At 36.2% G+C, this 69884-nt stretch overlaps 8 protein-coding genes and 1 long non-coding RNA gene across 11 annotated transcripts in view; 1 reads left to right on the top strand and 8 right to left on the bottom strand.

Annotated features, from left to right (window-relative positions):
- Nucleotides 1-15826: 15826 nt before the first annotated feature.
- LOC118436998 (zinc finger protein 436-like) lies at nucleotides 15827-17610 on the bottom strand. Its single transcript, XM_035855730.1, has 3 exons — nucleotides 17366-17610; nucleotides 16883-17290; nucleotides 15827-16476 (listed from the first exon to the last, which is right to left on the bottom strand). The coding sequence occupies exons 1-3, from the start codon at nucleotides 17474-17476 to the stop codon at nucleotides 16093-16095; spliced, it is 903 nt and encodes a 300-aa protein (XP_035711623.1). The 5' UTR covers nucleotides 17477-17610; the 3' UTR covers nucleotides 15827-16092.
- An 11861-nt stretch (nucleotides 17611-29471) lies between these two features.
- On the top strand, nucleotides 29472-31472 carry LOC110854882 (serine/threonine-protein kinase Nek6). Its single transcript, XM_035855725.1, has 2 exons — nucleotides 29472-30062; nucleotides 30184-31472. Exons 1-2 carry the CDS (start codon nucleotides 29893-29895, stop codon nucleotides 30557-30559), a joined length of 546 nt encoding a protein of 181 aa, XP_035711618.1. The 5' UTR covers nucleotides 29472-29892; the 3' UTR covers nucleotides 30560-31472.
- A 4598-nt stretch (nucleotides 31473-36070) lies between these two features.
- LOC110854881 (cathepsin L-like proteinase) lies at nucleotides 36071-36757 on the bottom strand. Its single transcript, XM_035855580.1, has 3 exons — nucleotides 36590-36757; nucleotides 36432-36510; nucleotides 36071-36288 (listed from the first exon to the last, which is right to left on the bottom strand). Exons 1-3 carry the CDS (start codon nucleotides 36755-36757, stop codon nucleotides 36071-36073), a joined length of 465 nt encoding a protein of 154 aa, XP_035711473.1.
- Nucleotides 36758-37601: 844 nt separating this feature from the next.
- On the bottom strand, nucleotides 37602-38241 carry LOC118436983. Of its 2 annotated transcripts, XR_004835825.1 has the most exons (3): nucleotides 38173-38241; nucleotides 37940-38080; nucleotides 37602-37818 (listed from the first exon to the last, which is right to left on the bottom strand). It is a non-coding gene; the product is annotated as an uncharacterized LOC118436983 (long non-coding RNA). The 2 variants fall into 2 exon arrangements; XR_004835824.1 differs by having other exon boundaries at nucleotides 37940-38235.
- A 1913-nt stretch (nucleotides 38242-40154) lies between these two features.
- LOC110854880 (cytochrome P450 4g1) lies at nucleotides 40155-41618 on the bottom strand. Its single transcript, XM_035855756.1, has 3 exons — nucleotides 41298-41618; nucleotides 40740-40922; nucleotides 40155-40543 (listed from the first exon to the last, which is right to left on the bottom strand). The coding sequence occupies exons 1-3, from the start codon at nucleotides 41512-41514 to the stop codon at nucleotides 40365-40367; spliced, it is 579 nt and encodes a 192-aa protein (XP_035711649.1). The 5' UTR covers nucleotides 41515-41618; the 3' UTR covers nucleotides 40155-40364.
- A 4094-nt stretch (nucleotides 41619-45712) lies between these two features.
- LOC110854879 (probable cytochrome P450 313a4) lies at nucleotides 45713-51167 on the bottom strand. The gene is made up of 11 exons (XM_035855679.1): nucleotides 50943-51167; nucleotides 50771-50871; nucleotides 50150-50252; nucleotides 48607-48795; nucleotides 48098-48173; nucleotides 47894-48023; nucleotides 47755-47800; nucleotides 47376-47473; nucleotides 46739-46979; nucleotides 46214-46396; nucleotides 45713-45981 (listed from the first exon to the last, which is right to left on the bottom strand). The coding sequence occupies exons 1-11, from the start codon at nucleotides 51094-51096 to the stop codon at nucleotides 45812-45814; spliced, it is 1491 nt and encodes a 496-aa protein (XP_035711572.1). The 5' UTR covers nucleotides 51097-51167; the 3' UTR covers nucleotides 45713-45811.
- A 1129-nt stretch (nucleotides 51168-52296) lies between these two features.
- Nucleotides 52297-58315, bottom strand: LOC110854878 (probable cytochrome P450 313a4). 2 transcript variants are annotated; one of them, XM_035855662.1, is made up of 11 exons: nucleotides 58057-58315; nucleotides 57894-57994; nucleotides 56919-57021; nucleotides 56065-56253; nucleotides 55433-55508; nucleotides 55237-55366; nucleotides 55116-55161; nucleotides 54387-54484; nucleotides 53495-53735; nucleotides 52825-53007; nucleotides 52297-52563 (listed from the first exon to the last, which is right to left on the bottom strand). In XM_035855662.1, exons 1-11 carry the CDS (start codon nucleotides 58208-58210, stop codon nucleotides 52394-52396), a joined length of 1491 nt encoding a protein of 496 aa, XP_035711555.1. In that variant the 5' UTR covers nucleotides 58211-58315; the 3' UTR covers nucleotides 52297-52393. The 2 variants fall into 2 exon arrangements, with proteins under 2 accessions (XP_035711555.1, XP_035711556.1); XM_035855663.1 differs by lacking the exons at nucleotides 55116-55161; nucleotides 55237-55366; nucleotides 55433-55508.
- Nucleotides 58316-61840: 3525 nt separating this feature from the next.
- On the bottom strand, nucleotides 61841-63710 carry LOC110854877 (cytochrome P450 4g1-like). The gene is made up of 5 exons (XM_035855579.1): nucleotides 63680-63710; nucleotides 63481-63578; nucleotides 62865-63105; nucleotides 62536-62718; nucleotides 61841-62109 (listed from the first exon to the last, which is right to left on the bottom strand). The coding sequence occupies exons 1-5, from the start codon at nucleotides 63708-63710 to the stop codon at nucleotides 61940-61942; spliced, it is 723 nt and encodes a 240-aa protein (XP_035711472.1). The 3' UTR covers nucleotides 61841-61939.
- A 3359-nt stretch (nucleotides 63711-67069) lies between these two features.
- Nucleotides 67070-69884, bottom strand: part of LOC110854876 (cytochrome P450 4c3-like) — a 3385-nt gene continuing 570 nt past the window's right edge. Inside the window, exons 3-11 of the mRNA XM_022103303.2 lie at nucleotides 69719-69821; nucleotides 69371-69559; nucleotides 68962-69037; nucleotides 68751-68880; nucleotides 68615-68660; nucleotides 68451-68548; nucleotides 68120-68360; nucleotides 67872-68054; nucleotides 67070-67379 (exon numbers count right to left, since the gene is read on the bottom strand). Coding sequence (XP_021958995.2) covers nucleotides 67210-67379; nucleotides 67872-68054; nucleotides 68120-68360; nucleotides 68451-68548; nucleotides 68615-68660; nucleotides 68751-68880; nucleotides 68962-69037; nucleotides 69371-69559; nucleotides 69719-69821 — 1236 coding nt within the window. The 3' untranslated portion in view covers nucleotides 67070-67209. The remainder of the gene's footprint in view (nucleotides 67380-67871; nucleotides 68055-68119; nucleotides 68361-68450; nucleotides 68549-68614; nucleotides 68661-68750; nucleotides 68881-68961; nucleotides 69038-69370; nucleotides 69560-69718; nucleotides 69822-69884) is intronic.

Below are 69884 nucleotides of genomic sequence, written 5' to 3'. Positions count from 1 at the left end.
TTACGTGGTTTTAAAATTAAACATTGACTGCACTTACGTCTATTTAGAATTAGTGCGACGATATGTATTTGCCATGCAAGTACTAAATAGTTTTAACTCACGGATCGATCTGTTAGTTAAAACTATTTATTATCTAATCGTTAGCTTAGAATTTAACTATGTAAGTTGGTTGAGTTACCTTGCGCGCCCTGTACTTCTTCGATTCCTCTCACCCACGGGGTCCATTTTTCAAAGGACTTGCGATCAGTGATATAAATCCAGAAATCGCGATGTCGGAAAAGGTTCGAAAATCCATGGTCTAATTCAGTCTTCATACGCCCTGTCCAATATTCCTTGTAATAATAGGGGCATTCAAACATGCTCATGTGGATCTTGGGGCTCGGAAGTTTTGGAAACAAGAACCCGTGGAAGACACATTTCCACCGGAAACTATCATTTAGTCGCCGTCGTAAATTACCTTCCAATCTTGAAAAACGTTTTGGTTTTATCCGTTTATACCCGTGGCCTTCTAAGACAATAGGTATTTCAGGCCGACGAATATCCAGGTATTTGTAGTTGATCAAGTGTATCAAACAATGGGAGAATGGGGTTAGGAGATCGTTAAGGATAAGGAATGTTTTCGGTGCTGCTTTCGATGTAGTCAAATTTTGAGGAAAGCTTAATGCAAGGAATGCAATTTGGACGCGGAATTTGACTAAATTTTTCATAATTTGTCAGTTTACTCCGATGCGATACACGTCTTCTGCTGGAGTGTTATCAAAACAAAAGTGGAATCATAACTTCCGTTCGTTCGTTTCACAACGAAAGAAATAACTATAGGTCTTCTTCGTAGTGACGAAATACAATATCTGGTATGAAATCAGTATTGCTAAACGTGCGGTTATGCATATTCAGACATATAATTTGTGGCCTTAGATTTGCCACCAAGATTATACGTCGAGTTCGCACGTATGTACACTGCACACTCGACCCATTAAAATGTAAAGGTAATATATGACCAGGCCCCGATCTTGCCCAAAGTCTTACCTGGGCAAAAAATTAAGGCGCCCCAAGCCGCTCGCGCCTTCGGCGCTCGCCGTCGGTTCTTCTACTCAACCAAAAATTCATGTTGTGCATTTTGTTTAAATGGCGTCAATATTTGAAAAGCTATATCGCTTAAAAAATGCAAAAAAAGTGAAAACTCCGGTGTTTAGAGTTGTAAAATCCGGTTTCAGGTTTCTTCTCAGGAAACAGGATTTCCTCTGGTTTTGATAACTAGAGTTGAATCTACTACTTTGATGGTCTTAATATTATACTGATACCCTAACCATGCAGGTCTTTTACGTGTACAATTCAGATCTCAATTGGACCAATTTTATTTCGTTCACCACAAAAAATAAGCATACCCGTATTTTTTCATTTTTTAATGCGCTAATCTGAGCTCTAAGCGCGAATTTTAAACTGTTTCCAGCCAAAACCTCGGTTTTCCAAAATTCCTTAAATTCTCCAAATTTTAGCGTGAATCCAAAAATTCGAAAACATGTCTCTTTGGAATGATTTACCTGACTTAACAAAAATCCAATTTTCTTGAAATTTGGATTTTAGAATTTTTTGCCAGTTTTTGAAATTAATTAAAATTTCAAACTCGTTCAAATTTGTAAATTTTCAAAAAATTTTACATATGGATTTTTTATAAGTCGGGTAAATCATTCTGAAGAGAGATGCTTTAGAATTTTTGGATTCCCGCTACAATTAGAAAATTTACAGAATTTTAAAATACCGAGGTTTTGACTCGAAAACAGTTTAAAATTGGCGCTTAGCGCTCAAATTAGCGCATTAGGAAAAATGAAAAAATACGGGTATGCTTATTTTTTGTGGTGATTTTTTTTTTTTTTTTTTTAATTAACATAACGCACGAATTTATTCCAATTAATTAAGTTAAATCATCAATTACATATCATTTATTTTTTTTAAAAAATATTGAGGCGACGTCTTCTCGACAAGGCTTTACAAAATTTGGCCGTCATGGGTAGGAACTAAGCCAGTGCTTGTCTCCTTTATCTTCTTGCCTCTTAAAATGTTACAATTTTGGTCATTTTGGACAATTTCATAATTCATAAAATATCATTAATCAATATGAGTACAAGGTTTTCTTATCAAACGACGTATCACAAATATAGTAAAATCTTATCACATCATAAAAACTAGGTGGATTTATCTTACAGACTAATATAAGACTAGATTTCAGTTAGTCATGCAGAAAAGGAAAGTTAATTGCATTAAAATCCTAAATTTATATTTATTTTATTTTTCGAAATTTTATAAATATCAAATTTGTCCCAATTCTTGTGAAATTTCGGAAAGAGGCTCGAATTTATACTGCATGCATAAAAATCGGTCAAAATCCGACCATAAAGAAGGTGACGGAACGAGGAAATGAGATTAAATTTACCTGAGTAATTATTTAAATTGTGGACAAAAGCTTTATAAATAATATTATAAGCGTAAAAGATTATAATATTGCCCCCCGCATGCGAAACCCCATGCAGGAAGGCGTCGTCGAAGGCTCGCGTGTCAATGTTTACTTTTGTAAGAAATTTGGCTACTATTTTTCGCAAATCTAAAGTATGTGGACATTTTAAGTAGTGTTCCACTTTTGGTTTTAAAATATTGCAAAACGGATATGAAAAATTAGTGTAAATTTTTAGTGAGTGTGCCATGGAAGGGGTCAAACCCACGTTGTGCCAGAATTTAAAGACATTGTCTTTTTCCGGGTTTGACACTGCAGTGGTTACTAAGCGGAGTCACTGTGGGTGAGAGGAGAGGACATCGTCCAGCTCTTCCCATCTAATTATATTATGTACACGTAAGCAGTGCAGGTAGTTGGTTGCCTTGGAAACCGCAACCCTTTCTGACTTACTAAATAGTGATGGGATATCTAACCTAACATCAGTTGAGTCGGTTACCATGGCAACCGCATCAATATACTTTTTCCTCTCCGAAAATGCATGCCTTTTTACTGCTGCTGGTAATGCCTCAATACATTTTAATTTGTTCGGACCGTAGAGATCTCCGACCTTTACTATCGTACAACGAGATAAATAATTATTACTCAAATTCCTAAATAAAAATTGGCTACTTATCATAATATTATGCAAATAATCCCTGCTGCACGCGGTAAGTCCCACGCCAAGCCGTTGGGTAACATTATACAATTCTTTATAAAAGGTTGAAAGTTTAACAATCTCGGAGTTAATTAATAATGGGACTTGGTTAAAAGATTCAGCGAGAAAATAATTGTCCTCACATGAGGATAAAACTTTATTTACCAAAGTGAGACGGAAGGTAGCGATCTGAGCTGTTGGGTTACGCACGCCCAGACCCCCATTCAAAAGCGGTAGGTATACGTAGGGTCTCGACACCCATCGTTTCGACCCCCACCATACATAATTTTCGATTTTCTTGGAAATTGCATCCAAAATTCCCATCGGTGGGTCCAGTACTTTAAAAATGTACCAAAATATTGGACTGAGAAATGTATTCACAATTTTACTAAGTGAAAAGTGACTAACCGGGGCGCACTTTTTTGTGTAAAATTCTAACTTCGAGTCAAATTTATCCATTAAAATAGTAAAATTTTGTGCCATATAATTATTACTCCCAAAAAAATTCCCAAAATTTTCAGCCCATCTGAAACTACAGGGAATCTGTTTGTGGGGGGCGCCTGGGCACCCAAAATCAAAATTACAGACTTTTGATCATTTAATTTGGAGGAAGAAAATTGTGAATACTTTTCATACTCCGACTCAACTATACCGATTTGGCTCTGATGACCGAGAAGGACATTTGTGTCATCCGCGTACGCCGAAATATACTTGTGCGGATGTCTGCGCCAGGCGCTGGGGCCCGAGAGTCGTAGCTTTTTATGCAAGTTAAATAATAATGGTTCGATTGCAATGCAATATAATGGACTTGCACTGGGGTCACCCTGCTTGAGACCGACTCCGACTGATATGGGGGCCGTGAGATCACTGCCCACCGACACCACCAAGGTGAAGTCGGTGTGCAGTAATTTCACATATTTAATAAAATTATCAGGATATCCGATTTTTTAAGACTCGGTAAAGATATTCCAGATTTACACGATCATATGCAGCCTCTTGATCGAGACTAAAAAGAAAGCCTTCAAGTTCACCACTCTGAAATGCATCGCGGATGAATGTCAAATTGTCAAATATTGACCTCCCTCTAACACCACACGTCTGCCACGGACCTATGATGGAGGGGAGGGCAATATTTAAACGAGACTTTACACAGCTTGAAATGATTTTATAATCAGTATTGGTCAAAGAAATAGTGCGGTAATTTTTTAGGTTTTTGGGGTCACCAGCCTTATAAATTTAGGTGGCGACGGAACTCTTGCACGATTTTGGCAGAAACCCCTCGGCACACGAAAATGTAGCTAAATTGCTTAAAATTTTACTGAATTGACCTGAGAATTTCTTGTAAAATTCAAACGTTAAGCCGTCTAAACCCGGGGCTTTATTATTTGGGGATTTTTGAATAGCTTGTAAAATCTCGTTACAAGACAAGTCACTCTCATAAATTCCAGGATTTGGGATTTTTGGCATATCAGACATAAAATTATCAAGGTTTGATAAGTTTACAGTAGACGGGGCAAACTTTTCCGCAAAAAATGAGCCCACCATTTTTAGCTTTTCGCCAGATGACAATCCATCCAGCGCCTCATCTACAGTGATACCCACGCGTGTGGTTACCACTTTTCTATCGGGGAAATCACTGCATACGCCATCACCACGTATGGCACCTTCTATACTGTCTATAAAATTCGTAAAAATTTCGGAACTTGGTACATTTTGTGTGTGAATCAATTTGTTGTATGTTAAACGGACTAGTCTCTTAATATTCATTTTGCAATACAAGTCGGTTTCCATGGCAACCCGTATTATTTTACTCTTTAGTCTTTCGTACTTTTCTAATGAGAAATCGGATAACAAGAAATCTCTTAAAATCAATTCGACCGTAAAGATAAAGCCCGAATTATTTAAAATTGTATTTGGACATGACCACAAGCATTTATTATTATTTTTATTGGTTGTCATAGTTACGCCGAAGACCATGTGGTCACCGATGAACGGTATAATGGTTTGACTGACTAAATTTGGTAATTGTGAGACCTGAAGATATATCCTGTCTAATCTAGCGGAAGTACCGTTCGTTCTGCTCACAAAGGTAACATCTTTACCTTGGGGGCACAAATGACGATAACTATCTACAAAGTTATTAGACGTTATCAAATTTTTAAATTTCTTAGCCAAACCATTTCTACTTTCACGGTTACCGATTCTGTCTCTTTCTGTATCTTCTACAAAGTTCCAATCTCCGAGTACGAAGATACCATCGCAGTTGGGGGCAGCAGTGATCTCACTCTTTATTTTTACTAGAAATTCGTCAGACTCAGTTTTAAGGAATGGGAAATGAACATTTACTACAAGAAACAATTGGGAAAGAAATTTAATATGAATTTTGCTCATTTTACCCGGTACAATCACATCATGACTAATTACCGAGCATTTATGGTGAATGTAAAAAGATGTACCACTCCCCAGCGTGGTACAATCGTTAAAGAACGGTGTGTAATTTTGTATATTAAATATACCATGGCGGATGGGGTTTAAATTTGTCTCCTGGAGAGAAACGACTGTAAGATTGAAAGATTTAATTAAGGATTTAAGGGACTGTTTTTTAACGGAATTATTAAGTCCTTGGCAATTCAAGGTCCAAATGCTAATTACCATTTGATATTAAAAAAGTGGGTTTTGTAGCTATCTTGATCAGCTACTGGAATTTTATTTCATCGGCAAAAACTTTGCCACTCCATTGACCGATAATTATCGTCAAGTTGGGCTTGGATTTTTGGAAAATTATCCTGTTCTAATTCTAGAAAACTCTTTACCTGATTTAACAGGAAAGCATATTTTGTTACCAGAGAGGTATTGCTACTTGGGATGGAGCTGCGAACCTCCACCAATATTGATTTAATATCTTCGGGGGTTTTTGTGGTCATAAATATTTGTTGACCCACATTGACATATTTGCATTTTATATTATTATTCTCTCTGCGGAGAGAACGCAAAAAAAGAATAAACCTTTCTTTAGTGACAGACTTAATCTGTAAATTTACGTTCCACAGATCAAATCCCCATTCGCTCATCGTTTGTGGTTTGGGGTCTGAATTTGTTCGGGATTTGGGTCTCCCCCGATTCCTACGAGACTTGGAGGAGGATCTTTGAGAGTTATCACTTTCATAGACCTCCTCCGCACTGACATCTTGGAAATCAAGAGTTTTTCGGCGTTTAAAGGGGGGTATTGAATCCCTGACCTCATTATCGTTATTGGTGTCGGTAATCTTACGCAAAACTGGGGGATCCACATCACCCTGCAACGAGTCAACTTGATCATTGGGCACCGAATCAACTTTATTGCTAGGTAATGGGTTCTCTATTTTTTCGGGGTGCTTTTTGAATGTACAATTAACACTAATATGGCCTTTTCGTGCACACTTGAAGCACTTTTTGGCGCCTATTTGTACCCGCAGTTTGTACTCTTTTCCATTGGCCTTGACCGTGACAACGTCCGGGACCCTTACCCCTTTCGGGATTGCTAACTCAATAATTCGAGTAAATGATTTTATGTGGGCAAATTCCTCACCAGCATTCATGAGACCCTGATGAGAAATGTGCCCCCTCAACTCACCAAATTTTGAAAAGCATGCACTTAAGTCTGCATCATTTACGAACGGGGGAACCCCCCTAACGATAACCCGGCGAATTGGATTCGCATACGCATAAAGTTTTACACTCGCTGCCCCAAAAGATAATGAGTCGGCACGCATCACTTCATCAAAACTCTCTGAATCTTTTAACCATACCGCCCAATTTGCGGCCCCCAGATTATCAGCGTGTGTGATAAACTGAGGGCTGACATATTTGGAAAATGCTTTTAAAACTTCCACCAGAGGTACTTCTTTTATTCGGCGTAATACGACGCCATGGGCGCTATACGCCAAGAAATCAACGCCATGTGACCCAACGGCTTTGGCAAAAGACTTACCCAGCGATGTATCAGGGATGCTGACGTCATCATCAGCTGGCTCTTCTGGATCTATAAATGTTTCATCCTCGTCTGAGAGAATGCCCATGATAACTCACCTCCCGAAGGGAGAAGAGAATTTTTAAAAAGCACACTATCACTAATAGAGGTTTTATGACCACTACACCATAAAATTAACACTAATATGATGCGTTTGTCGCTGAAACTTTCAATTTGAAAATAATAACTTTCTTAACCAAAAGCAAACACACCGGGAGCCACGAGTTCCCGCTTCTCTTCTTTTTGTGGTGAACAACATAAAATTGGTCCCATTGAGATTTGAGTTGTACACGTAAAAGACTTGCATTGTAAGTCATCCTGAACATTTTCATATCTTCATTTTGATTTATATGTAGATCACAACGATTTTTTCGACCAAGTTGTGCATTTTTGAATCTTTTTAAATTTCCAAAGTTGAACATTGGATTTATGGAAGTTTTTAAACTCGCTCAAAGTCGCCTGATTAAAAAATGTATGAGTAGCTACTAGCACGAAAGTATGAACACCAAGGAAAAAAATACTACTATTTAGCCAATCTTAATAGTCTCAATTGCTGTGAAAACTTTCTGAGAGATTTTTTGGTGTGTTGAAAACACTATGCAAGAATCTACCAGGAAACCTGTCAGATTATATTAATATTGGCTGAACCGAAGTTGTACATAGCTGAAAAATGGGCTGCGAGATATAAAATGAGACGTAGAAGTTTTATGGTCATTTTCAAACATAAATAGAAAAAATGGACAACCACAATCTATCTAGGCTACCACACAAAAATTTTCAAGCGGTTACTACAGCCAATATATGAGGTCAAAAGGTTTTTCCATCGCACAATTTATTTTGCTTTGACGCAGTAAATTCTATAAATAAATGCATTACCCGGCACGCATATTTTCTTAATTCAAATTTTACACAATTGACATAACTAGCCTTGTTAAACTAGGCATAACATTGCCGTCTAGGCGCCAATGCACTCTAAAAAGATTACTAAAATGTACCATAGGCTTGATCAAAAAAGAAGCTTAGAGTAATTAAGTAAAATTTATTTAATTCGTGTGTATATATGTAAATGCATCTATGTACCTTCGTGAAAAATATATTTAACGGCTGGATATTTTTTTACAACCGTTGGGTCAAGTTTAGCCAATTGTTACCATCCTTTATTTAACTCAACCTTGAGTAAATTTTACTTATATTTATTTAGTGTGGGGGTCAAAAATTTAGAAACTGTAATTTAAAACCTGCAGTGGTCGTCGTCACATCGGAATAGTCGAGATTAGCTGTCCCAACTTTATTACAATAAAAATATCAAGGCAAATATTTTGGTATCTTACAACTGGAAAAATCAATTATATCAAGTGTAAACCAGGGCGCCTTGCGGCGCCCCTCCAGGCTGCCTTGCGGCGCCCCTCCAGGGTTTGGCGCCCCGGGTTTCCCGCCCCTAAATCGGGGCCTGTATATGACAACATTAAATACATTTAGGATTGCGATACGCAATAATTTCTATGTTTATATTGAAATTTTGGCGTCGTTCCTTTAATTGTAACCGTGTCCGTTGCACATGCACAGGCTGAGTAAGGTATCCGATTTATACTATTTACGTATACTTTAAATATATACACTCTAAATAATTTGGAGACAAATCGTCACCCGACGGAGGTACTATACTGCTCTATTTTTGGGTAACGATTACGGAGACGTTTTGTCACCAATGGGATATAAGTCAAAAACTCGTGTACCAAACACGCATGACGTCGCCATTAAAAAAATGCAATACTTTCATGTAAAAAAATCATATGGTCAAATAAAAATACTCACAGCTTTTTTTTAAATTACGACGTCACATGTGTTTCGTGCACACATTTTTGACTTATTTCCCGTTGGTGACAGAACGTCTCCATAATCGTTACCAAAAAATAGAGCAGTATAGTGCCTTCGTGGGAGACGATTTGTCTCAAAATTATTTACAGTGTACTTTTTTAAGTGGCTTGCATGCATGTTGAAATAAGTCTCTCTCGAAAGTTGGAATGTGTCTAACTTGTTGCGCAACAGTGACGAATTTAAAATAGTTATAATTGTGGCTATGGACATACGTAGGTGTTTTATTATTAATTTTCAAAAGGTATGTTCCGCACTGTTTCTGACCAAAATTGTGATGAAATAACAAACTTCAAATACATTTAGGAGGCTGTGATTTTTTTCAGTTCTTAAGGTTAACGTCCACACTAGCAATAAATCGGCAAACTTTACCTCGACGGAAAAAATGCTAGATTTGCAAATTAAATATCGTAGTGTGATTTAATTTTTAATGCTGGATAGGCAATACGTGTCGCAGATTTATGGTTGAATGCTTAAAATGTACAATGAAAACTGCCCAACACAAAACACAAATTCAATTGGGTCAATAATTTTTAATTATGGCGAAACGAGGTCTCGGGCAAAAAGTCGCAAGGACGCTCAAAATCCGCTTCTTCCACAGAAAAGCTCCGGAAACTAGAGGAACCAATAATGAGAGATCGGCGATTGAAACTGTCCTATATAGCAGATGAGATGGGTGTTCCAAAACCAGCAATTTGTTCCATGTTAACTGAAGACTTAGGTATGAAAATGGTTTCCGTCCGTTGGGTACCAAAATTGCTTTCGGCATCTCAAAAACAGGATCGAGTCGACTTTTGCAATGCAAATTTTAAAATATTAAATGAAAACTGGAACCTGCTCAATATTTTATTAGCTGCATATGGTACTTGGGTTTACTATTATGACCCGGTGACCAAATAATAATTCCCTCATTGGAAGCTCGAGGGCAGAGGCGTTCCTTGGATTGGGACGGCCTGGAGCACACATTGAATCCGGCCTTTTCAAAACTTGTGTAAAATATCTAGTCACTACAACATTGTATGTACATATGTATCTATCATATGTAGCTTCAAAGTGCGTCGTCAAATTAGGTGACATCTAGGCTCTAGATCTTTCAAACCACGGAGTAAATTTTGCATGAAAAAAATGTTCTGCTCATTTTTATTTCTTTCTCAATGATCGTAGTTATCATTTGTAACGCAGTATTGAAACCTCAAAAAACGGTACCGAGGGAGGTCCATAGTTTAACATTTGCAGGAGTATGTATATGTATGGCTAACAACAGTAAGATGCATTAATTCTGGAACCATATAGGTGCAGATGTTATGGTCGTGGTGCGGGAGGAATAATTCAGTGATCCAAATAAAAGTCGAAAAAAGTTGCAGAGTCCGACATTGCATTAGACTTACAAGGGACACTCATGACCTGTCGTTTGAGTCCAGGGTACCCATTATGTTTTTTAGAATCTACTAGGACCCCAGATGAAGGATTCATTCATATTTCCGTGTAAAACTCATATTTGGCGCCATGGCGTGGCGCCAAACTTCAAAATTTGCATTTTCGACCAGTTTCAAACTCCCATAACTTCTGCAGTTTATGTCGGATTTTCAAAATTTTATGCTTAAAATGATCACAAAAGTCGAAATTTTTGAGAAAAAAATAAAAATAAAAAATTTATAATTTTTGAAATATTTTTAGCATTTTTTCGACGTACCCCCGTTTGTAAGAAAATTACGAAATTTTGCGAAAAGTTAAAAGTGATAATTTTGGAAAAAATTTCATTGGATACGAAAGTTGAACTCCTTGTCATGATTTTTGCCAAAAATTCTGAAAATCCGTCCAGGTTTTCAAAAGTTATGGCGGTTTCAAAAATAAAAACATGCAAATTTGGCGAATTTGGCGCCACGCCATGGCGCCAAATATGAGTTTTACACGGAAATATGAATGAATCCTTCATCTGGGGTCCTAGTAGATTCTAAAAAACATAGTGGGTACCCTGGACTCAAACGACAGGTCGTGAGTGTCCCTTGTTAGACTTACAGTGCGATGACGCCGGCGGTCTCGCTCCGATTTTAATGGAACTTCGATACTTATCTAGCCTTACCTAGTAGGGCCAATTGTTATGACCAATGAATAAATTAATGTAGGGAACCCACTTGATGGAATTTTGGAAAACTAATGATACCACGAGAAAGCCCATTAAATTCCCTTCAAAATATACTAACTAGTTTTCAAAATGTTCTCCTTTTGAAGCTACAAGAGCCCGAAGTCTTTGTATCCACAGCTCACTCGCAGTACGCACTCATTTCAAGGCATATTGGTTTCATTTCTAACCGATAGATTTTTTCTCGGATTTCAAACTTGTGTGGGGCTTAGCACATGTATTTATCTTCAGTTTGGATCACGTGTTATATTCCAGAAGTTTGAGGTTCGGCGGCAGTGAATTTTATTTTCGGTCCAAAATGGAGTCAGAAATTTTGGAATTTTACTTCATTTTTACTATTTTGGCCTTATCAGAAGGTCTTGAGTCCTGCTCGAATATCTAGCAGCTATTTTTTAATAGAGTGTGGTCTAGTGGTTGTTCCATTCGCTCGATAACTTCAAAAAATACTTTTTGACAAGAAATTTCACCCCCAGAGGGAGAAAATTCACTTTTTTGACCAAATCCAATCTACGCCGAATAAAAAAATCACAGAATCTGGATGGTGTGTCCGATGAATATTTTAAAAAATTTTATGATTAATATGGACTGGTGGGGTGTCGACAAAGTGCTTTTGCTAATTTAATATGGCTTCAATTGTGAAAGTTTACTTATCTTTGAAAAATACTTATTTCCATTTTTAAAGCGCGTACCGCACGATCAGTGCCCGCCTTTCAAGGGTACTATTTTTACTTGGCGTGAAGTTAGCAAGTGTTTCTTTTTACATCTTAAAGACATAGGTCCAAGGTCGAGTTTAGGGGCCAGCGACGTAGTTTTACTTGGACCGTTCATTTGTAGGGAAATTTTTCTTAGGATCCGGCATGAATTCAGCCGAATTCAGGCTTTGCGCGCCTTCGTGATTTTTTGTGACCTTTTTGACCGTTCCCTTCAACTCGGTTTTCGGTTATCTACACCGCCAATGTTAGTGGATCATTTTATGGTACGGTCGACCATCTTGCGATTAGTTCCGATTTTTAATGAGCTATTGAAAAATGCCGGATTTTTATGTTTACCAAAATGTTTCTGAAAAATTGCAACACGTCGATTTGTTCGATCTGTCGTTTTAGCACCTTGGGTCACAAAAAATTTCGGAACATAGTTTCTGATAGACAATTGCATGGGCATTTCAATAAAAAATACTACAACTGTCTAACATATCTCCTACTATTTTTTTTGGCGCGCGGAAGCCGTTGGTCATTACAATTGTCCCTACTAGGTAGATAAATAAACCCTCCAAACAAATGTAAATAAGTAGCGTCAGACCGATTCAAGTTTCCTTTAAAGTTTCCGTATATGACCCCGTCCCAACGGTCATCAGGTCAAAAATATTAACATCCTTGAAATCGCAGTCAAATTTCCTTTAAAATGACTTCCCATATGACAATTATGAATGTTTTGACCTTTGACCTCGTCCTCAAGATCATAAGGTCAAAAATATTAACATCCTTGAAATCGCAGTCAAATTTCCTTCAAAGTGATACCTCATATGACAGTTATGTATTTTTGACCTTTGACCTTGTCCTTAAGGTCACGAGGTCAAAAATTTTAACGCCATTGAATTCGTGGTGAAATTTCCTTTAAAATGACACCCCATATGAAAATTAATGTTAAATTTGATTTGGACCACACCCCCTGGCGCTGTGGGGTGTGGTCCGATTGACCCCATTTTCGAAATCGACCGAGAACTAAAAATTAGAAGCACAATGGCGAAACCCGCTTTTGATTATCTTGAGGCATTCTAAAGATATCCTGCTTACGGACGGACGGACAGACAGACAGACAGACAGACAGACGGACAAAGTGATCACAATAAGCAGCTGACGCTACTTAATAATTGAACACATGTTTCGGGATTTTTCATAATGCTCAGCTTAAACAAAGTTATGATGGTTTAAGTGGCCGAAAATTCGACTTTCTCTAGTGAAGTTTTTCTTTTTTTATTGTTAAGGGAAATAAATGCGAATTTTCGGCCACTTATACTATCATAACTTTGTTTAAACTGAGCATTATGAAAAATCCTGAAACATGTGTTCAATTATTTATCTAAGGCTAGATAATTATCGAAGTTCCATTAAAATCGGAGCGAGACCGCTGGCGTCAATGCAATGTTAGATACATATGTTCAAATTTTTAGAAAGAAAGTGTTCAAATCTAACACTCAATTGCACATCCCTCAAAATCACAAAAGATTTTGCATTCGTCGCGAAGAGAGAACGGCGAAAACCAGTGTCTTTCGAGAAACGACAATTATTTTGACAAGACATTTCTGCGGTTTTCGGGATAATGCTTGATTTTACTTGATACTACTTGACAATTATTTTCGTCTTGCACCATGGCTACAATTTTTCAAGGCAAATAAATAGTATTCCTTCAGAATTAAAACGTTTTCGATAATACGACAAATGTCTTCGTTCGAATCAAAGAATTAAAGCAAAATAATCGGGATGGAATTTTGACGCGAAGCTGTAGATTCTTTGATTTCTATTAAATTACTCCTTCACAGGACTTCGGAATTTCACTACAATGTGTATCAAGCGGGAGTGTTTCTTCAAAGAAACTTCCCAGTTTTTCCCAAGGTATGCTACAACCCTCGGGTTTTTGGGGTATTAGGGTTTTCGTGAGTTTTGGGCTAGCAAATTTGAGCAATACTACCCGCAAAACGCAGGTATGTAAAACCCCTGAGTGTGGGTTTTCAATAGCAAAACCCCGGGGTTTACCATGGTTTTTGCTAAACGTTTTCATGCGAAAAATCCGTCTTGGGGACTAAATAGGTTTAAGCTCTAAGTAACTTCGGTTCAATTAACCAGAAATCATAGGCTAGCCATACAAATAGGGCGTCCCAAATCGGAGGTTTAAGAAAAACGGTTTTGCGATTACTCGGGTTTTTCGAATTGTGGTAAAACTGGTTTTCGATTAATCGGATTTTGGGAAATTCTACGGAACGGGTTTTAGATTAATCGAACTTTGGAAAATCGTAGGAAACAGGGGTTAGATACTTTGCACAGACCGGTTTAAAACCAAATTTTAAAATCCGTTATATTGCAAATTGTAAAAAGTTTGCAAATATATGTGATAATCAAAGAATGCAAAATTAAAGTTAAAAGAAAACTTGGGAATATGAGATTACACCAAAACTAATTCTTATCTCAACAACTAGAAACAGTTAACATTAGCTACAAAAACGGTTGATTTTATTAAAAACGCAAAAACTGTTTTCGAGTGTGTAAAAACAGGTCTTTCGGAAAATTGTGAAACCGGTTTTTGGAAAATTGTAAAACTAGTTCTATGTTAAATTGAAAACCGATTTTTAGTATTTTCTACGAAATCCGAAAAACCAATTTTGGAAGGCCTACTTAGAAACCGATCGAGATTTATTTTCAAATCACGGAGTTCAATTCTCTCTCATTTCTTGAAATTAAATTTTTCATGAGATTAGGAGTTCGTGGAGGTAGGTCTGAAATTGTAATTCTCTATGTTGTATGATGCATAAAAGTTCTCATGAGCTAAAGGTCTATCCCCGTAAGAGCATATTCGGGTTTAAAATTGTTAATTTGTTGGCTAGAACCATCCGGCCCATCAAATGAAGCACGTCTGCCTTACGTTTTCCCACACTTAATATGCATTTATCTTGTGGCGTGTGAAAGGAGTTATATCTAGTGTTGAGGGCGTGCCGGTACGGCCCTTCGGGCCGTCCGGCCTGGAGCCAGCGCTCCACCTAGAAGCATCGTCGGTACGGGCCTGCTCGAGGGGTTGCCACCGCCCGTGAATTGAAAAGTGCAAAAATCTGAAAAAAAATTGATGATGACCATTTTCAAGGATACCAAAGGTCCCCTCCTTATAAAATTTATTGCTGGTAATACTGCAATAAATGGGGCCGTGTATGCAGGAACCCCGAAGGAGCTGCGTCCTCCGGTTGAAAAGAAACGTGGGGTCAAAATAAAGAGTTGGCCTTTTTTTAGACGACAACGCGCCACCTAATACCTGGCTTTTTGCGAGGGTTAGTGCAGACGAAAATCGCTTTACCTGCACAAACCACGCCCCGTGCAGTCCAGACTTGTCCCTTGGTGATTATTATTCGTTTCGAAACTTAAAGAAAAACATCAGGGGAAAACGGTTTTCGGATGATAATGAAATCAAGTCGTAAATTTTGGCATATTTTCTAGGTAAATTTTAATGAGTTATTGCTAGTGTTAATGTTAACCTACAGAACTGAAAAAAATCACAGCATCCTAAAAGTATTTGAAGTTTGTTATTTCATCAAAAGTTTGGTCAGAAACAGTGCGGAACATACCTTTTGAAAATTAATAATAAAACACCCACGTACATACGTACGCAAAAAGTACAACCAAGCTCTAAAATAAAATATGAAATAAAATAATGATATACATATGTATCTACATATGTAAAACCTTTAGCGTTTCAGAAAACGTAGTAAATACTTTAAAACAGTATTATAATTTGTGAATGTAGGTATCGCACGAATTGGTCTTGACCAGTCCAACTTCCAAAATATTTTTACATGGACACATATGTACATACTTTTAAAGGGAAAAAATTCCTCCCCAATTTTTCAGATATCGTAACAAATTGTGTATTATTTACATATTTATACAGACGTGACATATGTACATACATACGGTTGGACATTCTTGAGCAACTTACATACTTTTGAGAAATAAACGCTAACGTTTTAAGCATCAAGTTATATTTGATGTTTTCTGAAATTTGTGTATGCTTATACATTTATGAGCCGAATTTCCGAAATCTATTTACATTCGCAACTGCTACAGAAAACCCTTCTGAAAGGATGCTTAATTACGGAATAAATTGTAAAAGTATAAATTTAATATATTATTTAAGCCAACAATTAAAAATAGTGAAACAAATTACTTCTTCTCTAAAGTATGAAGGCGACCGTAGTGTTTGACCAAGTTTTGAAAAGAAACGACATTCTTCCCACAAAAGTAGCATTCGTGCTTCTCGGCATTATGCTGTCTTTTGTGGACCCTTAAATTCCAAGTCGAGTGACTCCTGTACTCACATTTGTCGCAGGCATGAATCTTCTCCCTGCTCGAGAGGTGTGCCGAGGCCACGTGGCGGGTCAAATGACTCGACATCGGAAACCTTTTGTCACAAAGTGTGCAACAAATATTCCTCTTCTTTTCATGACCTACGCGGATGTGGTTTCGGAAGCCAAAACTAGTAAAGAAGGTTTGAGGACAAAGTGGGCACTTTGAAATTTTTCGAGTGGATTGATCCAAATGAGTCGCCTGGAAAATATTTATGTAGCAATGGAGATCTCGCAAAGTATACTCACAAATTTGGACCAAACTAGTGTCAATCGATCATAAATATAATTAGTATGAAATTCGCAAATGTCCGACAATCCTCTAGTTTAGCCGAGATATTTTGCGTAAAAATGGTAGAAAACGCACCCAGGAGTTTGGCAAATTTTTTTTCTAAATTCGCTGCGTATTTTTCACGCTTCCGATGTAAATATCTCCGCCAAACCTGCCCATAGTTTTATTTGCAAATTTTATACTAATTAAATTCGTGATTGATTGACCCTGGTTTGGTCCAAATTTGTGAGCATACGTTGGGACACCTACAAAAAATTGTACTTTTACTCATTTTTACAAGATAAGAATTTATTTACTTATGCATATTTATTTGTACCTCATGACGTTTCAAGGACTCCGTTTTTGCGAAACCTCTCCCACAAGTGGCACAACTAAACGGTTTTTCGGTCGTGTGAGTGGAAATGTGACGATCAAGGCTGGCCCGGCGATTAAATTCTTTCCCGCAAAGTGTGCACCGATACAAGACCGGATTTTCGGAATGTTCAGCTTTAACATGGCGCGAAATATGGTTCTGGTTGAGATAAGTTTTCTCGCAACCGGGAAATATGCAAGGGAAGCGGGGTCGTTTCCCCGATCTGTGCACGGCGACCATGTGCCCGAGTAAAGAGCGGGAATTGAAAAACTCCCGCTGACAAACATTGCACCTGGGTCGGACCCGGTTGCTGTGGGTTCGTCTCATGTGCTCCGTCAGGGCGGCCGGGCTTTTCTTAATTTTCCCGCAAATCTAAATATTAAATATAATAAATATTAAGTATGCAAGCTAATTTTAGCCGTAAATTTAAATTTTTGAAAGGTCCACCTCGCATTTTTTCTTCACATGCGTAGCAACGTGTTGATTAAAGTTGTGCTTATTGTTGAACGTTCTTGAGCACTGGGAACATTCCCATAGCTTAATTTGTTTCAGATCCATTTTAATGGATCTGAAATTTTATCAAATATATTTTACTTAAATTTTTTACTTTGCTTTGAAAATGCTTGGCATTTTGTAAACCAAAATTCTAGCCGTACCACGTCTTATTCCAGGCACTTTTATTACTACGTGTGTATTTGTATGTATGCAAATCGGGTTTTAGTAGCGAGTTCAGCTTTCCTTTTTCTATTAAAAACCAATCTTGTTTGGAATCCCTATGTGCTTTATGTATGTCTCTGTCATTCATTTTCGTAGAGTTTGACCCTTCACCGCAGGCAGTGAACCGTTTGCTTCATGCTATATGAAGTTTGTTCCTATCTATACCCATGTTAGCTCCCAATCGTCTGCTTCGTTAAATTCTGGACAATTTTATCTATTTCGTACTTACATATATTTTAGCCCTGGTGGACCGCAAACCATGAAGATTCTTCATTATATGAAGCTTATCAGTTACTCTCGTGCAAATTAATACCCAGATACATATGTAAGTCTATCGCCACATTTACGACACATCCATGATACTCGTTCGAAACTCATTGTGTAACATATTTATGTAATATGAAAGATTAAATTAACTTTAAATATGCATGTACAACCAGGCCCCGTTTTAGGTATAGGCGAGCTAGGCAACCGCCTGGGGCGCCAGATTTGCGAGGGGCGCAGGCAGGCGCCCCTACACACTAGATAAAATCGACTTTGCGGAATTTTAAAATCTGTTGTGGAAAATAACATAAAAACTGACTTTCACTGAAATCTGTGCTACAAAATTCTATTTGTAAGTTACTCACAAATTTTAACTTGCGAAACTTTAAATTTTAGGAATAAACTGCAATTTTTTCGTAACACTTTATAATGCAGCAGTGTGAGGTGGTTACCTCCGATTTCCGCCGGACTAATGTAAAATTGTTCACTCGCAGAAATAATATACTTGAATGCGATTTCTTCCCAAATATATGGAGTAATTTTTTAATAAATTTTCAGCCACAAGCGGGATTTTTAAAACTTTCATCGTATTTATCAAATTTTAACCCGACCAAAAAAATATGCACAACGTTTGCTAAGAATAGTTTCTAGCAAATTATAAAATCCATTTTTGTCAATCTTTTAAATCAAACAAAAATAGTGTTTTGAGCCTCTAAAGATTTAGAAAAACTTGTAGCATCAACTTGTAGGGCTGACAAATCCGTTCCTAATTTTCAAATCCGGATTTCGGATTATCCGTTATTCTTGGGACCCAAATCCGGATTTAAATCCGGATTTGAATTATTTATTGTTATTACTTATTTCCTTGATATTTGAACGAATCAGATCGATGTCAGATAGTAGAATTATTAATTTTAATTGCAATCTCAGCTTTTTTAGAAGTTAAAATATTTCTGAAAATTTTCTGATGATGCAGGTTATTTCTCGGCATTTTTCTCAGAACTGGAAAAATGTAAAATTTCAAATAAGTGAGTTTGACGTCGGATATGATAAACTAACTATATTTGTAATGAATAGCATGCTAATTTTTTTAAATTCACACTTCTCGCAAAGATATGAAGCTTTACATCGTAAAAAATATGAATATTTAAGTTAGGGAAATCTGAATTCGTCTCTAAATGAAATCCGGATTTCGAAGTATCCGAAATCCGAAAAATCCGGATTTTTCGAATTCGGAGTATCCGGATTTGTCAGCCCTACTTGTAGCATCAACTCCTGAAAATTATAATAATTTGTATAATTTCATTCTAATCAAAATTGTACCGAATTTTTAAAATGGTAAAATTGTTACATTTATAGGATTAAAAAACCGGGAATTGGCTGTAATTTTATTTTTAAATTCTACCACATTCGTAATCCCGCGGATTCAGCCAACAAGAAAGGCATGTATTCGATGTCAATATGGTTTTGTATATTTCAATTGTTTGAATTTCGCCGGGGTCACGATTTTAGACCTCCAAACTGTCCTGGGCGAAAAATTCCTGTGGGCGTCAGAAAAACCATACACGGCCATACGATAGCTCGTTTTTTTCGTGAGGCCTTGCCGCCTCCAACAAAAAATATAGGAAAGTCGACAAAAAATTATCCATGGAGTTTTATTTTTGGCCTCTCATTTTGAATCTTTAAAAAAATGTTTACCTTTGACCTGTGTGTGACATTAAAAATCGACGATGCGGAAATTGTCCGTATGTAGATACTTTTGACATTTGTTCCCGAAGTTCGGAATTTTAGAATTTGTGGGATCATATCGAAATAAAAAATATGTCGTTGCATCTACAATTTCGTGACATATTGTAGTTAGATGTAGTACATAAAGGTGTTTTCGAGCGCCGATGGTGCGAGCACGTAGGGGCGCCATTATCGTTTTGCCTAGGGCGCCACATCGCCTAGAACGGGGCCTGTCTACAACTTAAAATGTATTCACATCGAAAAGAACGGATTTGGCAGAGAAAGGGTTCACAGAAAATCCCATGTAATTTTCAGGATGAGCCGATTTTCCGTTCACCACCTGCAGTGAGGGTTAAAATTCTCTGAAAGTGGACAGCACACTTTACCCAGGCATTCAAACTGAGGCTGGCTATTTTTATAAAAATGGGCAAATGAACCCATCAATTCTGGTTATTATTACTCGAGACCAAGTTTAAAACTACCCCTTTTTAGGCCCATCAATTACATATATATGGACACTAAGGATGGAGCTTGTCCGTGTCAAGCGAATATATGTCATATTTGTCATAAATGTCATATTTGTCAATTTGTCCGTCCAATTTGTCACGATTTCAATATGTCCGACATTTATGACAAATATGACGGACAAATTGGACAAATTGGACAAATATGACATTTTGTCAATATTCCCCATTTATGTTAGAATTTGTAATTGAGTCTTTGGAATGCCTCCTTATCAAGAAAATAAACGTTGGCACACAAATTGATTTAATTCGATTAATTAAGCTAGGGAAAATTTTAAAATCATACGATGGAGTTCGTAGAGTAAGATATTGCGGATTTTAAGACAGGAGTTGTCTAAATCTTCAAATAAGGGTACAACAGCAAAAGTAAACGAGACAAGTGCACTTAAGTAATTGATTTAATTAATTTACCTACAGTCAATGGAAAAAGTATTGGCAACCCCCACGCCAGCTAAATAAAATTGGCTGTAACGTTGGAATGCATTATACAATTGGCATGAAAATTTGTAGGCCTTTAGCAAATATAATGTAGTTCTCGATTATAGTCATGTTTTATTGATTAAAATTAGATAAACACAGTTTTTAAATAATTTGTTGGAAAATTCGCAAAATTTACCCGCAAAAAGTATTGGCAACATGTGGCCAAATTAATTACGCAAAACAATTTTCTTAATCAGCTACCACATTTCATTACGGTAAGTTAATTAGATGAGCAAATATGACGTTAGCTACATTTTAAGTCTACAGTTGTGTTGTCTGGAGCCAAAATGGCGACAACAAACGAGCTGTATTGGCGCCGCGAGAAATAATCATGTCTCTTTCACAAAAAAGCTTTCTTATCGCAAATTCAAAGAGAAAACGTACTTTTACATATTTACTAAAGGGTGTTAATAAAGTCCGATCCCATGCATTTTTTGGAGCGTGGTTGTTACAAATTCAGCTGGAACTTTTGAACCAGTGAAGTTATTTATTTCAAATTTTTACCATGGGAGGAACAACTAAACGTGTAAGTCATGAGCATCTTAGAGTTGAGATACAAACATTGCATCAGCAGGGGCTTAAACCTACAGAAATTGTGCAAAAATTGGGCTGCAGCCGCAGAACTGTTTGGAAATGGAAGAATACAAATTTTGTCCACGACAAAAAGCGACCAGGGCGACCCAGAAAGGTGTCACCTACCACAAAAAGAATGATTAAAAACAGACTTTGCAAGAAAACCGGTAGTTCATTACGTAATTGAGCAAGGGAGTTAAATGACTCAAAACGCTATAAAGAGAAGAAGAAGCAAATTAACTGTGTGACCGTGCAAAAATTTGTGAAAACTACGAAGTGGGGTCACACAGCTTACAAACTAACCAAAAAAACCTCTCATGTCACAAAAATATATCGATGACCGTCTGAAATTTGAAGAACTCCTTCAGAAAAGTGCCCATTTGAGTGAAAAAAGACTTGGTGAAGAATTGCGCAGTCACATCCTTTGGACTGACGAATCTATTATTGAACTATATCCAAAATTGAACCAACAAAATGTTCGTTACAGGACAGAAAACAAATCGGATGTACCATCAAGAGCGATCCCAAAATTCGGGCTTAAAGTTATGGTAGCGGGTGGATTTTGTGCACGTTGCGTGACCCCTCTACATATCATACCAAAAGGCCAATCAGTCAATGCAAAGCATTATATGGAAAAAATATTACCTATCTATTTCGATAGCATGGGGAACAAGGAAATATTTCCGAATGAAAGAAAAATAGTTTTCATGCAGGATGGTGCTATAGCCCATACAGCAAAAGCGAGTTTGAGTCTCATCAAGACGCAAGTTTCAACGGTCTGGAGCAAGGGGGTGTGGGCCGCTAACGGCCCAGATTTGAATCCCCTGAAGAACCAGTGGTCCATACTTAAGGAAAATGTATACAAAGAGCCACAACCCCGGACGAGGGAAGAGCTAGTAAAAAAAAGTTCAAGATGTATGGAATTCGATTTCCAGAGGCACATTGGAAAAATTAGCACAGAGCCTTAAACAAAGAGTTGAGGGCATGGTTAAAGTAAATGGTAACAAGACCAAATACTAAGGTAAATATGTCGAACATTTTTTGTAAGTATCACGTGTAGTTTTTTTTTATACTAGCCTTCACTTTTTTACAGGAAAAATGGGATCGGACTTTATTAACACCCTGTATTTAAAACGTAGGCAAGAAATATAAAATCACAATCTCAGTTTCTACTTTTCCATGGTGCGGAAGAAAAAAGTCACCTACGCCAACGAGCCACTGATGAATCAAGCAAATTTATCACTCGAGATCGGAAGATTTCAACTCCCAAAACCATGTTGAATTTGAGAACCAACTGTGGCGTCAACATATCATGCAATATTGTGATCAATGAAAAATCATGCCATGGGGTTTCAGGGTCCAGAAGCCCGACTGACACGAGGGTCCCCAAAACGAACCACCTCAATAAATTCGAATGGACTAAATACCACCCTGAATAGACTTCCAATGAATGAAAAAGGTTCTGCTGGTCTGACATAAGCATATTTTACTTATTCGGAGCCAATTGAATGGTTCAAGTCTGGCGGATGCCATAATAGGCTCACAAAAACGAATATGTTCCTATGACAGCTAAACACAGACAAGGAACGATTATGGTTTGGGGTTAAATGACTGGGGATGGCGTAGGTAGCTGGTCATTATCGATGGAATCATGACCAATGAGGTCCAAATAATCATTCTAAACGATAATTTGAAATTATTTGTTAAAAATCTGACCTATGAAGGAATTTTATATTCCAAAAATTCAGTGACCCCAAACATGTAGCCAATTTAACGATGCAAGGTTTTGGAGATCGAAAAGGTTAAGCTTCTTTTGTTGATTGCACAGTCTCCCCATGTGATTCTGATTGTCCGGATTGAGAAAAGAGGACCTGGTGGGAAACCACTCTTCGAAAAACGAGCTTGTCAAAAGTTCGAAGGAAGTGTGGGCAGCCATATAGAAAAGCGTTATAAAGAAACTTGTTGAATCAATTCCACGACGTATTTTTGCTCGTATTGCGTAGAGGGGAGGTGCTACGTAATACTAGAAGCAGTTTGTCATAACAAAATTGGCGTTTCTTTGATTTATGATTTTTTAAGTTAAGGGTTGCCAATACTTTTTGCGGGTAAATTTTGCAAATTTTCCAACAAATTATTTAAAAACTGTGTTTATCTAATTTTAATCAATAAAACATGACTATAATCGAGAACTACATTATATTTGCTAAATGGGTACAAATTTTCATGCCAATTGTATGATGCATTCCATGGTTATAGCCAATTTTATTTAGCTGGCGTGGGGGTTGCCAATACTTTTTCCATTGACTGTATGATACAACTTATCTATTGTTTCCAACTTTACCAATTACCATTTTATCAATGGTATTGATGCTGGATATACATAAGTAATTGTTTACAGACAAATGTTTGAATTAAAAAATTCCTATGTGGACTCAATAGGAGAGACCCTCTACATGCCCCTCTTAGATCTTGATGCCCTTTGAATATTTGAGACCTCTAATCTAATGTGGGACGGCCACATTTGCGTCCACCACACCTCCTCAATGTGATAACAGCTACAGAAGTTACCAACTTCTATCCACCAAAAATCCAATTTTGCTCGTACATATATTGATAAAATTTACATTTTTGTGATCCCAGATATTTGGATGATCATATCCAGTAGACTAAACTTTTTTGAAATTTTCGAAATTTTGAGACATTTCACAATTATTTGAAAAGATTCAAAAAGTTTAGTCTACTGCTTAAAATAAATGTCGATTACATTGACAACTGTTCATTTTTGAAATTCAAAATGTCATAAATGTCCAATTTGTCTGAGATTTAAGTGTCGGACAAATTGGACATTTATGACATTTTGAATTTGTCAAATGTGTCATATTTGTCATATTTGTCACAAATTTTAAATGTCTGACAAATTGGACATTTATGACATGTCAATATGTCAATTTGTCAATGACATATCATGACGGCACATCCCTAATGGACACCCTTACAATACTCTCCATTTAGTAATGAAAAAGTCTTGAACAAGTCGAGCCGGACTGGAATTTCGGTTTACACAAATCCAAAGATATTTTTTCAAGTGCAAATTGTAACTGAATCCTTTCGCCATAAATAATTTCGATGGCTCCTCAGCCAGAAAAGAAATGGTAATGTCCCACGTGCTCAAAAACTTTTAGAAGTAAGCGTGGCTTACAAGATCACGTCGTCATTCACGATCCCGTTGCGAGGATAAAATGCGAGGTGATTTTTATATTAATTAAATATCTAAGTTAGTGACATTTACACAAATTAGCTTTGCAATTATCCGTTAGGTTTGCGGCAACTTTGCGAAAAATTCAGTCGCTCTATCAGCACACATGAGGAGAGTGCACAGCAACCGACAACGTCCCAAGTGCGATGCTTGTGTCAGCGGGAATTTTACAACTCCGTCACATTACGGTGGCAATAGACGCCATTCACGGATCGGGAGAACGACCCCGTTTCCCATGTACATTTCCCGGCTGTGAGAAAACCTACCTGAACCAGCGCCACGTTTTGCGACATGTGAAAACTGAACACTCCGAAAATCCGGTCCAATTTTCGTGCACACTTTGCGGGAAAGAATTTAAGTACACGACACACCTTGAGCTTCACATTCGGACTCATACGACCGAGAAGCCCTACAAGTGCGGCACTTGTCGGAAGAGTTTCACGCAAAAAACAAGCCTGGAAAGCCACTAGGTAAATAGTATATTTTGCCATGCAGAAATCAAGGGAAAATAACAATCCTAATTTATGTACACATTTTTGAAGTAATTTCATCCGTAATGTTCTTGAAAGTATACCAATGCAAACTCTAAATAAAAATAAGCACAATTTGCATATGGTTGAGTACAAAACCGTATTATACAAACAATTGGTAAAAATTAGCAAATTTTCCCATTCGGTCAACAACTTTGGACAAATTTTACAAAGCGGTCGAATAAACTTTACTTTTTGGTTGTGTGATCAACCTTTTTACTTACTCAACCTTGCGCAAATTTTACTTATTTTTATTTTTGCATTTTACAGGAGACCCACGTTGACAAATCGAGCCGAAAAATTGTCCCGTGTCACCTCTGCCAAGGGACTTTTTTGGGTAGAAGAGCACTCAAATATCACATCTTGGTGGGACATGAAAATCAGAGGAATTATCCCTGCACCTTGTGTCACAAGAGATTCACAACGGTGAGAAATATGAAAAACCACGTGGACGCGGTACACCCCTCGAGCAAGGAGAAGATTCATTCCTGCGACAAATGCGAGTACAGGAGCCACTCGACTTGGAATTTATGGCGGCACAATAGACGATGTCAAAATATTGCGAATCGACGCCAATGTTACTTCTGCGGAAGACAGTTTGCCTACTTCAAAGCATTGGTGACCCACCTCGGACGAGTTCACACGTTGGAGGTGTGATAGTAAATGGAGTGAAATATTGTATTCCTTAATCTGCTTAAGAGATTTTTATTCGTGAAATGCAAACATCATCATTTTTATGGAGCTTTGTTAATGAATATTCGTAAATGTTTATGTATTTTCACTATTTAGGTGTATTTCGCTCTTGACTGTGCAAAAATGTGTTCACTTCATCTGTTCATCCACAACTTTAACACATTGCTAGTTATTTCAATGCTAAGTAAAACTTCAGTTCATAAGGTTAAAATTAAATGAATTGTGTGGGTTTTACTCTCGACATCTGTGACACAAAGATCGAAGATTCGATCTTTAAAGTTTGAGACGACAAACCTGGCGATGGCATAATTGCTGTCGCCCATCTCCACCCCCTCGTCTCCTCCCCCTCATCTCCACCCCATCTCCTCCGATATACATTTCTTCTCCTTCAAATCCTTATTCTTCTCTCCGTGTCATCTCCTCTCCTCCCAACTATATTTTTTTGTATTACACTATGTATTTAACATAGGTTTGGCGAATTACTTGTGACACAAACTATTAAAAAATTATTATTACTTTTGTAACTAGAAACATTTTTTGAATTTTATTTTATTCTGTTCAAATATGTATAACGATATGATTCCTCAAAATAATAATTCCTAGCTATACTATTAATTAAAACCTAATTTGCATAAATTGGGTAATTTAGCAAAATTTTGCAAATTTGAATTTTCAACATGGTTTATATGTACCTACGAAAATTCACACAGGACGAGCACTTAAATATTTTGTACGTGCATATCATCAGATAAGCTTTTATCTCGCTCGAGATGATAAGCGGGTGGCTTAAGATCGATAAATTCCTTTATCACACACGTCACCTGTACTCACAGCCTCGCCCAACATTCATCACCTCTGTGTAAAACTTGAAAAATGAAAAAATCTTTCCATGGCGAAAAAGGATTTGGCAAACACTGATTTACAAGTCTCCAACGACTTTATTGACAACATTACAACGTTCGAATCCTTCCTGGGTCATGGCGCATTCGGAATCGTTCTTAAAGCAAAAATATCATCAGATTTCTACGCCGTGAAATTTATCCTTCTTAACAAAACCTTAACTCAAGACGAGGCACGTCGCGAATTTGAAATTCCTCTCGCGCTTGACGAACACGACACTATTGTAAAAATTCATCAATTCGTAGAGAATAAAGTCCTGTCAGTTTCCCAGGTAGAAAAAATTCTACAACTTTCACACCCCGCTATTGACCATAGTGGGGAAGAAGCTCTGCGACATGGAGAATCGATAAAATGGACATGTATACAAATGGAGCTCTGTGGAAGGAGTTTCAAACATTGGTTGGACGAATTCAAACCACTCAAGGACTCAAATTTTGACTCAAATGAAGCAAGCCGTCATTGTGAAAAACTTGGTGGATGGCGTTCACTGGCGGAACTAGGGGTACGCAGGGTACGTCCCACGTATCGGCCCACGCTTAGTAACGGCCCCCGCGGGGGCCGTTACGTCGAGGGGTCGGGGCCCCGGCCCCTCTACTTCGTCATATATATATTATTCGAACTTATTCAATAATAAATTTTTAAAAACTAAAAAATAATGTCATCACCAGTTTAATAATTTTAACTAACTGTATTTAACTGGTAAATATGTTAAACTTTGGGCCCCCAAGTTTTAGTTTGTAAAAATGTCTGGAATTATTGAAATGTCTTTAATTTGTACACATTTTTAAAAATGTGCAAATTTTTTTAATTCGATAAAATTTTAGAAATTGTGAAAACTATGTAATGTGTAGAATTTTTTAAGCCATGCAATAATTGCTTTGAGATTCTCTAATTTTTCGAAATAATTCATTTGTTTGATAATTTGTTTGAAGAAATTATGAATTATTTTCGAAATTTGGCATGGGAATAACAATTATATATTATGATTTTTTATTTACAAAAGGCTAATTTGGGCCTTATCTAATAGGTGTCAACTTGACACTGTCAACCACTAGCTGGCCGTGAAATCACAAATAGTGGAATGCTCAGCTAGTTCATTTTTAAAAAACTTTTAATTTTCAAAAAATTATCGTTTTTTGGGTTTCTAAAAATTCAGAAATAGCATGAGAATATCAAATTTTTGAAATTTTTAAAAATGAATTTTTATATTTTCAGGGATGTAATTCTGAACACAAATTGGGTTTAATTTTTGAAATCGGGCTAAAATTAGAAAATTTACAGCGTTTTTAAAAATCCGAATTTTGGCTGAAATTTTTTTTGAAAATACCTCCACGGGCGTAAACATGCCCATTCAGAAAAATGAAAAAATACGGGTCCACTTATTTTTGAGCGTGAACAATTTAAAATTAGTCCGGTGGATATCGGCGATAACCACCTCACACCATCGCATTGTAAGCTCTCCACGCTCATATCGCACGCTGCATTGACATGAAAGAAAAATCATGTTTGTTTTTAATTTCTGTTCAACTTTGGACTTTATCTTTTTCCAAAATTTCAAACAATTTGCCAAAAAATTTATCACGCTTCGCAAATACATGAATTTTTTTAAATTTAAGCAGCTTCTTGAAACTATGCACTTGTTTCAACTTTCTGAAACTATGCAATAGACTTTATCTGCTTTAAATTTATGCAAAATTTTGAAATTGTGAAAATTTTGTGAAAAATTGCAACGTTCGGAATTTGTGGGGTTTTTGTGAAATTATGAAGATTTTTTGACATTATGGAGTCATGAAATTTCTTACATTAGCTAATTTTTATTTGATTTGCAATAATTTGAAATTGTGCAAATTATTCGAAATTTTTAAGAAATATTTGAAAAGTAGTTAAAAATCTAGAAAAATCTAAAAAAAGGTTAAGTTGCTCTGGATGAAAGGTAAGATACAAACTTGTGGGAATGAGATTAATTTAAGCAAGATGAAGGTTCAATTAAGGTTCCCATGGATGACGCGTTGGCGCGTAATCTCACTCTGCCCATATCCAATGTATTCCATTGTATTCAATTTGCTATTTGTGCACACTAATTTTTTTCAAAACTGAATTTTCTAATTTTTCAAAACACCAAGGTTTTGTAGTACCAAAAATTAGCTTTACATTAAAATATCAAAAGTTGCATTTATCTCAAAACTCATATAGTTGATCCGATTGTAGAAATTGCATTTGAATACATTGGATAGGGGCAGAGTGAGATTACGCGCCAACGCGTCATCCATGGGAACCTTAAGGTTGAATTATCAGAGGTAAAAACTTCGTAAAAAATGTTCTTATAGTTCCCGAGAAATATTTATTTTTCGTGATGGCACGAATCCGCTGAACCCCCCTCCCTATGTGTCACATTTTGTCACGGATACCTGGTACCCCTCCTCCCATACTCAACGTGGCATAATTAATGGACCACCCCTGAGGTGTCAAATTTAATCCAACATTTTTAAATCCTGTCAATTATTTGAAATTTTAACAAAATATGAAAAGTTATGTGGCTACAGGTTAAAATTGGAACACCGGTTTAGAGCTGGGAATTAGTTTAAGCAAAAATCTAATTTATATTAACAACGGTTTAACACTCTTGTTATCCGGTTTTGTAAAGCAAATGGTTCTAAGTGTGTCACAAATACTGTTCTTTCCAAACCCGGCTTTACACACTCAAAAATCTGGTTTGAACATGTTAACACCACAAACTGGGATGGCGCATATATAAAATAATTCTTATAAATGAGAAATAGTAGTTCTGAAATACCTTATTATCACGTTTACATTGAATTTTAATTTGCTTTAAAATTTAGCTGTCTATATTTATTTATAACCTTTCTTTAAAGTCTCACTACAATACACAGATTTAAAATTAAAAATCGGTTTACAGCCGGTTTTGTGGAGTATGAAAATTGCAGTTTTCCAAAAATCTGATTGATCCAAAACTAATCTTACCAGAATGTTAAAAACAATTTAAAGCCGGATTGTCGAGTAATTGTTAAAATCGGAAAACCCAAAAACTATATAGTACATACATACATACATACATAAATACGTAATTTGTTATTTGAAACAAGTCATTTCCTATTTTCATTCATATTTTGCTAACTAAAACCAAATAACGCAACGTATTTATGTTGAATAAAATGATGTGAATGTCTTTAACAGCAAATGCTAAAATTCATAAAAAATTACAGGCACATATCCATTGGCAAAAGTAAATTTAGATAGGCCCCCAAATCTTGGTCACGTACCGGCCCCCAATCTATAGTTCCGCCACTGATGGCGTTTCTACACGACAACAAAGTTATACATCGCGACCTTAAAACCGATAATATTATGTTCGCTAGACAAGAATATAGCTTACCAATTAAAATTGGTGATTTCGGGTTGGCAGCATGGGTCCTCCCTGAAGATAGTAACTCACACATGGACACGGTTGGGACGAGAAGGTATGTTTTGATTTTATGGGTTGTTAGGTCAGCAGAATTAGGATATCGGCTCTATTTTATAGAGTTTTACGTAAACTCGTTCTCAAATAAAAACGTTAATAACCTAAATAATCAATAACAGGTACATGGCACCGGAAGTACTGGATGGAAAGTACTCCTACCAAACCGACCTATTCGCTTTGGGCCTAGTTCTCTGGGAAATAACAGCCTTACTCCCATCCAAGAAGAGGACCAGCTTATTCGATAAATTGGTGAACGACGTAAACGAAGAATTAGTCGAGGAACACCCACTCCTACGGGAAGGGTCTCGGGAAATTATTATATCCTGCACCAGAAGGAATCCCACAAATAGATTGGACAACATGATCCGTGTCCTCCAAATCGTTAATTTGCCTAGAGCAAGAATTCCTGTGCAAGAAGTCGTTGCCAACACGTGCGAGGAGTTAGAACTGTCTCAAATTTGCTACAAGCGGATGCACCATCATTCTAGAAGATGACACATACGCATGCGGCATTACCATGCGTGTGGACCACGTGGCGATTGTGGGTCAAGGATCCAACACTGTAATTGATTTAGGTCATGATAACCTAATCAGCATAAGAGCGTGTAATTGCACCCTTTCTAAGCTAAAAGTCGCATGTTCTGCTGGAATTAGTGGCCGGAGTAGGATAACGATAAGTGGATCGCGGAACAAGCTCGAAGATATAGACGTTACAAATTCTACGTGGATAACAATGACCCCATGGCGTTAACATTTACCGGGAGGGAAGTTTGCATAAGAGGAAGGTCCTATGTGTTTGAGAAAGTTCGCATTGAAAACAACTCAACGTCTAGATATTTTGGAATTATTGTTCAGCAAGATGCAAATCATATTGACATTTCCGACCTAGTCGTCATACGAGGACTTGTGCAAATGTTTTTTCCGGGAAAAGTACTGCCCTTCGAGGTGCGAGATATGATGTGCCAGCAAATCCTTTCCAAATTATCGCGTTTCTACCAAGTGACACCCAGATATTTGGTCGACAAGATTCTACGGCAAGATTAATGATATTTCTGGCTGGATTAAAGTATTTCCTGGAGGACATTACTTGTAACCGTGTTGACATTAAGGCCAGCCAGATAGCTTTAACCGGTGTACAGTGCAGTGGGACTATTCGAATTGTGGAAGGACTAGATGGGATCACATTGACCAGGTGCCAGGCAAGAAAATTTTTTGCAAGGTCAACAATCACCATGACTCGATGCGAATTCGAGGCCTTGTCAAGCTGAATTGTTTTGCGAAAATTTTGAAAGCAGTGAATACATATATTGCCTTATGTGGTTTCATAATATTTTGTTAGCTTTCCAAAATATTTTTATTCATACATACATATCTCTTAAGTTCGTTAAGGTTATACATACTTCTGATATTTTATGAGTGCATAATATTCGAAATCCATTTATAAATAAAAGCTACACAAATTTGCGCAAACCATCATGATTACGGAATACAATGCTTCTAATAAATAAGTTCCTGTGGAATAATTGAATAATTTGTGATTCTACATATCGAATTATAATTTAAGAACTATTATTATTATTAGCTCACCCTGCGTAGCATGAAAGCTATTGAATTCCTCTTGTCCGTCTGTCTGTCCCGTCCGTCCGTGTGTTCACGAGTTTTTTGCATCAATTGATGCTAATTAAGAATCCCCTTGTCCATTATTGAGCATCTTAATCGCACCATTAGTATCGAAGAATCCGTGACTCAATTGGTGCGAATTAATGCAAAACATCGATAGTGAAAAGACTACAATTTTGGAATTACTAGCACCTTTGGGGTCGAATAATCGGTTATCGAAAATGATGCGAAATAATTGGTATAATCTATGCAAAATTCACCAACAGTGAAGAATAACTGGAAGAAATAATCACAAAAATTTTACATCACGATTTAATTGGTTCGTGCCAAAAGTTCAAATTTTGTAAAAGTAAATATTTATTTTCTCGCGTTATCCTACACCATTGGTGCAAAATTATATCAAATCATTATTGCAGGGTGAGCTACTTCTAACGTTACTACGGTTTATTTATATAGAATAATTATTGACTTGACTTGAACTTCTTCCAACTAAAATAAATTTTTGAAACCTTTTCGAGTGAAGAATTGTGAATGAAATTCTTAAATTGATTTTCTTTACTGACTTGGACATTGACTATATTCTTCCTCTTGGGTCGAATCCGTTTCACCGATCGGTGTGTTCGGTGAATAATTCCATTTTTCGCAATAACTCCGTGGCGGTGGAGTCAAACAAACCGAATGCAAGCAGTGAAGGGTGACGACGGTAAACTCTCACAAGTGCGTTTTACCATTCGTGGATGCCCCCAAGGAAGCATTATGGGTCCATGGTGTTTCAAAATCTACATAAATGACCTGCCAAAAGTAGTAAGAAACAGTCTGTGTATCATTTTCGCCGATGATACTCAACTGATTATCGCAGGACCTGTGCACACGCTTCCTCAACTTATAAGTAAGCTTAAATCAGACTTAATTGCAATACTTGACTGGATGGACAATAACGGAATGACGCTAAACTTGGGGAAAACTCAACTAATACTGATTGGTAGTACATCAAATTTGAGTAAGGTTGGAGTTGTAGAATTTGAAGTAAATATTACTATTAAGTATTACTATTAAGAGTCAAAACGAGTTGAAAAGTCTTGGACTCATCATTGATTCAAAGCTCTCTTGGATAAAACATATAAATCACGTATCAAGACGTTTTCATGTAGTTGCTACATCTTTATACCCTCTAAAAAGGGTCATGAGTCGGGACAGTCTCAAACTAATATTTCAAGCGTGCCTAATTTCACTACTTAACTATATGGTAATCATCTGGGGGTCAGCATGCTCAGCAAATCTGAAAACATTAGATAAGTCAATTCGCCGAACAGCTAGATTTGTATTAAATGTTAAAAAGTATGACCCAATTAGTAAAAAGCTGAAAGAAACCCTCAGATGGCTTCTTCCTAAAGAAAACTATTACTTTAAACCTTTTTGTTTTTTCTTTCAGACACAACAAAATCCAGTACCTTTCTTTGAAACCTTCCCTGAAAAAAATTCCCATTTTCATAGCTATCCAACACGCGCATCTAACTTACTGAGAGTCAACTTTTGCCCAAAAAACAGCATGAGTTCAAAAACCCTTCATTTTACTCCAACTATTGCATGGAACAAATTACCTACCGAATTAAAAGAATCGCATAATTTTAATGTATTCAAAACAAAATTGAAGAATTCGTTTCTAAATTATGACATTGCATTCCTCTCTACTCTATTATAATTGCAGATTGTATAACGTTTGATATCAAAATTTACTCGCTAGCTTTGGCATAATTACAATTACTACATTTTTTATAAGTATGTACATACGAATATGACAAACATTGTTCTAATTTTATTACGAGTTATGTTACCGTCAAGCGTAACAAGATTTTGTTTTAAATCAAGCTTGATGTGAATAAATAAATAAATAAATAAATAAACAAGTTGGGCCGACAAGGACCGAGCCTGTAATTTATGTGTTAAGTTTCGTATAAGTCGGGTATACACATATTTCTCGTAAAATTACAAATCGAATAAACGAGTTACATTTTATAAATTAGGTTTTTTTAAGTATTCATTGAGCCAATTTAATTACTCAAATTAAAAACCTGTTATTTTAAGCCAGGCCATATTTACAATGTTTGCTTAATATATATAGTAAGCAAAAATTTAAATCGTACCCTTTTTTGTCACGTCATAAATCCATGGTTTTCTACTTGATGGAGATTGATGATTATTATGTAATGCATCAGTCTTGTAGGAAATTTAACTTAGATTCCGATAATGACACGCATTTTTTTGCTTTTCCTTACCGATGATGACCCACTAATTAAAAAGTTTGGGAAGATTTAAAATTCATGCAAAAAATTAAATCGTACCCTTGCGGATTTTGAATGAAAATTGTGTCTAATAATTAGTTAACACTTTGAACGGCCTCGGTTTACTTGAATTACAGCTTTGATACGTCGCGACATGAATTCTACTAATTTTTTTTCAGCTCCGGTCTGACATGTACCCACACTTCGCTTAAAATAACACGCAAGCCATGTTTAGACTTGGGTTTTCGGTTCGAAATCCTCCTCGCCAAGTATGCCCATAAGTTTTCACTTAGGTTGATGCCAGTAGATCAGGCAACCCACGGAAGAGCATTAATTCCCTTTCACTCGAGGTACCGATTAATAAACTTCGCGTATTTATGGGATCCGCGTCGAAGTGCAAAATTATTTTCAACATGAGTCTCAATTTTCTCGCTCAGCGGACGTGGTTTTCCTCCAGAATTGTCTGGTGGACTTCATTGTTGATGATTGACTCAGTAAAGATAAATTTCCAACACAATTCCAAAATTTTAGGGCCCAAACCATCAAAATTCCTTCACTATGTTACACAGACATTTTCATGCATCCGGGTTTAAGGACTTCTCCAGGTTTCCACCACATCCTCATGATTGCATTTGACCTAAATATGTTGCACATGCTTCTGTCATGCTGATTGACATGTTTTCAGTCTTTCAAGATCATTTATCTGAGGACCAGGGTCCATTTATGACGCTGCGCCATATTTGATTTATAAATGACTGGCTTCATGCTCGCACTTCGACCCTTAAAGCCCCTTTCCAGGATTCGGCTTCTGATTGCTTGAGTGGTAACCGTTCTGTTGAATTGTTTTTGAAGTTCAGATACAATTTTTGGGACCAAAAGTCCTCAGTTCGTCAAGATCTTGCTGATTATATTCCAATGCTCGCCCTCGTTGATTGTTGTTTTATGTCCGCTTCAATGAAAATTGCACAAGAATCCGGTTTTCCTCCATATTTTGGCAATGAATTGGATAGTAGGCTCCTAAAACTTCGCCCCACTGCAATTTTATAGTAGCATAGCCCTTTCCTATGCAGAAAAATAAACCCTCTTTCTATCCACAGCATGTAGCTATTTTCTGCTCCTTTTGCGGGATGTCTAGCAGCATCAAAGTCAAAAAATTTGAAACCTTTTATATGCAAATATTAAAAACAGTATATCAATCGAATTTCAGTTAAAAATTATTGTTTTTGAATTCGTGGAAGAATGAGATGATCAAAAAACCGTAAGGGCACGATTTAATTTTTTGCATGAATTTTAATTTTCCTCCACTTTTTAATTGATGGTTCATTATCGGTGAGGAAAACCAAAAAATGCATTTGATATTCGGAATCTACATTAAATTTAATACAAAATAGATGTATTGCATAGTAATAATTGATTTCCATCAAGCTGAGAACCATTAATTTATTACATCCCAGAAAAGGGTACGATTTAAATTTTTGCTTACTGTAGGGTAAAGCCAGTTTTGAAAATTTTACAAGCCGGAAAAATTAAACACCACATTTTCAAAATGATCCGGTTTCAGTTGCCCTTATTTGAACCTTCTACCCTTTATTCCCTCATATTCCATTTTCAACGATTTTTTAGAGCGAATTAAATAAATAGAAATTGAGATATGTAATTATTTCAAATTTTGGAAACCGCATATTGTACATAAATACCTTCAATTATTGGGGAGGCCACAATGTGTTGCGTTATTCCACAATCGTGTCCAATTTCGCGGGTCAAATAGCCAAATCCATCATAGCCCCAACTCGTGCCATAGGAATTTTTTATTATCCAGACATCCACGCCATCCTTCGTGCCGTACCCGACGAGCAGAATGACATGGTTTCCCACCGTCCCGTACCCATCATTATAGTCCGGATTGTAGCTTTCATGTTTCGAGCAGGAGATCACCTTTTTGAAAGATCAAAACCAGCATTACCACCAGATGTCTGACAGTGTAGTAAAGATTGCAATGTTTTCATCTAATTTCGGTCTACCTAATTGATTAGAAGGAATCCAGTAGTTGATCACTACCCGTTTTACATAATTATTACCGGTCCATTTCTAAACAGCACGGTTTTCAATTTATCCTCCGTAATAGGCAATTTTTGCGTGCACAGGTCCGTAACTTGTCAACGTAGTCGTAATCGGCATCCTTGCATCGCTCCGTTCTTTTCGTTTTGTTGGAACGGTACGGATAATCGGAGTCTGCAATGGCCCCACGAGCGCGCAAGTAACGGATCGCATTCTGCTGATCCCACCCAGAAACGGGGGAATCTGGTCTCCGGTAGGTCGGAACTGTAAAAATTGATTAAACCAAAAGCCATTCAGACTTACTATTTAGTACGCAACACAAGAATTTTTAAGCTAAAATCAGGGAATATTTGGCTTTATCCTAATTGTAAGAAATTGACAATTATCAAAATTCCGTAATTCCATACCACACGAAATAAGTTGCTGCTCGCTAAGTTTCACATAGTCAAATCCTGCCATTAATGCCTGACTTTCCAGTGCTCCCATCTGAAATTGATTTCCATTTTTTAATCAATGCCAATTAAATTGATTAAGCTCAATAAATTCTTTATCAATCAATGCTTACAGTCGCAAAAGTCCAGCAGGACTCGATCGGTCCCTGATCGTAAACCGGGCTGACGACATTTAATCCGTTCCATTTCCGGTAATCCAAACGGGAAGGGGTTGCCCGGTCCGATGCCTCGATAAAAACGGTTAGAATGCAGATGGACACGATGACAAAGACAAAATTCATTGCGTAAGCTTTAATCCTGGCGAAACCAATCGATTGAACTATTTTTTTAAAATGATATTAGTACACTCTAAATAATTTGGAGACAAATCGTCACCCGACGGAGGTACTATACTGCTCTATTTTTGGGTAACGATTACGGAGACGTTTTGTCACCAATGGGATATAAGTCAAAAACTCGTGTACCAAACACGCATGACGTCGCCATTAAAAAAATGCAATACTTTCATGTAAAAAAATCATATGGTCAAATAAAAATACTCACAGCTTTTTTTTTAAATTACGACGTCACATGTGTTTCGTGCACACATTTTTGACTTATTTCCCGTTGGTGACAGAACGTCTCCATAATCGTTACCAAAAAATAGAGCAGTATAGTGCCTTCGTGGGAGACGATTTGTCTCAAAATTATTTACAGTGTATGATATACATATTTGCTTGTTTTATACACTCACAGAAAAATCGACACCGAATTGATACCATGCCGGTGTCTATATATGACTCTACCGGTTTGGTGTCAAATGGACACAGCGCGGTGTCAATTATGTTGCACACCGCTGCGGTGTCAACCCAACATACCGTTGTGACAATGGCAACACCGCGAATGGAAAAAAGGTGGTGCTCAGTTATGTTGATTCGACACTGCTAGGTAACAATATATGTTCACTTTAATATATGCATGCCACCACCCGGTGACAAATCGTCCCCGGATTGTGACAACTGAACTACAACTTTTAGTAACAAATATTTATTTTACATTCATTAATATTAAGCACTTAAAAAGTTAATCAAGTATTTCAAGCATATTCACAAGTAACAAAATTATTAAACTCGCACAAATTAAATATTTTTTTCTTCATACCTTATGCAGTTTTACAGTAAAAGTTTATATGTATTTAACACGGAGATGGTCTAAAATATGAGTAAATCTATGAGTAAATCTAGTTCAATTCACTTTGCAACAAGAGATTTAATAATAATTAAATAGGTAGGTTGCCAGGTGGTCAATCCTTATTCGTCAATTTTGGCTCCCTCGTTGGGTCCAATGTTGAGTTTTAGCTTTACTGGAAACAATAAAAATTTTTATAAAATTTATAAAATTTTAGTTTTCAAAATAAAAATACACGCAATAAAATTATTTTAATTAAATGAGGGCAAATTAATGTGTTGTAGATATTAACGTACCTGAGTCAAGAAATTGGAAGTAGTCTTTAAAAAACTATTTTTTCTCTCGAAATCAATTCAACACACTGATATTAATTGTTGACTTTTTTGTGGAGAAGAAAAATGGCCGCCAAACAGTATTGAGCTCTCTCTACGAATAGACTGACACAATTTTGTGTTAGCTCCAAGTTTTGTTTACTGCGGTAACATCGCACCGTATCAATTCGACACCATTACAAGAATATCGCTGATACCTTTAGGGTGTAAACGCGTTTTTTCTTCTCACAAGGGAACATACCGAGGTGTCCAACAAGTTAAGGGTCGACACCTATACCAAAATGACCACAATACATGACTTATTAAACAAACTGAAGGAATTTCCGTGTAAAATTCACTTTTCGTCACGTTGTGACGATATTTGTGACGAGCGCATGACCATCGGGTTGCCAGCGGGAGAGGTCGGCCGCTGAACGATCAGATAGATCGAACACATGTTGTCTTCAGAGATCTCAAATTTCAAATAACTAACACGCCTCTAATTTTTTCAAAATTTCATAATTATTTCAAAATTTCATAATTATTTCAAAATTTCATAATTATTTCAAAACTTCATAAGTTTTTTAAAATTTCAAAATTTTTTCAAAATTTCGAAATTTCTTAAAAATTTCAAAAAGTTTTTTCAAATTTTAAAATGTTTTGAAAAGTTCATCAAAATTTCAGATTATTTTTAAATTTTCTTCAAAATTTCAAAATTTGAAATAATTCGAAATCTCTGGAGACGACGACGCTTCTCTGTGTTCGACGTGATCGTTCAGCGGCCGACCTCTCCCTCTCTGGCAACCGGATGGTCATGCGCTCGTCACAAATATCGTCACAACGTGACGAAAAGTGAATTTTACACGGAAATTCCTTCAGTTTGTTTAATAAGTCATGTGTTGTGGTCATTTTGGTACAGGTGTCGACCCTTAACTCGTTGGACACCTCGGTATGTTTCCTTGTCAGTGTCATTTTTCCACAACGTTTTGACACCACTTAATGGAATTGAGGTTGACACCGGTTGGTGTTAACTAAATTCTGGGTTTTGTTACCAAGTTGCTAAGAGTGTATAATCCTGTGTGCATGCGGTTTCCAATAAAAGTGCCAAATTCGTATGAAATATTGCACATTTGTGCATTTAGTTTGTTATTCAAGATTATTTACGAGCGGGACGAGTGAATCATAGTTTTTGCTATCGAGTTGCTGGTCTGTCTGTCTGTCCGTCAGAGAACTTTCGCAAGATACTCTTGCCCACTAACTCCTTGTATGTATGCAGAGTACGCGGGGTGAAGCAGATTTTCATCAGCATGTGGCATCCAGGGTGGATATGAAAAAACAAATTGAAACCTCGGCATATTGTACAAAATATTAATCAAGAAATATTATCTCTTAAATTTTTCAGAATCTTGCGTCTCTGACCTTTTACTAAAGGGTTAAACCCCGTCCGTCCGCATCATGATTCCTTGAGAACGGATGTGATTATCGACATGCGGTTTACACCAACAGCGCTTAGAATTCGCCCGGACGTTAACGGTGTAAATATCTCCGCCAAACCTGTGCATCGGCAGATAGTTCCATTTTCAAATTTCACACTAATTAAATTTGTGACCGATTGACGCTAGTTTGGTCCAAATCTGCGAGCATATGTGGGGAGACCTCCATTGTCAGTTTGACGCGTGTGTAGAATTCAGAAATCGTCATGATTTCGGCGTTTGTACAAATATCGACCACATAACTGTGGAAACTGGTTTTAAAATCATGAAGTGTCGACAAATCAAAAGTGGCAGTTTTTTTAACCAAATAGATAATGCACCTCAAGCGTGGATCTCGACTTTATTACATCTGTTATCGGAATTTATTTAAGTATCTTGTGGTGTTTGTTGCAAGCGCGTGTGGTAATGGGCATAATTTTGCAAAAGGTACATAAATGATTTTGCACTATGTGTTGCAAAATTGAGGAACAAAATCGTTAATTATGTACAAATAGTTTGCACCTGTTTGACTTATTTCATGGCTAAACACATCGGCTCGTGTTTTGTTAGAAGGACATGACAAAGTTCCAGTTATAAAATATGATTTATTTTTGTTGAACATACAATACTCCTGCCCTTAGTTGTCAACCATTTACACAATTAAATTAATATTATACTCATGGAATTGTGAGAGTTTCCAAGTTAAGTTTCCCTCGAAATTACATTTAATAGTTCAAGTCCTTCTTTATTACATAAAGAGAGTGAAAAATCTACAGTTACAGAGAGTTTTTCTTCAAACTCTTAAAGGTTTCTACGTCTTCATAGATTTACTGAGGGTCATAGATATATCTATATTGTTAAGAATTTTTTTAGAATTTTTTTTAGAATTGTAAAATTCAAGGTTATGATTTCTTTCAATGTTGATACATAAAAATTAATTAAATTTCCACTTGGCTTCGTCTCCCCTCGAGTCGAATCTTAACGCCGCCCTTAACACGGACGAACGGGCAGAATTCAAAGTCGTAATCGTCAATGTGGGCCAGACTGGAAAAAATTTCATATTTGTGCACAATTTTGGCGAGGGCAACTTTCATCTCCATCATAACGTATCGTTTCCCTAAAATAGAATTCAAATTCATGAAAATTACATTATTCAAATTATTTTAAACCTATATCACCATTTTTTCTAACTAAATAAGAGTTTGACACGTTTAAATTATTGCAAGTCAAAATATCCAGAAATTCAAGTAAAAATGAAGAAAAGCGAAACGTAAATCTCCAAAATGTACGAAAATCAAATTAATAAAACTAACCGATACAATCTCGAGGTCCTTTCGAAAACGGGAGGAACGAGTAGCGATGACGTTTGTCTATATTCTCTCGTGAAAATCGCTCCGGTACGAATTCACCCGGGTTCGGGTAAACGTCCGGATTTCGGTGAAGTAGGTGAAGCTGGACGAAGACGCTGGTGTCTTTTGGGATGATTAGTCCGTCACCTGGTGTAAAATGAAGGCACAAAATTGTAAATAAATCAAATTTCTCACAAAACCGGAAGCTCGACGCATTGGTTAAAAAAATGGTTAATGTAAATTTTAGCGATTTGAATTTTTACATTCGTAACTAAAATAATTTCTATTTTTTCAGAAATTTAATTTCTCCAATTTCCATCAAGAAGTGTAAATTTCTTAAGACTTTTCGCAGCAATTATAGCTAGAAACACACGCTGAAAAATGCGAAGCGAATTTTCAAAATATGGTTATTTTACGTAATCAAAAGCAATTCCATAATTTTACACTTAAATTCCTCATCTGTGTAATATATTTCTGATAAATTTAAATTCTCCAATTTTCCTAAAAAAATGTAATACTAACCTAAATCAAGGTCTTCCCCGACATAGCGATTATTCACCGTTCCCGGCGTTATTAACCGCATCGTTTCGTTAATCACCATTTCCAAGTAGGTCAGCCTGCTGACATCGTCCACGCTTAATTTCCTCTCAGAATCATCGCCAATCACACGTTTCGCCTCCTCGTAAACTTTCCTTTGTACTTCGGGAAATTTCGCGATGTAGAGAAGCGTCGAACCCATCACGGACTCGGTGGATTCAACTGCCTGCAAAAAAATTAATTCGAATTTTACCCCTTTTCACAAGAAGTTTGTACTTATTTCTACAAGAAATGCCAAAAATCGGAAACACTCCACTCTAAATAATTGTTGACACAATTGTTACCGGAGGAAGCACTATGCAGTCGTACCGCCCCGGTACAATTTATGACAATAGGGTTACCACGCGGTAGAATATGTACCACCGCCGGTTACAATAGTATCACAAAATTATTGAGATTACAACAGTGTAATAAGTGTGTAACCGAATGTATTAGGATCACATTAATCTAAATACGTATGTATTTAAGCTAATCCAATTTCTCAACTTACCCCCGCAACGATGGTAAGAAACTGGTAGAATATTTCATCTGGATCGTCCCACTTGGTGTACAGGATGTGAGCATACTTCATCTTCTCCCCCAGATCACCTATTTTCAAAGCAATGAAGCAAAACATAATTGACAATAAATCAGAATAAAATGTGGAAAACGTCACAGCACATCTTCAATGGCCAAATGCTCGTCTGTTACACAGGTTAATTTCGAATTCAAGGGTAATTTAACACTACTGTTCTACTTCTAAATATCTACAAAACGTTAAACAGAGTACTTATTTTGCTATGTTGAATATGCGGAGACCTTTTCACTTATTAGGCTAATAGTAAGATTAACCATACCATTATTCTCCTGTCGTCTGAACTCTTCCATTTTGTCCAACATATGCTAAAACAATGGGTATAAACATTTGTATTACCCAAAACTGTTAACCGAGATTCTCAAAATTATGATTTTCTTAGAAAAAAATAACTGAAGTTGTGCAAACTTGTATAAAAATACTATCTAAATTTTTGTTTGCTACTTTTTCCTACCTGTCTTGACCAGCAAACTCTTATAAATGAGAGCATTTCCCTCAACTCCTTTTCATACCCGGATAATCGCCACATTACGGAAATTTGGTATATCGGCTTCGTGGCTGGAACGAAGATGAGATGTAAAACTCTAAGCGAAAGACGAGCATAAAAAAACATAATCAAAATATTGGGTCGATTAATATTTATTAAGAAAGATTAAGAAATACCTACGAAACACTTCATAAAAGCCGGGCAGGTCGTCATTGAAGAAATTTACAGATGTTTCCCAATCCAGGAAAGACTCTAAAAAATTATACGTATGACACAAGAAAACTTCCTGTAATGTAAGTCAAAACTTATTCTAAGGTGGAGTCAGTACTTCAATTTTTTTCCCAAAAATTCTTCAGTTTGGATACTTACGTACTAAGTATTTTATTTCTTGAACGGATTGTGTTTCATGAATTACAGTGTAACAAGTTTCAATCCGCGGTGCAACAAATGTAAGAAATAGGCGATTCCGATCAACTCTCACTTTATGCTACAGTTAATTGTTTAATTAACTCATTAAGTCGGCTAGTCTACGCTTATTTTTAGCAATTTTCCCATAATTTCGGCAGACACTTTTTTTCGCGATAAGCAATTATTTCATAAAGACTTGGCCAGCACTTTCTTGGATTCATTGTTTTTTAGATCTAAAAAAACTCCTGAATTTTAAGAATTTTGCTTACCGAATGTGTTGCCGATAGCAAATTTTCCCATGAGTTCGTCCGGAATGAATTCGATCCCGTTGTAGCACTCTTTTTCTAACGCTTCCAATAAATACTTTGTCTGCGTGTGGAAACTTTGTAAAAAGTCGTCCGTCAAGTTAGAGTTGAGTCCGGGGGATAACGTTCTCCTTTGGGATTTCCATTTCCCGCCTTTATATCAAAATAAATATGACAATTTTCTTAGATTTTTGTTATTTCGGATCAAAATATTAGAGCATATACAATTAGCCCACCTTTATTGGTCGAGATCAAGATTGAATTTTCCATTATGGTCAAACGCATCGGTAGTGCAAGCTCGGGTGCTTTATCCATGCAGTGGGGGGACGTTAAGATTTTCTGGTTACGAAATTATTGACATTTAACTGACAGTACGGTCGCATGGCATTCAATTTAAAAAAAATTATTTCTTACACTCTTAGAAATCCAGTATTTAAATAATACCAAGCTGTATTCAAATGTTACACATATTGATCAGCAATAACCGTAGAAAAGACTCAGCATCAAAGTTTTACCATATCGGTGGAAAATTTTTAAAGAATAGTATAATTTCTATGCCAGGCGGTAACAACTTTGGTACAGAGAAATCAGTGCTACATATACCAGGTTTTTAAGGGTGTAAATAATGGGCCTAGATATTTACCTGGATGTGATCGCAGTTCGTGGTGATTAAAAAAGGTCGAAATGTAATCCACACCCGGGACGAGGTGCCAAATGGAAACGGAGTTCTCCGAAAGTTGAATATGTCTAAAACCATGGAAATATTAATGGACGGACACTCTTAAAAATATTACCATTTTTAAAAGAAAATTCACTCTAATTCCGGGTAGTGAACTAAACCAAATCCAGAGTAAAAACTTTAACTCGTTAAAGAGTAATATTTCCAAAGGATTTAGCATAGTTTACTTAATACAGAATTCGGGGTGAATTTAGTTTCAAAATGTTAACATTATTTTTAAGAGTGTAAACTGTCTCAGTTCCTGTAAGTCTAGTAAAATATTGGATTAAAAACCGACTGATGACTAGTACTGCAGGTAAGAAAACTTATCATGGATGAAAATATCTATGAAGAAACATTATAAGTAAATTGAATCCTTGCAAAATTCGCATATCTGCAAAAAATTTGCTAATTAAGTGAATAATATGTTCATCTTTGTTTCTACGATTTAATTAATACCGACAAATTACTGTACCATTCAAATTTTTGCACGCGATTAAAGATCCCACCAACGGAATGTAGCTCGGCCCTGGAAATTTGTTAATTTTTCTTCCCCTCGCTGTCAAATTGCAGTAGATAAAATGTAGCACAATTAACGCAATCAACGTCACAAGTAAAATTTCCAACGCTACACAGAACATACTCTTGACCGAATGTGCCAACCCGTTCCTGGGGCACATTTGCAATTTTACAATATCCCAAATTTCTAAATATAATTCCATTCCAACCGAAAACTGGTACGTGTTGAAATTTCAATTAGTTTTTTATTTCATTAACAAGTCAGGGATTTAGTAAAACACACAAGTCGGCATTTAGCTAATGCAGTGATACAGAATTAAGGTTTTTGCACTAAATTCTAATGTCTCCAGTGGCGGCGGAAGATGACGTTATCGGGGGGACATTAGCGTTGCAGGATATCAGAAGGCGGGACTTCTTAACATTGACAGGATACCAATGTCCCCCCGATGACGTCATCTTCCGCCGCCACTGAATGTCTCCATGCGAACGTTAACTTCTTCATTTCCACTAACAACAAACTTAACTTGCCCATGAAAACTAATTGTGTGAAAACCTTAATTCACAATCTCCGTATTAGCGTTACAAGATCGTAACGTTAACATTAATGGATAACACTTAGGTATTAAAGGCAAGTACCTTTTATTTTTGTTGTCCTTGAACAAGTTCTACTGCAAATTGCTGAATGAATTGAATTGAGTCTGGGGGCATGTTCAACGTTTTAAGGAAATTACGGCGGTACAGGCAATACATAATCTGATCATCATATATAACGTGCACATTTGTAATTTTCCTTAATGGAGTCAGGCCTGGTTTAATGTATCCAACCGATAAAAGTTCAGTGCTCGTTCTGCACGCATTTATTTAAGTATTTGGAATGAATGGGAATTATGTAAGCTACTAATTTTGCGGTTAAACGTTCGTGAATATCATGATCGCATCTTGCCAATTTGCGGAGACAATTTTAACCTATTTCTACATACTATTCAACTCGTAGTCAGTGTTAGTTATTTTGAGAGAAACACTTTAGCAAAATGACTGCGAATAAAACTTACTAATATTAGTAAGTGGCAAAAACATCAACACAATGAATCGTTGGAAATTAATGTATGCAAAATCCTGAAATTCGTTTTATTCGCAGTCATTATGCCAAAGTGTTTCACTCAAGATAACGAACACTGAGGATGAGTCGAATATGTAGAAATATATAGGTTAAAATTGTCTCCTTAAGTTGGCAAAATTCGTGTAAGATATCCACGTGAACGTTTAACAGCAAAATTAGTGTGTTCATTAGAGCGTATTTCAAAAATTTGAAAACATTATTTTGAGTGATTTTACTTATCATAATTTATTAATCCCGGTTGCGCTTCATTTTAAAATATCAGATGAAAATTTTCAATTGATAGGAAATATTTAGCGTCCGAATTTAACTTAAATGTGCCGGCGTTCCCGTAATCCAATCCTGAAGTCGCCACGGATCTTGGCGAATGGGGCGTATTCGAAATTTAAGTCGTCAATATTTTCCATGCTGGAGGTCACCTCGAATTTGTAGAGTAGTTTCGCCAAGACAAACTTAACTTCAATCATGGCATACTTCTTTCCTGAAATTTGCATGAATATTTTATTACTATGAAAATTTACGATGAGAATGGAAATTTTGAAACTTTCTACAGTATTTTTAAGAAGCGCAAAGAATGTATAAAACATAGTATATATATGTATGTAAATAAGTATGTTTTGTCATGTAAACAATCTCTGCCAGATAACCCCTAAGAATTCTTTTGTCCTTATTTTTTTGAACGAGCATTATTGAAAATATTTCAATTTTCGTACCAATACAGTTCCTCGGTCCACTACTGAACGGTTGGTATGCGTAGCGATGTCGCTTTTCCACATTTTCGGGTAAAAATCTCTCCGGAATGAAGGCATCCGGGTTGGGAAAGACTTCCGGATTGTGATGGAGTAGATGGAGAGGGATGAAAACGCTCGTACTTTTTGGAATCATGAGCCCATTTCCTGCGAAAGGGGAGAATAATATGTTTCGAATTATTTTTTTTACATGAAAACACAGTAAATTTAAATTTATTTAAATTAAATTTTATTTATATAGAAGTCAAATTATAAAATAAAAAGCTTTTTTTATTTGTAAAATTAAGGTTTGTTGGAAGTTTAATAAACTAGATACATATGTTGCAAATTATGTACTTCCCAATTTCAAGAAATTGACGCTTAGTTAAATACTTCTGTCGGAATTTTTCCAACAAATAATTATGGTTTGAAAATTTAGAAGGAAATTATTTCTTAGAATTTTTTGCAATTTTCAGACAAATTATGATAAACTCAGGTTCAAAAGCTTACCCAATTTGAGGTCCTTCCCGACCTTCCTCGCAATCACAGGAGTGTTTGTGATTCGCCTCATTGATTCTTTGATAACCATGTCGATATATTTCAGCTTATCGATATCCGTGATGCTCAGGACGTTATCGTAATCTTGCCCAATCACGCGTCTCGCCTCCAAATACGCTTTCGTCTGAACCTCTTTAAACTTAGCGAGATGAATCAGCGCTAAACACAAGACCGAATCGGTGGAATCGACGGCCTGAAATTTTAAAATAAAATTTACTTAAAAAATTGGTATTACATAAATGTTACGGCCAAATTAATACTGGTCGGTGGTATAATATGTGTGATTTTATAACAATGTGGTAGTGTTCTGACACTCTACAAAGGTTAAATTTGCCAATATTCCGGCAAAATGTATTACCCACAAAATGTACTACCCGCAAAATTTACTACCCGTAGGTATCAATTTATTACCATGACGGAGAGTCCCCGCCTGGTTATGGCATTGTTACTGTTTTTTAAGTTAAAGACATAATTATGTGTTTATCATTATTTGAATAATTCTCAAAATTTTTATATTTAAATCAGAAAATTTAAAATTCACTGTATTTATTTTGGAAATCTTATTCATAAGAAATCTAAAAATCCGTACCGCAGCCAGAATTGTGCTCAATTGACAAGTCACAAGTTTTGCTTCTGTCCATTTTTTATACAGGAGGTTCGCATATTTCATCCTCTTCGGAAGTGCGCCTGGAATGATGTTGAAATTTGGTTTATCAAATTTTTATAGATTTGCACTCTTAAAAATTATGTCACCCTTCTGAAAAATGAATGCACTCGAAATTAGAAATTTAGTGTAAACTATTCTAAATCCAGCGCAAACTTTAGTCTTGATCAGGTCAACGTTACTCTAGATTTAGTAAATATGCATAGTTTACTTAGGTAATTCAGGATTCAAATTTCATTTTATTTTTAAAAAGGTAGAATTATTTTTAAGAGTGTGGAAAAAACTTGTCTTATGATTTTGTCACCATTTTCCTCGTAGCTTTTCCACTCGGACATTTTCTCTTTAAGAAACTACACATATAAAAACGAACTATTTATGAACTTTGTTCTATAAAAAACTATATAATTCTTTAAAATATTAAAGTATTTGGTCTAAAGCAGTACCATTTTTGGGAAATATATTTCCATAAAGTCGAAAAGTTTCTGGAATTCGGCTCCATATCCGAAAAACCTCCACATCAACGGGATTTGAAATTTTGGTTGGACTGCGGGTTGAAAAGCGGCATTCGACCCACTTTCAGGGCATGTGTGTAATTTGTTTAGTTATTTATATGATTTCATCATTAATTAATTATTGAATTTACTCACTTTACAAACATTTCGTACTGGAGGGCATGATCGTGCTGGAAAAAGTTCACGGGAACGTCGAAATCGAGGATTGTCTCTGAAAATTGAGTGCAAATCCGTCATATATCGCACACGTGAATATTAAGTAATAACTCCTGTTTTTTTTAGAATTAATCCTTAATCCCTAATGTGAACCCTAGGATTTTTTTTAATTAAATCAAAATCCTTAACAATTTTTCGTAAATTAATCCGTAATCCCTGATGTCAACCTTAGGATTTCCAAATTTAATCTCATATCCAACAATAATTCCAATATTTTGAAAATTAATCCTTAATCCCAATTTTTTATAATTGCATCCTAAATTCATAACTGCAATTGTTGTAAGAATTAATCCCTAATCCAAATTGCCAATCCTACAATTTTATAGTTCAATTCTTAACCATTCGTCGATCCTTGTCATTAATTAATAATTTTATTGGTTTTTTGATCCAAAATAAAAAGTAAAAAATTGCACTTTATATTCATTTACCGAACGCCACACCCATGGCAAACTTGCCAAAAAGATTGTCCGGATTAAACTCTCCCCCGATTTTACACTTCTCGTCGAGCACTTCCATCAAGTTTGGGAGGTGGGTGTGGAACGCGGTGAGAAATTCGGGATGCATGCTCGCACTTAATCCGGGCGATAATATTTTCCTCTGACTCTTCCACTTGTCATCTGCATAAAGAAATAAGTATAAAATTTATTAAAATAAACTACTCTTTAAAAATAATGTCACCGTTTTGAAAAGTAAGTTCATTCAGTTTGAATTCTACATAAATTAAGTAAAGAATACTAATTCCAGAATAAACTTAACTATTTATCGCATTAACGGTTTACTGGGTTTGGGGTACACTCTTAGAAATCCGGGATTAAAATAATATCAAGATGTATTCTTACATACTTGACTCTACCAAAGTCGTACTATTGATAAATACAGAGGGTTATAATTTTGTATAGGCACAGTAGCTAATTGCCCATATATATAAAATCTACTGGGCAAATTAAAAATGTTGTAATCTATTTTAAAACTATAATTCAAGTTGAACAAAGATTCAATTTATTCCATTTTAAAATTTCGAAATCTGGGCCCGCAAATGGAGCCCCAAGTGTAGCATACCGTTAAATGACTTTGCACACCAAAAATGACCCCTAAAAAAGTACCTATATAATTTATCAATGCGATTAATATGGTTTTTGATAGAATTGAGTTCAGTGCAAACAATTATATTCCAAAATCAACCAGAAACATAAATCTCAGTTTGCTAGAGTCTCCTAACGCACCACCCTCAACAATTGCGAAACCAGACGCGCGTGGCATACATAGACCGTGCTCTCACAAAAATAGTTTCTTAGCATAAAACGAGTTGGGAAAGAAAGAATACGATCCCTGGTTTATAAAAAAATTAATTGTGTGGTATTTCGACAAAATTTGAGGATATGACATTGAAAATAGTGTGAAACCACAAACTTTTTCAAAATCTGAACCGTAAGAATCACTGCTCACTATTCATCAATGTGGTTGAAGTACTCGGAATTATAATTATTTTGCACAAAGATACGTTGGTTACGTCAACTTATACACCTTTTGTATTTTTTTCAAAATGGGAACCTCAGGACAACACTTTTAAGAAAATTGTACGTAATTGTTTTTATGGATTTTGCAAACTTTTGGATGGCGAGTGTAGGAAACTGACCTATGAAGTGTGCCTTAAAATGTTTAATTTTTGGAGACGACAACTTTGTTCCTTATCAAAAAAGGATGAGAAACACGTGGAAAACATAAAAAAATTCATCGACGAGTACTTCGGACACAAAATTAATTTTATCAACAGTGCCTATACAAAATTATAACTCTCTGTAAGTAATACCGTATTGTAATATGTACCATGGTGTCAAAATTTTACCATATCGGTAGCAAATTTTTCTGGACCGGTAGATATAATTTTAGTGCCAAGTGGTAGCAACTTTAATATTGAATAATCAATACTTGCGTTACTATACCTGTTTTTAATTTGTGTTGAATACCCACCTTTGTTGGAGGCTATAAGCAGTGACTCGCCCGTTATTGTGTTTTTCAATGGTACAGATAATTCATCGGCTACATCAAAACAGGCCGGCGACGTCAATATTTCCTAAATATTAGGAATTAAATTTGATCATTGACAAACTAAATTCATTCTTAACTAAGTTTGTAAACAGATGACTGGAGAAATTGCTAAAATTCCGCGATAATTTGCGAAACAAATAAATTATTACTCCATCAGGAAAAGTTGATTCTTTTGATATTTTCTTCTCATATTTTGGAATTTTCTTAAAATATCTAATCCTGCCAAAAGGGTAACAAGCTAATTTTCCGTTTCTTATAAAAATATTAAAAATTGGATGCTCGTTAAAATACATAAATACATATTCGCATTTTGTAAGAAATCGTGCAAATTTGATGTTTAGGTTGCAAATTTTGTAAAAATATCGCAAGTGGTTAACGAATTTACAACAGGCTGCGTAACACCGTACAAAAACTGCAAACTTTGTTTCAATCAAGTGACGAGTTCGGTTTATACTTAATTAACTATTTGCATATCAGATATAGTATTTGCTTGCCCTTACATAATATTCAAATTTTTGCACATGCATGCAAATGTACACTGACCTGAATCACGTTACTATCCGTCGTTATAATTACGGGTTTAAACCCCAACCAGATTCGGCTCGTTCCTTGCGGAAATTTCATCTTCTTGGGGTCAAAAAAATCTAAAAAATCAAAAAATCTGTCAAAATTTTGATTTCCAGACAAACGAAATCATGCGCAATTTTTCCTGTACTTTGCATATCCTTAAAAACTAACATGGATCCAACCAGCGGGATGTATGTCGGGCCCGGAAATTTATTAATGCTCCACCCCTTCGAGGAAAAATTGCAGTAAACAACATGCCAAGTGAGCACCGCTATGAAAAAAAGTGGGATCAAATGCCACATTGTAGAAATGTAAAATGGCGCAAAAATTAATGCGAAACTTGATTTTAGTTTCTGGAAAAAATAATCTTGACCAATTTCCAAGATTTCTTAACTTATGTATGTATAAATATGTATGTAAAAATATGGCAAATTTCTCCACGACTGAAATCAGTACATACAAAGTTGCAACTTCCAAAGAAAGAAGTTACTTCTATGTAACAAAGTAAAGTTGTAATAAAACAAATTAGGTCAATTTTACCTTATTGGAGATTATTTAAGTACAGATTTAATGATGGATTTCCTTAAATTTTAATTGAACCCGTTTCGTGTTACATATGTAGATACATATGTAGTGCTTTGGGGTTTTTCCTGGCCTGAATTACATAAATACGCTATTGTTTCGCACTTACCTATTTTATTTCCATAAATTTGCTACACGAATCAGCTAATCCTACACTCTTAGAAATTGGGTTACGATTATAAGCAAAAAGTAAACGTATGTGACTCTACCGCCGTGGTTATAAATTTGTCATCGAGTGGTTACAATTGTCACCGACTAATTATAAAGTTTCACCGACTTGGTATTAAATTGTCAGTAGAGCTAATAAATTTATAACCAGTTGGTGACAAATTCATAACCACGGCGGTAGAGTCACATACGTTTACTTTTTGCTTATAATCGTAACCCCATTTCTAAGAGTGTAGGTAGGTAGGGGCATGAACAAGTAATAAGAAAAGTACAAGTTACTTATTTACATGCGAACAAACATTAGAATCAGTAAATACGTTACTGACGACCAAATGCATGTACGTACATACATGAATTTGGTCGTCTGGTTCAACGGGTACATTTGTAGCTTTCCTTATTGCCATCCGGCTGGGTTTTATCCAACCGATAAAAGTTCAGTGCTCGTCCTTCATGCATGTATGTATGTATTTAGAATGGGGTAATCCATGTCGTTGTTAAACTTTCAAGTGAATATCCTGCTAACACTTTGCCAATTTGTTCGCAAATTTGTTCCGACAATTTAAACCTGTTTCTAGTATTCGACTCAGTGTGTGCTTGAAAGAATTAAGCAGTAAAATAATTTTGGATTAACGAAATTTCGGAATTTTGTATTAATTGAAAAAAAATCTTTGTGTTGACGCATTTTCCACACGCAAATCATACTAAATGATGAATTTCATGCAAAACAAAGTTTGAGAAATATTTGCAATCAATTAATTCCGACAATTTATTCATCTCGTTTAAGCATAATTTTACAATATTCGTTAAATTTTTCTTATCCATAGCAAATATTTATGGTGCGAATTTTACTTAAGTGTGGCGTCGTTCCCGTAATCCAACCCTGAAGTCGCCACGAATCTTGGTGAACGGAGTGTACTCGAGGTTTAAGTCGTCCATATTTTTCATGGTGGAAGTCACCTCGAATTTGTAGAGTAATTTCGCCAAAACAAACTTTAGCTCCATCATGGCATACTTTTTTCCTGAAATATGCATAAATATTACTAACTTACGGTAGGAATGGGAATTATGAAACGCTAGGTTTTAAGGAAAAAGAATGCGCAAAAAATAGTTGCAAAATTTCGTTTCGGCACAAAGTTACTTTTGGTTAAAAAGTATAGACAAATTGTTCTTGACTTAAATATAATTTTTGTCATGCGAAAAATTTCAACCAGACAACCCGTCAGATTTTGCTTGACTATATTTTTTGGACGAAAAGTATTGAAATATTTTAATCTTTGTACCAATACAGTTCCTTGGTCCACTACTGAACGGTTGGTATGCGTAGTGGTGTCGCTGTTCCACATGTTCGGGTAGAAATCTCTCCGGAATGAAGGCATCCGGGTCGGGATAGTGTTCTGGATTGTGATGCAGTAAATGGAGTGGGATGAAAACGGTCGTATTTTTTGGAATCATGAGCCCATTTCCTGCGAAAGGAGAGAATAATATATTTCGAAATATTTTTTTACACAAAAGTATTTACAAATCAAATTACAAAACAAATTTCTTAAGTTTCTTATTTACACATAAAGTCCATTTCCTGCCAGAGTAGAAGGTGAAATATTTCGAAATCAGATTTTTTTAAGATTAAAAACGCAAAATTTTCCGAATCCGTTTACATATTTAAAAAAGAAGTGCTCGTTTCGAATTCAAATAAAAAATAAATTGATTAAGTTTTTTTATTTGTAAATATTAATGTTTGCTGGAAGTTTAATAAAACATGCAAATTATGTACTTGGAAATTGTAAGCTATGTATTTACGTTTAGATAAATACTTAGTTGTCTCAGGGCACCGGAACTTTCCTAATAATTGCAATTTGGAAATTTTATCAGGAAACTGAGGAAACTTTTTTTGCAATTTTTGGACAAATTGGGAGAAACACAGTTTCAGAAACTAAAAATTGCAGAACTCACCCAAATTTAGGTCCTTCCCGACCTTCCTCGCGATCACTGGTGTTGGTGTGATTCGCCTCATCGATTCTTTGATAACCATGTCGATATATTTCAGCTTATCGATATCCGCAATGCTTAAGGCGTTATCGTAATCTTGGCCAATCACGCGTCTCGCCTCCAAATACGCGTTCGTCTGAACCTCTTTAAACTTTGCGAGATGAATCAGAGCTACACACAAGACCGAATCGGTGGAATCGACGGTCTGAAAGTTTAATAGAAAATTTACTACACTCTTAAAAAACAGGTAGTAAATCATTACTGTTCAGTGTAGACTACCAGCATTGTAACGATGAGCATTAAGGTTTCGTACCATAATATTATGGTACTTAAAAATTTACTAATTAAATACGAACTACATACATACAACCAGTCCGGTAGAATATTACTACCAAATTAATACTTGAATGGAATACAATATATGTGCTTTTGTAACAATGTGGTAGTGTTCTGACGCTCTAAAAAATCAGGTAACATCTATCTCCAAGCGGTAGTTATAAATATTTATGAGACTCAACTACCAAAGTAATAATTTTGTTACCGATTAATAGTAAATTTATTACCACTCTGGCAATATTCTTCACCCAATGGTTACACTTATGTAGTACCAGCGTGGTGTATAAGTTACTATGTACCTACCAGTCGGTATCAAATTATTACCACGACAGAGAGTAACATATGTGCGTATTGTTACTGTCTGCTTACAGCATTTTGCCCATCTTTTAAAGTGAAAGAGGGAGTTAATCGTTATTTAAATGTCTCAAAATTTGCATATTTACATAATTCCGAAAATTTAAAATTCGCCGTATTTATTTTGGAAATCTTATTCATTCGTAAGAAATCTAAAACTCCGTACCGCAGCCAGAATCGTGCTCAATTGACAAGTCACAAGTTTCTCCTCTGTCCATTTTTTATACAGGAGGTTCGCATACTTCATCCTCTTCGGAAGTGCGCCTGAAAATTAGGACAACCATATTGAACTTCGGTTTATCAACGAGTTGCACTCTTAAAAATAATGTAACCCTTTTGGAAAATAAATACATTCGAAATTATGAATTATTTATATAGGTAAAGCAACAATGGGGACGCAAACTAGGTTCAGCCCAGATTATTTTTTGACAATGTTACCTTGAAAGAGGAGCTCAACATTTTGTCCGACACAAGCGCAGGTCCGCAAAATTTAGCAAAGTTAAGGGCGCGAAAGCTGTCACAAGGCACAAATTTCGCTGGAATACCGATGCGCCATGGTGAACTTAGGACGCCTAAAATTTGCCGAGTTTTGCGCATGTGCACAAGAGTCGCATAAAATGATTAGGTACTCGTTATCAAGTTAGCGTTACTATGAATTTAGTACAATTTACGTAGTACATATGGGTGATACGACAAATATGTAACCGAGATTTATGTAACGACATTTATGTAAACGGCATTTATGCTACCCGACAAATATGTAACCCGACGAATATGTAAGCGACCAATATGCAAACGACAAATATGTAATTCAGACTGTATTTAGATACTTTTCGAAACGGTAACAGTATTTTTAAGAGTGTGGAAAAAACATGATTTTGTATGATTTTGTCACCATTTTTTTCGTATCCTTTCCACTCGGACATCTTCTCTTTGAGAAACTAAACAAACACGAACTGCTTTTTTACTTTTTCATTAAAAATAAATATCTAACTTGTAAGTATTTGAAACCCTACCATTTTTGGGAAATATATTTCCATAAAGTCGAAAAGTTTCTGGACCTCGGACCCATATCCGAAAAACTTCCACATTAAAGGGATTTGAAATTTCGGTTGGAGTGCGGGTTGAAAAGCGGCATATGTCCCACTTTTAATTTAAATGATTGCTTATAGATATGTAAATTTAGCTATTATTAATTACTAACTAACTCACTTTACAAACATTTCGTACTGAAGGGCAAGATCGTGCTGAAAAAAGTTTAAGGGAACGCTGCAGTCGAGGATTGTCTCTGAAAATTAGGCACAAAATCATTGCATAATTCCAATTATTTAAGAATTAATCCTTAATCTCTGATGTAAATCCTATGACTTTCTACATAATTTAATCCCAATTCATAACTAGACTTAAAAAATTGTAATCCTTAACCCACATGGTCACTCGCAATATGGGGTCATGCATATATTAGGTCATCGAAATTCTCAATTTTTGCACCCACCCACCCAACGTAAACTTTAAGGGATAGGGAATTTAACATGGGAAAGATAGCAAGACGAAAACCAAATCACCCACTCACTAAAATGAAGACGTAATATATGGACGTTCCCTATATCTAAATAAGTAATTGGCGGCTGAATAGAGCAACAGGGGGACATTGCCCCCTTCTAGAAATTTAGCAAAATTTTATCATTTCCTTTTAGCAACCCCCTCCTTCCCCTATGATATTACCCTCTCTGTGCCCCCCCCCCACAGCAACTTATGTCGCCAATAAGTTCATTTCGCTTTTGATTTTCAAATGGTTCTAAAGCATAATAATAGGTTAACAATAGCATTTTTTATTCATTTACCGAACGCCACACCCATGGCAAACTTGCCAAAAAGATTGTCTGGATTGAACTCTCCTCCAATTTTGCACTTCTCCTCCAGCACTTCCATCAAGTTTGGGAGGTGGGTGTGGAACGCGGTGAGAAATTCGGGATGCATGCTCGCACTTAATCCGGGAGATAATATTTTCCTCTGATTCTTCCACTTGTCATCTGCATTCGTAAATAAGTGCAGAAATTAGTAGGTAAACTACACTCTTAAAAACAATTTTACCCGTTTGAAAGTAAATGTGGTCTGAATACTAAATTAAGGTTCCCATGGATGACGCGTTGGCGCGTAACCTACCCCTATTCAATGTCTTCAAATGCAATTTCTAAAATTGAATCAACTCCATGAGTTTTGAGATAAATGCAAGTTTTTGATATTTAAATGTAAAGCTAATTTTTGGTCCTACAAACAAATGGATTTTAATAAAAATTAGCCAAATAGTTGGCAATTTTTAATACTAAATTGCCTCAGAAATTAATTCACTAATTTTTCCAAATCGACTTTTTTGTAGTACCAAAAATTAGCTTTATATTGAAATATCAAAAGTTGCATTTATCCCAAAACTTATGGACTTGATTCAATTTGATGTAGAAATTGCATTTGAACATATTGGATAGGGGGAGAGTGAGATTACGTGCCAACGCGTCATCCATGGGAACCTTAAATAAACCACTGATGCTAAATCCAGATAAATTTTTAATAAGTTGATAATACTCTGCATTTTTCTTAGTTTGCTTCGTATGGAATTCGGAGTGAATTAGCTTTTCAAAACGGGTGACCATATTTTTAAGAGTGTAGTCCAAATTTTTAGTTTTTAGAAAATACCCACCTTTATTTGACGATATAATGATAGACTCCTCCGTGACGGTGTGTTGTAAAGGGGTAAATACTTCGTCAGCAAGGTCAAAACACGCCGGTGACGTCAATATTTCCTAAATATGAGGAATTAAAATTCTGTAGCACACTAATAAATAATAACTTTTGAATCAATTTGTAAATTGAAGATTGTAGCAATTGCTAAAATTCCGTGAGAATTTTGCGAAATAAACGAATCCATATAAACCTCTTGAGGATGAAATACTCAGAAATATATATATATGAACTTATAAAGATACCAAAATCAGAAAAAATATAAATATTTATGAGCGTTTCTTTGATATTTTGTAGAAAACTATGTGGTAGGTAAAAAGTTGATATTTTTCTTCTCAAATTTTGTGATTTTCTTTCACTTGCCACAGTTAAGAAGTTAACTTTTCCAGTTATTTGTAAAAAAAGTATGAAACTGTTAAAAATAAATATTCGCCTTTATACAAATTAATGAAAAATTTAATACTTCAGTTGCAAATTTTATGAAACCTTACAAGTATGTACATACGCAGGAGGTTAATCTTCCACACATTAAAAATCGATTTTGTTACAAAGTGGAAAATTGCAAGCTTTGTTCCGATTTTGAGACGTTCGGTTAATAATTAACTATATACAGGGTGGTTTAAATGTCAGGTTATAATGGGAAAAATTCGCAAATCCCCTTTAGTTACCGAAATTTTGCCTCTGAAATTCAATATTTTTAGAATTTTGTCATCAGTGTTTTCAAATGGTTTGATAAAAATTCATAAAAATCTCAATCCCAAATCCGCAACTAATTGAAATTTACGAATTTTTCCCATTGAAAAATTTTCCATTGTAACCTGACATTTTAACCACCCTGTATTTGCGGATAAGAAATATAAATTACCTGCCCTTATTACTTAAATATTTGCACTTGTTTCTACATGCATATGTAAGTATGCAAATGAGCAATTACCTGAATCACGTCACAATCCGTCGTTATAATTATCGGTGTGAAGCCCAACCAGATTCGGCTCGTTCCTTGCGGAAACCTCATCTTCTTATGATCAAAAAAATCTACAAATTTACAAATTTCTTCTCAAAACATGAAAAAATTACGCGTAATTTTTTATTCGTACTTTGCATATCCCCAAAAACTAACATGGATCCAACCAGCGGGATGTATGTCGGGCCCGGAAATTTATTAATGTTCCACCCCTTGGAGGAAAAATTGCAGTAAACAACATGCCAAATGATCACTGCTATGAAAAAAAGTGCTATCAAATGCCACATTACAGTGGTGAAAAATCTGAAAAAAATATTGAAAAAACTTGATAGTTTGTCGAAAAATATTCTTAACCAGCTTCTCGTGTTTCTTCACTTAAATATAAAAGTATCCTGACTTCATCAATGGTAAAAAAGCAGTCCACTTAAGATTTTAACCTCTCAAGCACCAAATTACTTCTAATAAGATATTGCTGTACTTAAATAAATTAGATCAATTTAATCTAATTGGAAATTAAGTAACTACATATTTAATGAGGGATTTCCTTAAATTTTAATCGAACTGTTTTGAGATTTTTCCTGGTGTGAATTACATCCGTTGTTTTTTTCGCACTAATTTTTCATTCACAAAATTTGGGATCCAACTTTCATAATTTATCTGGACTAGCGTATAAACCCGTCTCCCGCCGGGCGCGAGCTTACATACTTGATTTTGATTAAAATTGAGTGGACTTTTACAAAACTCTAACCATTTAAATATTTTAATCTATATAATTAGCTCAAATTCTGTCACGGACGGAAGTGAAAGGAATTTGTAAAGAACGTGAAATTGATGGTTTGAGTTGATGGAAGGAAAATTAAAACATTAAAGAAATCTAAACAATGCTCATGACATACTATATATTATTATTTGGTAATAAATATATGGTCACAACGAATGGATCCCAGGAAAATCAACATCATATTGTTATACCCGATTCAAAATCTGTTAACAAAGAGTGATAACCACATCCCAATTGGGCAAACTCAAACAGAGGTAGTGGACCGTTAGGTGCGCGACCCCACAAACAGATCACACCCAACACTGGGGGTTTAAACACTTTCGATATGCAAACTCCCCGGCTATTGCCCGGCACCCCCATAATTCCTTCCATCACATAGTCCACACATGAAGGGAACGGAATCCATTCCCGTTCCCTTCCCCTGCTGCGGAAATTCCACTACTCCATCTGAAGTATATCCAAAGGGAAGGGAAATCCATTCCCTTTCCCTTCCCTTGATACGAAGATTCCACTACTTCATCTGAAGTATATCCATAGGGAATGGAAGAGGAAGGGAATCCCATTCCCTTATGTGTAAGCTAAGTAAATCTATCTTGTAATTTATACAATCCAATGTAAATATGGGGTACCCATGAAGGGAACGGAATCCGTTCTCCCTCCCATCATTCAGGCATATCACTGGTTTGGTAACGGCCCTGAATGAATGGACCTGAACGGAACGTCGGTAACCATATATAAGGGGGGCACTCCAGAGGTCAACGCCGCCGATTACACGCCGCCGCGCCGCCAGACGCCGGTAGTATTTTACGCGCCGCCGACGCCGATAAATCTTACCTCCTATACCTACAACATTGTGGCGCCGCGCCGCGCCGCCACGCCGCCGAAAAATCTTCCAAAATCGGCGCCGCCGCCGCCGGCAAATTCGTCGGTGTTGACCTCTGGGGCACTCCATCCTACTCCCCCAGCAGAGCCATAATCAAATCCCAGGCGGCACTCCCCCAGCAGAGCGGTAACCATATCCCAGGGGGGCACGTCTTCCCACTCCCCCCGGCAGAGCGGTAACCCTATCCCAGGGGGGCACATCCTCCCACTCCCCCCAGCAGAGCGGTAACCACATCCCAGGGGGGCAAGCCCTCCCACTCCCCCAGCAGAGCGGTAACCATATCCCAGGGGGCATGCCCTCCCACTCCCCCAGCAGAGCGGTAACCATATCCCAGGGAGGCACGCCCTCCCACTCGACCGACAGAGCGGTAACCCTATCCCAGGGGGTCACACCCTCCCACTCCCCCCAGCAGAGCGGTAACCACATCCCAGGGGGGCAAGCCCTCCCACTCCCCCAGCAGAGCGGTAACCACATTCCAGGGGGGTGCCCTCCCACTCCCCCAGCAGAACGGTAACCCTATCCCAGGGGGGCACACCCTCCCACTCCCCCCAGGACAGCGGTAACCACATCCCAGGGGGGCAAGCCCTCCAACTCCCCCCAGGACAGCGGTAACCACATCCCAGGGGGGCAAGCCCTCCAACTCCCCCCAGCAGAGCGGTAACCCTATCCCAGGCGGGCACACCCTCCCACTCCCCCCAGCAGAGCGATCACCAGAGTCAAAATGGATACAACCAATTATTCCCCCAAGCAGAGCGACAACCGCATTTAATTATTTCTGTTAACTTCCTTTCCTGATAAGCTAACCAGCAAATCCTGAATAACTGACTTGTCAACCTTCCAAAACAGCTGATATGCAAATCAATTTCTCCACTTTCACTTCCGTCACGGAAAATTACTTTCACTTTCGTTGCAGACAAACATTTCCAGCTTATTATATAGATAGTCACAGGAAAGTACAGATATGGTTGAAAAACCGAATACTTTCGCGAAACTTGCGGTGCTTTTAACTTTCTAATTTTGCGAATTTGTGCAAGATCCATTCGAAATTTTAAGTTGGTAAAAAATTAATCTGCGCTAAACATGGTTTGTGTCCCCATTGTAAGGAACAAACTGCTACCAATGACCGTTTTAATCCATAACCATCACGTATTAAACTATGTACACTAAAATTTATGTATGCTTTCCTTCCACGCGTTGAACTACAACTCGTTGGATGAATTAATAGCACATGTTTTAGAAAACATTACGACTTGCATTAGTGCAGTAAATGTGAAATTAGTGCATTAAATTGTTCATCATGTTTAACGGGTGAATTACTTGTAATTTTCCTTATTTCAATTAGTTATTTCCAACCAAGTTATTTCAGAGCTCGTTGTACCTGCAGTAGCGGATAGGTGTTTTATTGGACGATTAATTGTGTTGCTAAATGTACCAGTGTTTAGATATTTATGGTGAACACATTTTTCCAATTAATTTGCCAAGTTGCTCGGATAAGTTTAATTTAGTTTTAATATTCGGGTCCGTGTTGCCTTGGAAATATTAAGCAGTAGTTTAGGGACCCTTTTTGTACGGCTCCTGCGTAGTCATTTTTTGCGATACTTTTTGTGATACATTTTTCTGCATAACTTCTTACTAAATAAGTCACACAAACCCTGCGAATACAACTTATTAAGGGGTGAAACCCCTTTATAAGATTGATATGTCCGTCCGTCTGTCTGTCCGTCCGCGCGATAACTCAAGAACGGTTTGATATATTGAATTGAAATTTGGAACATAAATACTTTATATAAGAGCAAAGGTCAAGTTCGAAGATGGCACTGTGGGTCATACCTGTCAAGGTCAAAAGGTCACCAAAAGGTCACGTAGGGGTAAAATTGCACATATATGTTAATTTGACATGAAATTTAAGACCGAATTCAATGCTGACCTCCGTTTTGACCTCAAAGATCACAAAATTGTTAAATGACTGTTTGTTAACTGTTAACTGACACCAAATGTCAAATTTGATACATATGTCACCTCACAAATTTTATAAAATTCTCGGTTTTACCACTTCGTTACATGCATTTAACGGTTTATTTATGTATTGTATATGTGATAAACCCTTTAGCAGTAAATGATTTTGATTTAACGGAACGCAAATTTTTTTTTTATATTACCTCCGAATAATATACACGGTCAAATTTAAAACTTACTGATTTATAAATATGTTTAAAAAAATATTGGGTCAAATGGTTACGAAATATTTTCAATAACTAATAATTTATTCATCTAACTTCATTCACAGTCTCGCTGGAAATTTTCCTTTCCTATTAAATGACAATTATCGCCCAAATTCTGCAAAGAAAAAATTTAAATGTCGCGACGTTGGCGTAACCCAATCCTAAAGTCGCCGCGAATCTTGGTGAATGGAGTGTACTCGAGGTTTAAGTCGTCCAGATTTTTCATGGACGAGATCACCTCAAATTTGTAGAGTAGTTTCGCCAAGACAAACTTCAGCTCCATCATGGCATACTTTTTTCCTGAAATATGCATGAATATTTAGTAAAACTCGGTGAAAATTTACATACATTGAATTGTTAGAAATCTGGTATAGTCAGGCAGGTATTGATTTCTCGGTATTAACATTTATACTATTTGATATTAAAGATGCGTAAAAATTTGCAAGCGAAAATGTTAAAACCTTAATACCGAGCTATTACCTAGATACTGTATGGTATGAAATATGTAGGTATCAATACTCATTTACATGAATACCGCTTGGTATTGTTGCAATACTAGATTTCTAAGAATGTGGGAATCTATCTTTTAAAACGTTAAATTTCACAAAATTAAAAACAATCTTGGCTTAAGCAAGTGGTTAGAGAAAATATTTTTATTTTTATTTATGTTTATATTTTATCTTTACTTAATTTTGTTGCATTTAATTGAATCTTATTTTTTCGTACCAATACAGTTCCTCGGTCCACCACCGAACGGTTGGTATGCGTAAAGATGTCGTTTTTCCACATTTTCGGGTAAAAATCGCTCCGGTATGAAGGCATTCGGGTCAGGAAAGAGTTCCGGATTGTGATGGAGTAGATGGAGAGGGATGAATACGCTCGTATCTTTTGGAATCATGAACCCATTTCCTGTCATATTTAATGAAAACTAAATATTTCGAAATTATTTTTTACTAGAGAAATCAAATTTCTAATTTTTTTTTTATTTGTCGAGTTAATAATTTGTCAATTTTGACTAGTTTGACCTACATAATTGACTAACTCAAAATACTAACCCAAATTTAGGTCCTCTCCAACCTTTCTCGTGAGCACGGGAGTAGGTGAGATTCGTCGCATCGATTCTTTGATAACCATTTCGATATATTTCAACTTATTGATATCCGCGATGCTTAGCGTGTTATCGTAATCTAGTCCAATCACGCGTCTCGCTTCCAAATACGCGTTCGTCTGAACTTCTTTGAATTTTGCTAGCTGAATCAACGCTACACATAAGACGGAGTCGGTAGAATCGACGGCCTGAAAATTTGAAAGAAAATTTTATGTCTTTTTAGGTCTTGCTCAGGAAATGTTTTTAATAAGTACAATTTCTCAAAATTTCTATTTGAAGAAAAACTTTTCAACAATCCAGTATTAAAATAATACCAAGTGGAATTCATATAAATATGACTCCACGAATCCGCATTGTCTCGGTACTTATTAAAGTTTTACAACATCGGTAACAAATCATTACCAAGCGTGAGCAAGGCTAAATCAAAGGAGAAATCAAAGGAGAAATCAATATCCGCGTGCATATACCAGATTTCTGGCAGTGTAAATACAAAGCAAATTTTACAGTTTCAAAATTCACTATGTTTTAACAACCCTGATCTTCAACAGTTAAAAAATATGTACCCCAGTAAGAATTGTGTACAGTTGGCAAGTCACGAGTTCCTCTTTTGTCCATTTCGTGTAAAGCAGGTTGGCATACTTCATCCTCTTCGGGAGTGCAGCTAGAAATGGGAAAAAAAATTATCCTAATTTTTAACCACTCTTTACAAATTTTCACAAAAATAGGCACAGGTGGAAAACATGTGTTTTATTATTTTGTCACCATTCTTTTCGTAGCTTTTCCACTCGTCCATTTTCCCTTTGAGGAACTAAAACGAGGAGAATTTACTTACTTTTCCACAAAAAAAGAACAAGTAGTTATTTAAATATGTGTGAATTTAGTTAAAAAATCATTACCTCTTTTGGGAAATATATTTCCATAAAGTTTACAAGTTTCTGGAAACCGGCTCCATATCCGAAAAACCTCCACATCAAAGGGATCTGAAACTTTGGTTGGATAGCGGGTTGAAAAGCGGCGTAAGTCCCACTTTTAGAGCATTTTTTATGAATAATTTGTACATAAATATGTAGAATGCTTAGTTATTTTAATTACTTAATCGTTAACTTAATTCATTAACTCACTTAACAAACATATCGTACTGAAGGGCGAGATCGTGCTGAAAGAAGTTAAGGGGAACGTCCCAGTCGAACATTGTTTCTGGAAATCAATTCCAAATTAAGTCAAAAATAATAATCATCCTGCATCCTGAACATCAATCTTCAAGGTGTTAATTAAATCGTACACTCTTAGGCAACTGGTATTGAATTATTACGGATCATTACCGGACGGAATACATATATGACTCTACCGGCATCGGTAATATCGATCGTTACGGCGTAGTAATGAGGTGGTAATGAAATCTATACCACTCAGAATCAAACTATAACCAATCTGGTAAGGAATTATTACCAAATCAATACCAACGCGGAGTACATATGTGACTCTACCTCTACCGGATGCTTTACAGTGTAGTCAATCCTTTATCCTAATGTCGTTAATAGTTAAATATGTAAAGGGTTGTGATTTAATTTCTCCCCAGTTTCTACTCCAAAAGAAGATTACTCAAAACTATGAGCCGCAACGAACCAAATCTTTTTTTCATACTAAGGAGAAATTAAATTACAACACCTACCGTGCAACTACCTTAACAACATGTTATTGTTGGCCTGAATTTAAGCAAACTATGCGCAAAAATAATTGTATGTTGTATTCTTTTACCGAACGCCACACCCATGGCAAACTTGCCAAAAAGATTGTCTGGATTAAACTCTCCCCCAATTTTGCACTTTTCCTCGAGCACTTCCATCAAGTTTGGGAGGTGGGTGTGGAACGCGGTGAGAAATTCGGGATGCATGCTCGCACTTAATCCGGGAGATAATATTTTCCTCTGATTCTTCCACTTGTCATCTAAGCAGTGCAAAAATTATTAGAAAAGCAAACTAAAATTTGCACCTTTTTTAAAAAAGTACCCGCCTTTATTGGAAGATATGATGAGAGATTCGTCCGTAACAGTGTGTCGTAGAGGGTGGGATAATTCGTCGGCTTGGTCGAAACATGTCGGTGACGTTAATATTTTCTAAAATTGGAGAATTAAGGAGTTTGTTAATTTGCGCATAAATGTTCCTCATAAATTCGTAATAATCGCATAAATATTGTGGAAACAATAAGCAAATTGAGCATTGAAGAAATTGTTAAAATCTCTGGATAATTTTCAAAGAAACGAATTATTGAGGGTACTCATTATGAGTTCGTCCAACTCGTGAAAATTTTGAAATTCACATAATTTAGAAAAAACTTGGGTTGAAAATTCACTTATGTACAAATTTGTGCATCACCAATTTACTTTGTAAATTATTTCTTTCAAAATCATGCTTGCAATACTAACATGCGAACTTGTGATGAATACCCCCAATTATTGCTTACCTATTAATATTAAATTATTTGCATATTTATGCCAATATCCACCGACCTGAATCACGTCACAATCCGTCGTGAAAATTATCGGTGTGAAACCCAACCAGATTCGGCTCGTTCCTATTGGAAATTTCAGCTTCTTGTGGTCAAAAAGATCTAAAAATTTATAAAACTCTTTTCAAAATATGCATTCTTGCAAAATTACGCGTAATCTTTTCGTACTTAACATGTCCCCAAAAACTAGCATGGATCCAACCAGCGGGATATATATCGGGCCCGGAAATTTATTTATGTTCCTCCCCTTGGAGGAAAAATTGCAGTAAAAAACATGCCAGGTGAGAACTGCTATGAAAACGAACACAATCACAGGCCACATTACGGTGCCAAAAAATTCGCAAAATTTAATTACAAAATTGCAAAAAATAATCCAGACTAATTTCCAGGGTTCCTTTCGCATATAAAAATACCCGAAGGTAGAAGGTATCACAAAGTTGCAAAGCCGCAATTTCGCCAATTTAATCTAATTTTATATTGCCAATTTAATGAAGGTCTTCATTAAATTAAACGGGACTTTGTTATGCTATGTTATGGGATTTCTGCTTCTTTTCATTGGCATTAATTTTTCTTAGGGGGGTATACACAAAATTTGTGCATTTTTGGAAATTTTATTTCGAAATTTGTATTGTTGCGTTCACCAAAAAAATTATTTATCCTAGAGTACATATGGCTTGTTTAGAATTAATTTAAGTACTTAGGATCAATCAAAATGAGATTTTGAGTTTTTTCGAAACACCTTACAACTAGTGTGACAGTCTGTTTGTCTGCTAAATTCTAAAAATTAGCAATGCAAATTTTTTTGTGATGTTTCTCGGATTGGTTTACACCCCTCAAATTTAAAATATTTCCTACTTTTTGACAAGTTTTGACACATTTCCAAGAAATTTTTTTTTAATTGGAAATTTTCACTTTAAACCAATTTGTCAACAATATTCTTATTTAGCATATGTCGGATCGTTTTTGAATCCTAAATCTGCCAAAATATTTTTGCACGCCCCATTCATGTACAATGTGCACTAATAAAACTATAAATATATACGCGTAACTAGGAACGATTTTCAAAGGTTCCATTGAATGGAATTGCTACCTTTCTGAGAGCAAATTGCATAATAGCTACAGCACTCTTAAGGGGCCGTCCATAAATTACGTAAAGCACGTGGGGGGGGGGGGGGTCTAACGCTCCAATGATATCGTGCCTATGTTACACATGTTAAAGGGGGGGTCTAGAAAATCGCGATTTTTACGACCCGTAATTTATGGACGGCCCCTAAGCACTGGGTAACTCAAGGTTAGCACATTTTTAGTAGTAGTAGAGTGATGAACTGTAATAATAATGAAACAAATTACTAATAATTGGTTTACGCACATTCATGAATTATCACTATTGGGCTTACTCACAAAAATCTTCAAATTTCTGGTAGATATCGTAACAATTTAGAAACAAATACCCCATAAATACTAACGACTAGTATTTATGGATGTACTTTATAGACCACGTGATATTTGGAATGATGCAACCACTAATCTCACGGAAGAACAATTTGTAGTCTTAAAATTTAATAATTAAAAGTCTGTATTTCTATGTGATAGAATCAAACCCCATGGATTATGTAAGTATGTACATTTATAATGCAGCCAAAATACGTAGAAATAATGTTCAAACAGTTAAGCTTTATTTTTTAATTTAGGTGCAATTTCGTACTCAAATGTCCATATTGGTTAATTTAATCTAACACATATCCAATTATAATTCGAGGATTTGCATGGACAAATACCTCCCATTAATTCTGGCTTCGTGGCTGCAATTTAATCTTGATTCCACCTTTAGCAAATGTAAATGGGCTCGATTCATACTCCAAGTTCTCAATATTCCGCATGCTCGTGGTGACTTCGTACTTGAACAAGATCTTCGCCAAGGCTAGCTTCATCTCCATCATGGCATACTTTTTACCTGAATAGGAAGAAAACAATAATTAGACCTTGCGTTTTTCAAGAAATCATAATCCAGAAATAGGATCAAATTAATCATAGGACATAGTCGCTTATTGAAATCAAATTAGTGTCGCCAATCTGATTTTTTTGGCGAAATAAATAAAAGCCTATCAAATTTACATTTCCAGCGTACGGAGCAACTATTAGGAAATTCGAAATTATGAATTTTTTTGGTGACATAAAATATACGCGTAATAAGGGTATCCCATATTCATTAACATTCCTATATGGAATGGAATTTACTCCTGTCATGATGTAATTTAAGACGATTACGTGATTTTGTAAACTATTTAAGATTTTGTCATAAAAAGTACAATACTATTGTTAGGATTTTTTCAAAATTAGACCAACTTCTTTTTTGTTCTGACACTATTTTGCAATACGATTATTCTGAAAACAATTGTGAATACGCCTAATATACATAACCCCGAGGCTCGCGTCATATGCTTACCGATACAATTTCTGGGACCGTGAGAAAACGGGATGTATGCGTATGGGTGTCGCTTCCCCACATTTTCGGGGAGAAATCTCTCCGGGATGAATTGATCCGGATTTGGGAAATATTTCGGATTATGGTGCATCATGTTTAAATTAATGAAGACGCTGGTATCCTTCGGAATCGTGTAACCATCACCTGTCGAAGTTAATTCTTATTATGGGACAGGTCAAAAATTAAATTAATCCCGCCCAAAAACCCACCAAGATCTAAATCCTGCCCGATATTCCGCGCCAGTGCGGCGATAGGTGGGATAATTCGCATCGTTTCTTTTAACACCATTTCCACATAGGTTAACCTTCTGATATCGTCAAAACTAAGGAAGACGTTGATGTCCGTTCCGATAACGGACTTGGCTTCTTCATACGCCGTTTCCTGTATGACGGGATGCTTTGCTAGATGAAGTAACGCCATGCATAGGACGGATTCCGTGGAATCGACAGACTACGAAAGTTTTACAAAACTTTCAAAAATTTCCAATAAAAATAAAAACTTGCATGAATTCGATGACTTTGAGCTTGAATTTAAACTTACCGCGCCAATGATACTTATCAACTGATAAAATATTTCTTCCTCATCTGTCCACTTGGTGTAGAGAATGTTTGCATATTTAATTTTCTTGGGTAGATTTCCTAAAAAAATAGTACATATAAATAACATTATTTAAAGGTTATGCATAATTATGTATCTGGTGGTACCGTTATTCGCGTTGTTTTTCCATTCCTTCATTTTCTTTTGGATAAACTGAAACAGTAATAAGTGTCAGAGGGGATTTGGAATGATTCTCACATTTCTGGAGATTTCAGAATTTTAGGAAACATAAATTTGACATACACTCTTAGAAATACTTTGTTTCATCACAATTTTAATTTCTTCCCATTCTTTCGCATAACCGGAAAGGGACCAGATCAGGGAAGATTGATACTTCGGAATAACTCCGGGCATAAATGCGATTCGGGCTCCTCTGAAATTTACCCGTATTTAAATTGAGGTAAATTTCTCAGAAATTTGTTATGGTTAAAAAAATGAAGAACAAGACTTTCACCTGTGAAAAGCGTCCGCCAAAGTCGGATTTTCTCCGGCGAGAAAATTTATCTGTTCTTTCCAATCGAGCAACGTTTCTGGAAATGAATTGCATAACGTGTACAAATTTTGTTACATATTCATTAATAAAGCGCAGTTATTAAGTAAAATCGATAATTCGTCAAAATTTTGCAGGTATGCATGCACACTCTTAAAAATAATGTTACACTGTCCAAAAGTAAATACGCTCAGAATTATAAATTAAGCAAACTATAGGAAATTCAGAGTAAATTCTACTCTTTTACAAGTTAACGTTACTCTGGAGTTAGTTAAGTTCGCTTAGTTAAGAATTTAGAGTACATTTATTTTTCAAAATGGGAACACTGCATATTTTTTAGGGTGTATCACACATGAAAATTTAGCCCACTAACCTAACGCCACTCCAAGAGCAAACTTGCTAAATGTGGATTCTGGGTTGAATTCGTCGCCAACTTCGGCCTTTACATCGAGCACTTTCATCAAATGGTTAGTCTGCGTGTTGAAGGCTTTAATGAAATCGTCATGAAGATTCGCGCTGAGTCCGGGCGTCACATTTTTGCGCTGTGTTTTCCACTTGTCATCTGCAAAGATGAATAAGTTTAAGTTTTATGTAACTGAACATGATTTTAGGAACTGGGCGTGAAATATGTAATCAATATGAATTTGGAGACAGCTCTCGAAAGTTTCCTGAAATTCTTCATATTCAATTCGTTCGAATTTTTTTTAATGTTTTTTTTCACCTTTACTGGATACAATTACGATTGGATTTTCCGTGACTGTTTTATGCAGAGAAAAATATATTTCACTCGCTTTATCCAAACAGTGAGGTGAAGTTAATATTTTCTGAAATGTACAAATTTTTGTTTCACAATTTGATCGAATTATTAACGTTATTCATACCAAAGA

The sequence above is a fragment of the Folsomia candida genome, unplaced genomic scaffold (assembly GCF_002217175.1).
Source record: "Folsomia candida strain VU population unplaced genomic scaffold, ASM221717v1 Fcan01_Sc011, whole genome shotgun sequence".
NCBI lineage: Eukaryota > Metazoa > Arthropoda > Collembola > Entomobryomorpha > Isotomidae > Folsomia > Folsomia candida.
The sequence above is the reverse complement of the archived record's forward strand: the minus strand, read 5'-3'. Positions and strand labels throughout refer to the sequence as shown.

Excerpts from the sequence above, each read along its gene's own strand:
- LOC118436998 (XM_035855730.1), bottom strand. The coding sequence starts at position 17,476 with ATGGATCTGAAACAAATTAAGCTATGGGAATGTTCCCAGTGCTCAAGA. Across the intron at positions 17,291-17,365 it reads ATGTGAAGAAAAAATGCGAG|ATTTGCGGGAAAATTAAGAA; the intron begins GTGGACCTTTCA and ends TTTAATATTTAG. Across the intron at positions 16,477-16,882 it reads AGTCCTTGAAACGTCATGAG|GCGACTCATTTGGATCAATC; the intron begins GTACAAATAAAT and ends AATATTTTCCAG.
- LOC110854882 (XM_035855725.1), top strand. The coding sequence starts at position 29,893 with ATGGCGTTTCTACACGACAACAAAGTTATACATCGCGACCTTAAAACC. Across the intron at positions 30,063-30,183 it reads GACACGGTTGGGACGAGAAG|GTACATGGCACCGGAAGTAC; the intron begins GTATGTTTTGAT and ends AATCAATAACAG.
- LOC110854881 (XM_035855580.1), bottom strand. The coding sequence starts at position 36,757 with ATGAATTTTGTCTTTGTCATCGTGTCCATCTGCATTCTAACCGTTTTT. Across the intron at positions 36,511-36,589 it reads CCTGCTGGACTTTTGCGACT|ATGGGAGCACTGGAAAGTCA; the intron begins GTAAGCATTGAT and ends AATCAATTTCAG. Across the intron at positions 36,289-36,431 it reads GCAGCAACTTATTTCGTGTG|TTCCGACCTACCGGAGACCA; the intron begins GTATGGAATTAC and ends CAATTTTTACAG.
- LOC110854880 (XM_035855756.1), bottom strand. The coding sequence starts at position 41,514 with ATGGGTTCGACGCTTCTCTACATCGCGAAATTTCCCGAAGTACAAAGG. Across the intron at positions 40,923-41,297 it reads CGGGGAAGACCTTGATTTAG|GTGACGGACTAATCATCCCA; the intron begins GTTAGTATTACA and ends ATTTTACACCAG. Across the intron at positions 40,544-40,739 it reads AGGACCTCGAGATTGTATCG|GGAAACGATACGTTATGATG; the intron begins GTTAGTTTTATT and ends ATTCTATTTTAG.
- LOC110854879 (XM_035855679.1), bottom strand. The coding sequence starts at position 51,096 with ATGTGGCATTTGATCCCACTTTTTTTCATAGCGGTGCTCACTTGGCAT. Across the intron at positions 50,872-50,942 it reads AGTTTTTAAGGATATGCAAA|ATTTTTTTGACCCCAAGAAG; the intron begins GTACAGGAAAAA and ends TTGATTTTTTAG. Across the intron at positions 48,024-48,097 it reads CAGTACGAAATGTTTGTAAA|TGGGTCGAATGCCGCTTTTC; the intron begins GTGAGTAAATTC and ends ATGCCCTGAAAG.
- LOC110854878 (XM_035855662.1), bottom strand. The coding sequence starts at position 58,210 with ATGTGGCATTTGATAGCACTTTTTTTCATAGCAGTGATCATTTGGCAT. Across the intron at positions 55,367-55,432 it reads CAGTACGAAATGTTTGTAAA|TGGGACATATGCCGCTTTTC; the intron begins GTGAGTTAGTTA and ends TTAAATTAAAAG. Across the intron at positions 53,008-53,494 it reads CGGGAAGGACCTAAATTTGG|GAAATGGGCTCATGATTCCA; the intron begins GTGAGTTCTGCA and ends CTCCTTTCGCAG.
- LOC110854877 (XM_035855579.1), bottom strand. The coding sequence starts at position 63,710 with ATGGACGAGTGGAAAAGCTACGAAAAGAATG. Across the intron at positions 63,106-63,480 it reads TGTACACAATTCTTACTGGG|GCCGTCGATTCTACCGACTC; the intron begins GTACATATTTTT and ends TCAAATTTTCAG. Across the intron at positions 62,110-62,535 it reads TGGACCGAGGAACTGTATTG|GAAAAAAGTATGCCATGATG; the intron begins GTACGAAAAAAT and ends TGCATATTTCAG.